Here is a 72,089-nt window from a genome sequence, read left to right on the forward strand (position 1 = left end):
TATAAAAACTGGGCAGTAACTATAAAAAATGCACCAAACACGTGATTACTTTATAAAATATTATTTTTGGATATTGAAAATTTTAATTTCATTAATTGTTGCGAGCGCAATGTTTCGTTGGATTTTTACGTAATATAAATTTATATTGAAATTGTATTTAATCTGACTAGAAATTCCGGGATAAAAATATTTCGGATCCCATCAAAATGTGGGAAATTTTATTGAATTCTGTTTTGAACGGTTGGTTGAAATGGGATGTACCTTTAACAAACTGTAAATGGGCTGTAGTAAATTCCATTAGAATTCAAAAATGGGCTACACATTCTTACAAATCTCAAATGGGCTATAAGTTCTCTGCCACACACTTCTGGCCTTACTAAGTTGACGCGTCCCCTAAAAAAACAGAGTTGACGCGTATGCAAGGCTTTGTCAACTTATAGTCAACACACGGTTCTAGCAGTAGTGGCCGTTGGATGTCCATCCAACGGATGCCGTGCTTCTTCTTCAATCTCGGATATTCTAGCTTCACCCGCCCAAAAAATGATTCCTCCCCTGACATCTGGGGCGCACCGTTTCGGAAGCTGACCTGTGGGCCTACTAAGCTGATCTACATGCATTCAAAAAAAAAGTTGACGTACCAAGGGCTTTGTCAACTTAGTCAATATAAACGATTCTAGCTGCAGTGACCGTACGATGTCCATCCAACGGCCGTCGTGCTTCTTCAACCTCTGGTCTTCTTGCTCCAGTCGCCCAAAGCAGCGCCGGTCGTGCCGCCTGCTCCTGCCTCCCGTGGCCGGCTGTGTTGCCGCGGAGGCCTCACCGCCCCCTACTACTCCCACCGCTGGCCAGGCCATCCCTCCACTCACCCACACCCCCTGTTATTCTGCGGCGACGGCAGCCTCACACTGCAGCCGAACCAGTGAACGCTCGTACTCCTCTCCGCATGGGCATCCACTGCCGCGTCTTGCCCGGCTCCGCCTCGTCCCCTTCCTAGGCCTCGCCGTCGTCCACCGCCGTAGTGCTCTCGGCGCAGCGTGGTCAATGTGGTCAACGACCGACTTCCATCGGAAGAGTACTGTACATGGAGAGGCTGACAGCTGGGTCCACGGCAGCCGCAAGGAAGTGCCTCCTTATTACGCGGAAAATAATTATTCCTCCACCTGATAGCGGGGACCCACCGGACGGGCCACCAGTATTTTGCGAAAAAAATTGTTTCCCCCTGACTGCTGGGACCCACCGGACGGGCCACCGTATTTCGTGAAAAAACGTTCCCCTCGCTGTCAGCTCGGACCCACCGGAAGTGCCTCCTTATTACGCACAAAAAAATGAATACTCCCCCGGCTAGCTGGGACCCACCTTGGTGGGAGGCTGACTTGTGGGCCTACTAAGTTGACGGGGACGAAGGGCTTTGTCAACTTAGTCAATATGAATGATTCTAGCTCCAGTGACCGTACGATGTCCATCAAATGGCCGTAGTGCTTCTTCAACCTCTGTTCTTCTTGCTCCAGCCGCCCAAAGCAGCGCCGGTCATGCCGCATGCTCATGCCTCCCGTGGCCGGCTGTGCTGCCGCAGAGGCCTCACCGCCCCTACTATTCCCACCGCTGGCCAGGCCCTGCGGCGACGGCAGCCTCACACCATAGCCGAACCAGTGAACCCTCGTACTCCTCTTCGCGCGGGCTTCCACTGCCGCATCTTCCTCGGCTCCGCGTCGTCCCCTTCCTAGGCCTCGCCGTCGTCCACCGCCGTGGTGCTCTCCGAGCGGCGTGGTCAACGTGGTCAAGGAACGACTTCCATCGGAAGAGTACTGTACGTGGAGAGGCTGACAGCTGGGTCCATGGCCACAGCCCAGTTTTTTTGTGATTTGCCAAGTAAGTCGCTTTGTCAGGCCTGTTGGGCTGCAAATCTTTCAAGACGAGGAGAGCTTTCATTCGGCTGGCCGAGAAAATGGCCCCTCAGTAATGAGAAATGGGCTGTACATTTTTAAAACACATCAAACCGGCAATTAGTTTCAAATATCTTTTTTTTCATTTCAAGATTTTAAATTACATTAATTTTTATGCGTGGAGAATTTGTTGGATTTTATATTGATATACATTTATTTTTAAAATCAGTTTGAATGTGAGTCGAAATTTCGGGATTAAAAACAGTTCGGACCGCACCGAAATATGCAAAATTTCGTATAATTTTTTAACCATGGCCACAATATGGGCTGTAATGCTAACAAAAAGAATATGGGCTCCAAAAAAACCTTAAGAATTAGCAAATGGGCTGTAAATTATTAGAAATAATGGCAGATGGGCTGTATGCTGTTTTCCACAGATTTGAGGCTTTCCTAAAAAAAGGTTGACGCACAAGCACTGACTGTTGGATGTCCATCCAACGGCCGTCGTGCTTCTTCAATCTCTGCTCTTCCTGCTCCAGCTGCTCAAACAAGCGCCAGCGGGACTGCCTGCTCCCTCCCTTCTTCAATATCTGCTCTTCCTGCTCCAGCCGCTCAAACAAGCGCCAGCGGGACTGCCTGCTCCCTCCTCCCCGCGGCCGGCTGTGCTGCCGCGCAGGCCTCACCGCCCCACCGTACTCCCATCGCTGGCCTAGCCATCCCTCTACTCACCCACACCTGCTGTTATTCTCCGGCGACGGCAGACGAACCAGTAAACCCTCGTACAGTCATACTCCCCTCCGCGTGGGAAACAACTGCTGAGTCTTCCCTGCCTCCGTACCATCCCCTTCCTAGGCCTCGCCGTCGTCCATCGCCGTGGTGCTCTCGGCGCGGCGTGGTCAATGTGGTCAACGACCGACTTCCATCGGAAGAGTACTGTGCGTGGAGACGCTGACAGCTGGGTCCACGGCCGCAGCAAGGAAGTGCCTCCTTATTACGCGCAAAATAATTATTCCTCCACCTGACAGCAGGGACCCACCGGACGGGCCACCGTATTTCGCGAAAAAACGTTCCCCCCTGACTGCTGGGACCCACCAGCTACACCTTCGCACGCAAGGAAGTGCGTCCGGGCAAAAAAAACAAAATGATTCGCCCCCTGACTGCTGGGACCCACCAGCTACATCTTCGCACGCAAGGAAGTGCCTGACAGTCGGGACCCACCTGGTCAAAGCGTACATAGCGTTGTCATTCTAGTCGCGAACGTGTACGTACATATATACTGGTGGGTGTAGAGGCGCGCACGTGTCGTAGTAGAGGCGCGCACGTAGCATGTACACGTACATACAGCGGCCAGGGTGCAAAAAAGAAAATACGGCCACGTATGTGTACATACGGGCGGGGTCTCGAACGCCTACTCAAGCATACGTACGGCGAGGGCTCGTTGACATGGCTGGGTCGAAACGGAGAAACAGCGTCGTCGTCGTGTTCATGGGGAGGCAACGAAATGCGTCGTGTTCATGGGGAGGCAACGGAATGCGTCGTGTTCATCGGGAGGCAACGGAACGCGTGGGAGCCAACCGGCTGGGTCGGAACGGAATGCGTTGTCGTGTTCATCGGGAGGGCTTGGACGGAACAGGCGATGGAAACGAGGCCTGGCGTACCGCACAACGGAGGAAACAGACCTCCTACGTTCGGAACAGGGTCCTGTTGATCGGGAGGGGTGTGGCGTACCGCAAAACGGAGGAAACGGACCTCCTACGGTCGAAACGGGGGTCCTGTTGATCGGGAGGGGTGTGGCGTACCGCAAAACAGACGAAACGGACCTCCTACGGTCGAAACGGGGGTTCTGTTGATCGGGAGGGGTGTGGCGTACCGCAAAACGGACGAAACGGACCTGCTACGGTCGAAAACGGGGGTCTTGTTCATCGGAGGGGTGTGGCGTACCGCAAAATGGGACTCCACAGGATAGTGTTCATCTCCACCGTCAACCTCCTCCGGCCTCCACGGGCTATCGTCGACCTCCTCCAGCCTCCACAGGCTATCGTCGACCTGCTCCAGCCTCCACGGGTTCCTGTTCATCCAGCCTCCACCGCGCGCTACTCCACCGGCTACTGTTCAACCACCCCTCCACGGGCACCCCTCCACCGTCTACTGTTCATCCAGCCCTCCACACCACGGGGTCCTGTTCAACCACCCCTCCACGGGCACCCCTCCACCATCTACTGTCATCCAGCCCTCCACCACACCACGGGGTCCTATTCATCCAGAGGCAACGCCACCGCTCACTGTTCATCCAACCCCCCCCCGCAACGCTCACTGTTCATCCTAGAGGCAGCATTGATCGGCTTCACTTAGCAGCAGTAGCGAAGGAATCGCTCGATTGGGTTCAGTTAGCAGCCATCGATCGATCGCTCGGGTTCAGTAACGCGTAGCCTGCAGTGCAATCGCTCGGGTTCAGTTAGAGCCCAACGCTTCGCTCGGGTTCAGTTAGAGCCAATGCCTCGCACACACGCGCGTACATGTATGAGAGAAACGCGCATCGCTCGGCCCCGACCTCCCACCGTAACCGGGAACTCCCCGAAATTTTCCTCGCCCTCGCTTCGACCACGTTTTTTTCCGTCATGGACGGCCCAAAAAATGTCATGCAGCTGCGTCTCCGGCCCGCCCAGGACGAAAAGCCCATTTTCTGTCATGATTTTTTGTCATAGAAGTAGGAGCCCACCACATCTATGATGATACCGGGTTTTGTCACAATTATCGTCATAGAAGTGTCATATGTATGACACAAAAAAATTTCGTTCGGCCCAAAATGTCACGGATGTGTCTTTTTGTTGTTGTAGTCTATGCATAGGTTCATGGGCGGAACCCGCAAGTTGATCACCAAAACATACATCAAGTGGATCACGTGATATCCCATTGTCACCACAGATAAGCACGACAAGACATACATCAAGTGTTCTCAAATCCTTAAAGACTCAATCCGATAAGATAACTTCAAAGGGAAAACTCAATCCATTACAAGAGAGTAGAGGGGGAGAAACATCATAAGATCCAACTATAATAGCAAAGCTCGCGATACATCAAGATCGTATCACCTCAAGAACACGAGAGAGAGAGAGAGAGATCAAACACATAGCTACTGGTACATACCCTCAGCCCTGAGGTTGAACTACTCCCTCCTCGTCGGGATGATGAAGATGGCCGCCGCTGAGGGATCCCCCCTTCGGCAGGGTGCCGGAGGGTCCCGATTAGTTTTTGATGGCTACAGAGGCTTGCGGCGGCGGAACTCCTGATCTATTCTGTTCCCCGAAGGTTTTAGGGTATATGGATATATATAGGCGAAAGAAGTCGGTCAGGGGAGCCACGAGGGGCCCATAAGGGTGGGGGCTGCGGCAAGGGGGGCAGGCGCGCCTCCCTGCCTCGTGGCCACCTCGAAGCTTCCCTGACGTCTACTCCAAGTCTCCAGGATTGCTTCCGTTCCAAAAATAACTCTCCCGAAGGTTTCATTCCGTTTGGACTCTGTTTGATATTCCTTTTCTTCGAAACACTGAAATAGGCAAGAAAACAACAATTTGGGCTGGGCCTCCGGTTAATAGGTTAATCCCAAAAATAATATAAAAGTGTATAATAAAGCCCATAAACATCCAAAACAGATAATATAATAGCATGGAACAATCAAAAATTATAGATACGTTGGAGACGTATCAGCATCCCCAAGCTTAATTCCTGCTCGTCCTCGAGTAGGTAAATGATAAAAACAGAATTTTTGATGTGGAATGCTACCTAACATATTTATCCATGTAATTCTCTTTATTGTGGCAAGAATATTGAGATCCATAAGATTGAATACAAAAGTTTAATATTGACATAAAAATAATAATACTTCAAGCATACTAACAAAGTAATCATGTCTTCTCAAAATAACAAGGCCAAAGAAAGATATCCCTACAAAATCATATAGTCTGGCTATGCTCTATCTTCATCACACAAAATATTTAAATCATGCACAACCCCGATGACAAGCCAAGCAATTGTTTCATACTTTTGATGTTCTCAAACTTTTTCAATCTTCATGCAATACATGAGCGTGAGCCATGGACATAGCACTATAGGTGGAATAGAATGATGGTTGTGGAGAAGACAAAAAGGAGAAGATAGTCTCACATCAACTAGGCATATCAACGGGCTATGGAGATGCCCATCAATAGATATCAATGTGAATGAGTAGGGATTGCCATGCAACAGATGCACTAGAGCTATAAGTGTATGAAAGCTCAAAAAGAAACTAAGTGGGTGTGCATCCAACTCGCTTGCTCACGAAGACCTAGGGCATTTTGAGGAAGCCCATCATTGGAATATACAAGCCAAGTTCTATAATGAAAGATTCCCACTAGTATATGAAAGTGACAACATAGGAGATTCTCTATCATGAAGATCATGGTGCTACTTTGAAGCACAAGTGTGGTAAAAGGATAGTAGCATTGCCCCTTCTCTCTTTTTCTCTCATTTTGTTTTTTTTTTGGGCCTTCTCTTTTTTTGGGCCTCTTTTTTCTCCTTTTCTCTCTTTTTTAATTTTTCGTCCAGAGTCTCATCCCGACTTGTGGGGGAATCATAGTCTCCATCATCCTTTCCCTCACTGGGACAATGCTCTAATAATGATGATCATCACACTTTTATTTACTTACAACTCAAGAATTACAACTCAATACTTAGAACAAGATATGACTCTTATATGAATGCCTCCCGCGGTGTACCGGGATGTGCAATGACTCATGAGTGACATGTATGAAAGAATTATGAACGGTGGCTTTGCCACAAATACGATGTCAACTACATGATCATGCAAAGCAATATGACAATGATGGAGCGTGTCATAATAAACGGAACGGTGGAAAGTTGCATGGCAATATATCTTGGAATGGCTATGGAAATGCCATGATAGGTAGGTATGGTGGCTGTTTTGAGGAAGCTATATGGTGGGTGTATGATACCGGCGAAAGGTGCGCGGTATTAGAGAGGCTAGCAATGGTGGAAGGATGAGAGTGCGTATAATCCATGGACTCAACATTAGTCATAAAGAACTCACATACTTATTGCAAAAATCTATTAGTTATCAAAACGAAGTACTACGCGCATGCTCCTAGGGAGATAGATTGGTAGGAAAAGACCATCGCTCGTCCCCGACCGCCACTCATAAGGAAGACAATCAATAAATAAATCATGCTCCGACTTCATCACATAACGGTTCACCATACGTGCATGCTACGGGAATCACAAACTTTAACACAAGTATTTCTCAAATTCCGAACCACAACTAGCATGACTCTAATATCACCATCTTCTTATCTCAAAACAATTATCAAGTATCAAACTTCTCTTAGTATCCAATGCACTTTATATGAAAGTTTTTATTATAACCATCTTGGATGCCCATCATATTAGGACTAATTTCATAACCAAAGCAAATCACCATGCTGTTTAGGACTCTCAAAATAATATAAGTGAAGCATGAGAGTTCATCTATTTCTTCAAAATAAAACTACCATCGTGCTCTAAAAGATATAAGTGAAGCACTAGAGCAAACGACAAACTACTCCAAAAGATATAAGTGAAGATCAATGAGTAGTCGAATAATTATGTAACTATATGAAGACTCTCTAACATTCAAGAATTTCAGATCTTGGTATTTTATTCAAACAGCAAGCAAAGCTAAAGAAAATAAAATGACATTTCAAGGATAGCAAACATCACGTGAAGAAGCAAAAACTTAGGATCAACCGAAACTAACCGATAGTTGTTGAGGAAGAAAGGTGGGATGCCAACCGGGGCATCCCAAAGCTTAGACGCTTGAGACTTATTGAAATATTATCTTGGGATGCCTTGGGCATCCCCAAGCTTGAGCTTTTGTGTCTCCTTAATTCCTCTCATATCACGGTCTCCCTAAATCTCAAGAGCTTCATCCACACAAAACTCAACAAGAGGACTCGTGAGATAAGTTAGTATAAACCAATGCAAAAATCTTATCATACTCTACTGTATCAAATCACTAAAATTATTATTCAACATTTCATACTAAATGCCTCTGCATATTTAATAGTCCTATCCTCAAATAGAATCATTAAACAAGCAAACATATGCAAACACAACAACAATCTGCCTAAACAGGACAGTCTGTAAAGAATTCAGCAAGATCCACACTTCCCTAGCTCCAAAAATTATGAAATAAAATTCCCACTGTAGTAAATTTATCAGAGCTTATTATGCAAAAGGTTTCAACATTTTATCACATTCTTACTTTTCTAGGAAATTTTTGCAACAGCGGTAAATTTCTGTTTTGAAACAGCAACATGTATACTTGCAAAATAAGCATGGTAAAGGCTATCCTCGACACTTTTATTGAAATAAAAGATGCAAAACATTGTTCTAAACAACAGCAAGCAAATCCTAACAAAATAAATTGATGCTCCAAGCAAAACACATATCATGTGGTGAATAAAAATATAGCTCCAAGTAAAGTTACCGATGAACGAAGACGAAAGAGGGGATGCCTTCCGGGGCATCCCCAAGCTTAGGCTCTTGGTTTTCCTTGAATATTACCTTGGGGTGCCTTGGGCATCCCCAAGATTAGGCTCTTGCCACTCCTTATTCCGTAGTCCATCGAATCTTTACCCAAAACTTGAAAACTTCACAACACAAAACTCAACAGAAAACTCGTAAGCTCCGTTAGTGTAAGAAAATAAATCACCACTTAGGTACTGTTGTGAACTCATTCTAAATTCATATTGGTGTAATATATACTGTAGTCCAACTTATCTATGGTTCATACCCTCTGATACTACTCATAGATTCATCAAAATAAGCAAACAACACATAGAAAACAGAATCTGTCAAAAACAGAACAGTCTGTAGTAATCTGTATCAAACGCAAACTTCTGGAACTCAGAAAAATCTGCCAAAATAGGAAGACCTAGATAATTTTATTATTGATCTACTGCAATTTTAATCAGTATTTCATCACTTTCTGGTGATTTTTAACAATTGTTTTCGTGAGCAGAAAGTTTCTGTCTTTTTCAGCAAGATCAAATAATTATCATCCAAGAAGATCCTATAGGTCTTACTTGGCACAAACACTAATTAAAACATGAAAACACATCTAACCAGAGGCTAGATGAATTATTTATTGCTAAATAGGAACAAAAAGCAAGGAACTAAAATAAAATTGGGTTGCCTCCCAACAAGCGCTATCGTTTAACGCCCCTAGCTAGGCATGATGATTTCAATGATGCTCGCATAAAAGATAAGAATTGAAACATAAAGAGAGCATTATGAAGAATATGACTAGAACATTTAAGTCTAACCCACTTCCTATGCATAGGGATTTTGTGAGCAAACAACTTATGGGAACAATAATCAACTAGCATAGGAAGGCAACACAAGCATAACTTCAAAACTTTAAGCACATAGAGAGGAAACTTGATATTATTGCAACTCACCAAAGATGGCAGAAACTATCTGAGATACACGGCATTTCGAGCCGGTGAGCTCAGTGGTCACCTCTTGAAGAGCTGCCTCTGCTTTCTCAACCCGCTGTGTTATAGCAGTCTTTTCTTCAGCCCAAGTCTTTTTCTCCGCCTCAAAACTGATCTTCAGCTTTTCCGACTCAGCCACGCTAAACTGGAACTTTGACTCGGCTTTCCGGGTTTCAGTTTCCTGAGTCACCAGCCGGGTCTTGGCGTCGTTCAATTAAGACTCCAGTTCAGCAGTAGCAGCCTGTATGAAGTACAGAGTTATCAACATTTATATTAAGGTTAAAAGAATATAAGTCCTAAGTCTTTTGCAAGCAACAACACTTGACACTTGGGGGCTAATGTCTGTTAAAGAAATTTTTCACGGAAACGGCTCTTATTACTAAAGTCCCAAGCACTTTGCAAGCAAGACTACTTGGCACTTGGGGGCTAATGCATATCGCTTGTATCTTCTTCATATTGAGCCGGATGTGATGTAAGCAGTCCCAACCGACTCATGGGGGCTAAGCAGTTAAGCTCTCTTTTCTTATAGATGATACATAGGACTGGCTCATTCATACTGATTAAACCGGCCCTTGGGGACTACGGATGCAAAGTTAAAACTGTTTAAACATCCAGTTTATATTTAAACTGGACCTGGAGGGATTCGAGGAGAGCAGTTTATGGATTCTTCTAAGTCTACAGTCTATTCAATCTTATCATAACCAGTAGACTTGGGGGCTGGCAGGATGTACATAACTTATTTAAAGCCGGAAGTCATACCTCATATTTCTGGTGCATTTGTTTCACCATATCAATCTCAAGGTCGCGACTGGAATGAACTTCGTTAAGATACCCAGAGAATACTTCATTGATGGTCAATTGAGAGTAATCAGCAATGTCAAATTTCATTTTCCGCCTCTCAATGACCTCATCTTTTGCGGAGTGCTTGGCTAAGATGGTTGGATGTCCCGGTTCTTTGAAGCCGGTGCCAGTAATGATAACATCTCCACCATGTTCTTCTGGCGGCTTAACTGGATTGGATGACTCAGGGAATACAGGAGTAGCATCCGTATGATCACGGGAAAGGTCAGGAATTTCAGGCGGAGGGTCAGTGGCAGTTTCTTCCGGCTGTTTGTCAGAAGCTTCAGGTGCAGGGACTTGTTGTTCCGGTCCAGCAATTTCAGGTGCCTCAGTTGGCTTGGCAACCTTCGCCTTCTTGTTAGGCTTTGCTTGACCACTACGCAAGTTATGACAAGTTAGTACAAATGTAAGAGTATAAAGAGTTACAGAGTAAAAGTCAATCGCCATTACCCAGGAGCAGTTTTGAAAGCCGGCAATTCGGTTTGCGATGAGTTGCCAGAGGAAGAACGGGCAAGTTCCTGGTCAATGTTCATCAACAGAGTTAAGTGGCCGACAAATAAGACTATTAACGGGTCAAAAGAGTAATTTAAAGAGAACCTCGTTTTGTCTCTTTTGAGGAACGGGGGTGTTGGGTAAGCCGGAGGACAACCCTTCAACGCCGCTCGTCCGGGTCTGACGTCGATTCTCATGTTGCTGTTGCTTCAAAAGAAAGTGAGGATCTAAATAAGCCAAGGGGTGTGAAAACCTTACTTTCCGGGTTACTTGTCGAAGTTTCTGTCTTGGCAAAGGGTCTGAGCCAGAGGAAATAATAGTTACCTCTTCTTCAGCTGCTTGGCTGGCTCCGGTGTCAGCCTGATAATAATCAGTGTCAATAAGATGATTGAAAAATGAGCCAAGAGAGTCAAGGGCTACCCCCGACTCAGAGGTATTATCCAGTTTGAGCAGGTCAGAGGCGCTCGGTTTCTTCTTCTTCTTGGTGGTCTTCTTGGCGGTTTTCTTAGCGGCTTTTTTGGCAGCCCTAGCCTTCTTAGTAGCCTCATGATCATACTCCGCTTTCGAAAATTCAGACTTGGCCTGCAAAGGTTATTAAGGGTTGAGTTTATAAGGTATTTGAATAATGAGGTGAAGATAAGTAAGTTCAGAGACTTACATCTGGTGGCGGGTTAAGCTTGCAGAAAGGGGACAGACCCACTTTAACACAATCTTCCGGGTCTTCATTTAGAAGAGACTTAACCATTTCATTTACTGCTTCATCAGTTAATGGTGCAGAGCTGTGACGCAGTGAATCTTTTTCACCGCCAGTGTAAGTGTACATTAAGCCAGTGCGGCGACTTAAGGGAATGATCTGCCAAGAAACCCAACACCTGACAAAATCAACACCAGTTAGCCCGTTTCCTAGCAGAGCCTTAACCTTCACAATGGTAGGAGCAATTTTCTTCCGTTCAGCAGCGGTAAGCTTTTCAGGAAGATTATGCTTTGGGTCCAGGCGCTCGACACGGTAACCCAGCAGTGGATTCTCGTCAGCCGAAGAAGTATCTTTGCAATAAAACCACGTCTAGTTCCAGTCCTTTGGGTGACTCGGCAGGCAAGCATAAGGAAAGATGGCATCTCTTCTGCGTTGAATTGATATCCCGCCGAGCTCCAAGCTAGGGCCGTTTGTGAACTCGGTCTGGCAGTTCAAGTAAAAATACTCTCTAAAGAGATCAACACTGGGCTCTTCTTGAAGGTATACTTCACAGAAGACTTGAAAGTTGCAGATATTTGACACGGAATTGGGTCCGATGTCTTGAGGATGGAGTTGAAAAAAGTGCAGAACGTCCCAGAAGAATTTAGAGCCGGGTGGCGAGAAGCCCCGGTTCATGTGGTCAGTAAAAACAATGACTTCGCCATCCTTCGGCTAATGTCTTTCTTCGCCCGGGTCAGGAGCACGGTAGTGCATCACACTCTTGGCAAGCAGATACCCGGTTTTGAAAAAGTCCTTAAATGTGCCCTCGGTGACGATGGAAGGGACCCAATTGCATGTGTACACTATTTTTGGCGGCATGGTAAAAAGAGAGCCTAATAGAAAGGAAAATTTTGCCGGCTTAAGTCAGTTGGTGAAAACACAAGTTAAACAGTTACAACATATACTCAGCATGGCGGCTTAAGTGAGGACTAATGATATAGGAGTAAGTATAAGCCGGTGAGGTAAGCCGCCGTGACCAGCATAGATGTTCAAGTGTTGGGACAAACAGGTTTCACAGATTGAGACTAAAAATTCAAATCTGCGACTGTCCAGAAAAAGGAAATAAATTCTAAACCTACAGAGGCGACAGCAGAAAAGCGGAGGCACCCTAGAAGAAAGCTGTTGCGATAAGGATATGTTCTAGTATAAAAAACAGGTGCTAAAATTACTACCGCGCAAGATTTATGTGGTCTTCTGGATCCAAGCCATGGATCTAAGCAAGGAAAAAAGAAGGGCGGCGACGAACATCGATGAACACTGAAACCCTAAATTATAGATCTATGGCAAGGGAAAGGAGGACTTACTAATGCTAATGAAACATCGGAGAGGCGCCACGGTGCTCTGGTCTGTTCAGGGTGATGCAGCGGCCGGAGTCGATGGTTGGAGACGAAGGTTGACGGCGGCGGAGCTCGTGCGGGCTGGTGCGTCGCGAGGAGGAAGAAGAAGGTCAGAAGGAAAAGGGGGAGAATGAGAGGAGAGTCCATGGCCTTATTTATAGGGCTGGAAGGACAAACGGCAGGCGCGAGAATCGAGGAGGCAGAAAAATGGATAAGCGACGGCGCGGGCACCTGGATTTTCGGAGGGATGCTACCTCTTGAGCACTATGTTGGTTTTCCCTTGAAGAGGAAAGGGTGATGCAGTAAAGTAGCGTAAGTATTTCCCTCAGTTTTTGAGAACCAATGTATCAATCCAGTAGGAGACCATGCTCGAGTCCCATGCACCTACACAAACAAATAAGAACCTCGCAACCAACGCGATAAAGGGGTTGTCAATCCCTTCACGGTCACTTACGAGAGTGAGATCTGATAAGATAATATTTTTGGTATTTTTATGATAAAGAGAAATAAATATGCAAAGTAAAATAAATGGCAATAGAAATAGCGAAGTGTTGGAAGATTAATATGATGGAAAATAGACCCGGGGGCCATAGGTTTCACTAGTGGCTTCTCTCAAGAGCATAAGTATTATGGTGGGTAAACGAATTACTGTCGAGCAATTGATAGAATTGAGCATAGTTATGAGAATATCTAGGTATGATCATGTATATAGGCATCACGTCCGTGACAAGTAGACCAAAACGATTCTGCATCTACTACTATTACTCCACACATCGACCGCTATCCAGCATGCATCTAGAGTATTAAGTTCATAAGAACAGAGTAATGCTTTAAGCAAGATGACATGATGTAGAGGGATAAACTCATGCAATATGATATAAACCCATCTTGTTATCCTCGATGGCAACAATACAATACGTGCCTTGCTGCCCCTGCTGTCACTGGGAAAGGACACCACAAGATTGAACCCAAAGCTAAGCACTTCTCCCATTGCAAGAAAGATCAATCTAGTAGGCCAAACCAAACTGATAATTCGAATAGACTTGCAAAGATAACCAATCATACATAAAAGAATTCAGAGGAGATTAAAATATTGTTCATAGATAAACTTGATCATAAACCCACAATTCATCGGATCTCGACAAACACACCGCAAAAGAAGAGTTACATCAAATAGATCTCCAAGAAGATCGAGGAGAACTTTGTATTGAGATCCAAAGAGAGAGAAGAAGCCATCTAGCTAATAACTATGGACCCGAAGGTCTGAGGTAAACTACTCACACATCATTGGAGAGGCTATGGTGTTGATGTAGATGAAGGAAATATGCCCTAGAGACAATAATAAAGTTATTATTTATTTCCTTATATCATAATAAATGTTTATTATTCATGCTAGAATTGTATTAACCGGAAACTTGATACATGTGTGAATACATAGACAAATAGAGTGTCACTAGTATGCCTCTACTTGACTAGCTCGTTGATCAAAGATGGTTAAGTTTCCTAGCCATTGACATAGGTTGTCATTTGATTAATGAGATCACCTCATTAGGAGAATGACGTGATTGACTTGACCCATTCCGTTAGCTTAGCACTCGATCGTTTAGTATGTTGCTATTGCTTTCTTCATGACTTATACATGTTCCTCTGACTATGAGATTATGTAACTCCCGTTTATCGGAGGATCACTTTGTGTGCTACCAAACGTCACAACGTAAATGGGTGATTATAAAGGTGCTCTACAGGTGTCTCCAAAGGTACTTGTTGGGTTGGCGTATTTCGAGATTAGGATTTGTCACTCCAATTGTCGGAGAGGTATCTCTGGGCCCACTCGGTAATGCACATCACTATAAGCCTTGCAAGCATTGTGACTAATGAGTTAGTTGCGGGATGATGTGTTATGGAACGAGTAAAGAGACTTGCCGGTAACGAGATTGAACTAGGTATCGAGATACCGACGATCGAATCTCGGGCAAGTAACATACCGATGACAAAGGTAACAACGTATGTTGTTATGCGGTCTGACCGATAAAGATCTTCGTAGAATATGTGGGAGCCAATATGGGCATCCAGGTCCCGCTATTGGTTATTGACCGGAGACGTGTCTCGGTCATGTCTACATAGTTCTCGAACCCGTAGGGTCCGCACGCTTAACGTTACGATGACAGTTTTATTGAGTTTTGATGTACCAAAGGAGTTCGGAGTCCCGGATGAGATCGGGGACATGACGAGGAGTCTCGAAATGGTCGAGACGTAAAGATCGATATATTGGACGACTATATTCGGACTTCGGAAAGGTTCCGAGTGATTCGGGTATTTTTCGGAGTACCGGAGAGTTACGGGAATACGTATTGGGCCTTATTGGGCCATACGGGAAAGAAGGAAAAGGGCCTCAAGGGTGGCCGCACCCCTCCCCTTGGTCTGGTCCGAATTGGACTAGGGAAGGGGGGCGCCCCCTTCCTTCCTTCTCTTTTTCCCTTCCTCTTTTCCTATTCCATATGGGAGGTGGAATCCTACTAGGACTAGGGAGTCCTAGTAGGACTCCACACTTGGTGCGCCCCCTCCTAGGGCCGGCCTCCTCCTCCCTTGCTCCTTTATATACGGGGGCAGGGGGCACCCCATGGACACAACAATTGATCCTTGAGATCTCTTAGCCGTGTGCTGTGCCCCCTCCACCAGATTACACCTCGATAATACCGTCGCGGAGCTTAGGCGAAGCCCTGCATCGGTGAAACATCATCATCGTCACCACACCGTCGTGCTGACGAAACTCTCCCTCAACACTCGGCTAGATCGGAGTTCGAGGGACGTCATCGAGCTGAACGTGTGTAGAACTCGGAGGTGTCGTACGTTCGGTACTTGATCGGTCGGATCGTGAAGACGTACGACTACATCAACCGCGTTGTGATAACGCTTCCGCTGTCGGTCTACGAGGGTAGGTGGACAACACTCTCCCCTCTCGTTGCTATGCATCACCATGATCTTGTGTGTGCGTAGGAATTTTTTTGAAATTACTACGTTCCCCAACAGTAGAAGCCCTCCGTGATCAATGCCCCCTCCGGCGGAGCGCCGAAAAAGGCCCCAAGATGGGATCTCACGGGTACAGAAGGTTGCGGCGGTGGAAATAGGGTTTTGGCTCCGCATATGATGTTTCCAGGGTATATGGGTATATATAGGAGGAAGAAGTACGTCGGTGGAGCAACAAGGGGCCCACGAGGGTGGAGGGCGCGCCCAGGGGGGTAGGCACCCCCTACCTCGTGGCTTCCTCATCTGTTGCTTGACGTCCACTCCAAGTCCTCTGGATCACGTTTGTTCCGAAAATCATGTTCCCGAAGGTTTCATTCCGTTTGGACTTCGTTTGATATTCTTTTTCTGCGAAACCCTGAAATAGGCAAAAAAACAGCAATTTGGGCTGGGCCTCCGTTTAATAGGTTAGTCCCAAAAATAATATAGAAGTGTATAATAAAGCCCATTAAACATCCAAAACAGAATATATAATAGCATGGAACAATAAAAAATTATAGATATGTTGGAGACGTATCAAGCATCCCCAAGCTTAATTCCTGCTCGTCCTCGAGTAGGTAAATGATAAAAACAGAATTTTTGAGGTGGAATGCTGCCTAGCATAATTCTCAATGTAACCCTCTTAATTGTGGTATGAATATTTAGATCCGAAAGATTCAAGATAAAAGTTTAATATTGACATAAATGTAATAATACTTCAAGCATACTAACTAAGCAATTATGTCTTCTCAAAATAACATGGCCAAAGAAAGTTCATCCCTGCAAAATCATATAGTTTGGTCATGCTCCATTTTCGTCACACAAGAATGCTCTCATCATGCACAACCCCGATGACAAGCCAAGCAATTGTTTCATACTTTAGTAATCTCAAACTTTTTTCAACTTTCACGCAATACATGAGCGTGAGCCATGGATATAGCACTATGGGTGGAATAGAATATAATGATGGGGGTTATGTGGAGAAGACAAAAAAGGAGAAAGTCTCACATCAACGCGGCTAATCAACGGGCTATGGAGATGCCCATCAATTGATGTTAATGTGAGGACTACGGATTGCCATGCAACGGATGCACTAGAGCTATAATTGTATGAAAGCTCAACAAAAGAAACTAAGTGGGTGTGCATCCAACTTGCTTGCTCACGAAGACCTAGGGCATTTGAGGAAGCCCATTGTTGGAATATACAAGCCAAGTTCTATAATGAAAAATTCCCACTAGTATATGAAAGTGATAAAACAAGAGACTATGATAAGGATCATGGTGCTACTTTGAAGCACAAGTATGGAAAAAGGATAGTAGCATTGCCCCTTTTTATTTATTTATTTTGGCCTTTTTTTCTTTTGGCCTTTCTCTTTTTTTTGGGACAATGCTCTGTGAATGATGATCATCACACTTCTATTTATTTACAACTCAATGATTACAACTCGATACTAGAACAAAGTATGACTCTATATGAATGCCTCCGGCGGTGTACCGGGAAATGAATCAAGAGTGACATGTATGAAATAATATGCATGGTGGCTTTGCCACAAATACGATGTCAACTACATGATCATGCAAGGCAATATGACAATGATGAACGTGTCATGATAAACGGAACGGTGGAAAGTTGCATGGCAATATATCTCGGAATGGCTATGGAAATGCCATAATAGGTAGGTATGGTGGCTGTTTTGAGGAAGATATAAGGAGGCTTATGTGTGATAGAGCGTATCTTATCACGGGGTTTGGATGCACCGGCGAAGTTTGCACCAACTCTCAAGGTGAGAAAGGGCAATGCACGGTACCGAAGAGGCTAGCAATGATGGAAGGGTAAGAGTGCGTATAATCCATGGACTAACCATTAGTCATAAAGAACTCACATACTTATTGCAAAAATCTACAAGTCATCAAAAACCAAGCACTACGCGCATGCTCCTAGGGGGATAGATTGGTAGGAAAAGACCATCGCTCGTCCCCGACCGCCACTCATAAGGAGGACAATCAAAGAACACCTCATGTTTCAAATTTGTTACACAACGTTTACCATACGTGCATGCTACGGGACATGCAAACTTCAACGCAAGTATTTCTCAAATTCACAACTACCTAACTAGCACAACTTTAATATCACTACCTCCATATCTCAAAAAAATCATCAAATCATCAAACTTCTCTTAGTATTCAACACACTCATAATAAAGTTTTTACTAATCTTGAATACCTAGCATATTAGGACTAATTTCTCAATTAAAGCAAATTACCATGCTGTTTTGTAGGACTCTCAAAGTAATATAAGTTAATCATGAGAGAACAATAATTTCTATAAAACAAAACCAGCGCCGTGGTCTAAAAGATATAAGTGAAGCACTAGAGCAAAAACTATATAGCTCAAAAGATATAAGTGAAGCACATAGAGTATTCTAATAATTTCCGAATCATGTGTGTCTCTCTCAAAAGGTGTGTACAGCAAGGATTATTTTGGTAAACTAAAAATCAAAGACTCAAATCATACAAGACTCTCGAAGCAAAACACTTATCATGTGGTGAATAAAAATATAGCTCCAAGTAAAGTTACCGATGGACGAAGACGAAAGAGGGGATGCCTTCCGGGGAATCCCCAAGCTTTGGATTTTTGGTGTCCTTGGAATTACCTTGGGGTGCCATGGGCATCCCCAAGCTTGGGCTCTTGCCACACCTTGTTCCATAATCCATCAGATCTTTACCCAAAACTTGAAAACTTCACAACACAAATCTTAACAGAAAATCTCGTGAGCTCCGTTAGAGAAAGAAAACAAAACACCACTTCAAGGTACTGTATTGAAATCATTCTTTATTTATATTGGTGTTAAACCTACTTTATTCCAACTTCTCTATGGTTTATAAACTATTTTACTAGCCATAGAGTCATCAAAATAAGCAAACAACACACGAAAAACTGAATCTGTCAAAAACAGAACAGTCTGTAGTAATCTGTAACTAACGCAAAATTCTGGAACTCAGAAAAATCTACCATAATAGGAAGACCTAGATAATTTGTTTATTGATCTGCTGCAATTGGAATCAGTATTTTATCACGTTCTGGTGATTTTTGACAATTGTTTTCGTGAACAGAAAGTTTTTGGAATTTTCAGCAAGTCCAAATAACTATCATCCAAGAAGATCCTATAGGTTTAACTTGGCACAAACACTAATTAAAACATAAAAACAAATCTAACCAGAGGCTAGATCAAAGATTTATTCCTAAACAGAAGAAAAAAGCAAAAAGCTAAAATAGAATTGGGTTGCCTCCCAACAAGCGCTATCGTTTAACGCCCCTAGCTAGGCATAAAAGCAAGGATAGATCTAGGTATTATCACCTTGGGTCTTTAATTTTTTAGCAGAGTTATGCTCTGTAGCGACCCGACCTCAGACGGTGAAGTCTCTGTGCTTAAGTGTCATCCCTGGATCGGTATGCTGACACACACAGTACTCGAGGATTTATAACAGTGGTAAATCACATGTATAAAGTAACGTAAATACTATTACCTCAATCCAAATAGCGGAAGTAACAACAAGGTTGTGGATTCCCATCAACATCAACGGTAAAGTTCAGTGTAGAAATCATAACCCTAACGTATCACTTACTCGTTGTAAGATTCCTGCAACATGAGACGTTGCAGCCATGTAGGTCAGTACATTGAATGTACTGGCAAATTCACACCATAGAATAATGATGAATAATAACTATCACTACATGCATATATGGCTGGTGGAAAAGCTCTATGGTTATAATGTTTTTGCGAAAAGCCAATTTTTCCCTACTGCAAAGGAATATATTTTATTTAACTACAAAGTTGGTTGAAAATTATTGAGAAGGTTCCTCCAACTCAATCCCAAAATAATAATCATTAACCCAATCAAATTAATTAAATAAAGTGTTGAGATCAACATGATAATCCAAGAACCAGATACTCAAGATGTCCATAACCGGGGACACGGCTAATCATGATTAGTTTGTACAATCTACAGAGGTTTGCGCACTTTTCCCCACAAGACTCGATCTCCTCCGTTGGATGTCTCGCACTACATGGTGTTTTTGAAACGGATGACCAAGACACAGTCTTTCAGAAGCATTAACTCTCTACTCTTGATAGACAGTACCACCTACAACCCACTACATCTGCTAGTCTACCTCTTCAAGAGCTTCACGCAACTTACTCAGCTATGCGAGAGCCCATAATGGCCTGTGGCTGCACACGGAAGTTTCTAGCATGAATAATCTTATGATCCCTTTGAGCCCGGGTGGCGGGCCGTAGGATGATCACACGGGTCCTCCGGGATATCCTAGGACAACACTGATTTCTCCAGGTGCCCACAAGCAATCCACCTGGATGTGTATTAAAGTTGCCACCTTAAGTTGAACCATTAATAAACAATCTCACATCTGTCATGGAATACACTCAAACCCAAACCACGTCTACGAGCATAGCATGGCAATATAAGCATAACGTAATAATAACTCCCAAGGTTTGAATGCAGGTCAATAGGTTCCTACCTCATCAACTACTTCCCAATACCCACATGTTGTCAATCCTACTCATGCAATGTTTGAGGGTGAATCTAATGCATAAAAACCGGGTATGAAAGGGATATGATCAAAGTGTGAACTTGCCTGTATTATTGATGAAGATGATTCGCACTCAAAACTCTTGATAGTTCTACTCGTCACACTCCGGTCAATCTAGCGTAAGCGCAATGGTAACCAGACATAAGCAATCACTCAAAAGATCGGAAAGAACGAAGAAGACAATTCGGAAAACATCAAAACCAAGCAAATAACTCTTGCAACATAAAACAATTTCTAACAGTACCAAAATCATGTGAATTTGGCCTTATCAGAAAGTTTAGATCAAGAGCTTTAATTTGCAAAAAGAATCAACTAAATCGGAGTTATAAAACTCAAGTTACGATCAAACGAAGTTCAAATACAAAGCTATTTGAATTCAAATTTTAAAACTTTCAAAAACATGTTTAAGTTGTTTTACTGGATAGAGGAGATCATAACGAAGAAGTGGGCGTTGGTTTTGTTGAATTTGAATAAACGGGCTAAAAGTTGTGTCCGTTCGAAAATCAGGGACTAAACGGTAAGAAAACTAATTACGAGTAGGTCCCTAGCGTAAATAAACTGAAAAAAAGAAAAAACGTAAATAGTGAACGTTCGCCAAACTGCTCTACAGAACGAAAACGTTCGCTACCGAACCCTAACTACAGAACGCCCACTAAATAACCTAACTAAAATATAAAACCGGCTTTAAAGAAAAACCGAGGAAAACCCCAAAAAATAATAAACCAGACCTGGGAGGGTTATACCGGTTCGTCGGTTCGGCTGGGAAAGGCCGACAGCGGCTCCGGTGAGGCGGCGGACTCTGGCGAGGCGAGCAGCGGCGAGCGGCGGCTACGTCGGCGGGGTGGTGCGGCAGGCGGCGCGGGCGGCGCAGCAGCGATGCGAAGCGGCAGCGCGGCGGCGGCTGCAGATCTCGTCGGCGGCGGTGGCGGTTGGCGAAGTGCGGCGAGGCGAGGAGAGGCGCGGCGGCGGGATGAGGAGGAGAGGGGGCGGCGTCGGGACCCGCCTTTTAAAGGCCAGGGGAGGAGGGGAGTCGTGGAGGAGGGGGCAGGAGGAGGTCGGAGTCGGCACGGCCTCCATGGCGGCGCGGCGGCGTGTGCGAGCGGGAGAGCTGCGGGAGGTCAGGGAAGGCGACGCGGGGCACTGTGCTGGCTCGGCCCGGTTGGCTGGGCTGGCCCAGTTCGGCTGCAGCTCTCTTTTTTTATATACAAAACATTTTTTTCTAAGAGACAATAAAAACAAAAGAAAAACCAAGTAAAATAAAAATATAATATAGGCATATTATATATCAAAATATTCAAAAAAACATTTTCTACGACATGAACATTATTCTAGCATCAAATAAAATACAAAAAAATTCAAATAAATCAAACAGTGCTACTGCTCTAATAAAATCCAATAAAAATCATTTTAAGAATACCAAAATGATTTCAAATTTATTTCTCTCCAATTTTCTGATGTAGGGAATCATTTTACCCTATTTTCTATATATTTTATTTTTGGAGAAAAATAATTTGAATAAAACCCAAGTAACTCCAATTTGAAAATAATTTCAAAGGGACTTCAAATTTGATTCTTCGAAACTCCCAACTCATATTTCATATGTTTTGAAGAAGTCATTTTATCTTCTCTCGTGAAAATCATTGAGTTGCATAAAGTCTCTGAATTGGAAAATATTACCAAATGAAATTCAAATATTTTCAAAACCCTTTTCATTTATGTAAATGGAAGAAGTCATGTCATCTTATCTCTAGGGTTTTGTATTTGAAAAGAATTTGAATTCACGGAGATCATAAAAGTAAAATGAAAGTTTGGGAAAGTCCTTTTATTCCCTCTCATTTAACTTTCAAAAAGTTTGGAATTTCACTCAATTTCACTCATCACAATCAAGCAAACAATCAAAATTATCTATTTAATATAACATTCCAAAATTTAGAATTTTGGGATGTTACAAACCTACCACCCTTAAAATGAATCTCGTCCTCGAGATTCGGAGAGGCTAGAAAGAAATAGGTCAGGTTTGGGGGTCTTCTCAAAATCCGTCGATCATCACAGGGGGTCTGGGGTGCTACCACCCTTAGAAGCATGGTTACGGTTCCCTCAAAACTCATATACTCCATCCTTATTGCTGACAGGGTCGGTCTTCCCAGATCTTCAGTATAATTCCTTCTCTGGGCTCTTCCGGTAGTGGCATAACCTTTACCGCAATTCTCTGTCTTTCATCTTGGTACGGTTCTTCTGTGACTGTGTCTTCTTAGCTGACAAGTCTGGCGCCAATACTAAACAACTATCGATATCTCATGGTGGTCAACAATTTATGGTTTCTCCTGCAGGAAATCGGTCTGGGTTGAACCTCACCGTATGACCTACGATAGGCAAAAGCTGCCTTGTACAGGGGGAAAATATTGTCATACCATTCTAAGGTTTAAACAAGGTTTTGATCGTCGTCTCTCTACTATAGGTAAGTCACTCAGATTTACCATCCCACATAACAAGGCGAATAATAAGAGTAAGTCGGTATGGTGATCAATCCACCCCGCACCCAAATCATTACCGTGTATATGGTTTAGCAAATCTCGCATTCTAACACTCGGTCATCCTCACAAGCATTGCAGAATTTTCTCTTGTCGACGAACCAAGTTCGGATGAATCCATTGATTCTGCAAGCCAAACCAACACCTATCATTCCTTCACAACTCTCAGGTTTATCGTAACTCCTATAAGATCGTTTGTTGATAAAGGCATATCCTCTTCCAGGGTTTTTCCTTCAGCAAGAGTGTGCTTGCTTCTTGGCAGGTCCTGGAGCCTGTGGGTCATGGCCCATCTCATCACTTGTAAACCTTGAACTCATCCTCGGGGCAACTGATCATTATTCCAACATCCAGCTTCCTAGCATTCTTAACTCCATCCAGTTATACTGTCTCCCTTCCTTCTATTGGTGCCAGACTAAAATGTGATTACTCAAACTCATCATCAAGTTATAATTGCTCCATATTTCCAACATCATACCTCCTTTATATCCCATAGTACTTCATCCATTCATATTCTTGAGGTATCCCACATATCGAGATAAAACTCATACTTATCTTGTCCAGGGTCCACTCCGTGGAATACCATAATCCTTTCCAGAGGTCAAGGGTCCTCACAGGGTACTACCACCCTTAAAATGCTCCAATTCTTCCATAGACCATATTTCTCATATCCTCGAAAATGGTCAAAATCTTTTCTCCATAGAGTAACAACTCATAAAATCCAATCAGTACCAACGATGCTAACTTCATTGATTCTCCAATTATTACAATCTCCTGCGTTTCCATTACATGCTCAACTCCACACTTCAATATAACAGAATTGTTCTCACTACTACTACTATACTTCTCACAGACACAACTAATTATCACAAGTCTCCTCCTTGGGACAATCCCTAGCAAAGTGCCCTGCTTCATTGCAACGAAAACATATTACTTCTGACAAGTATCGAGGTTTCCTTGTGATTATATAGCCTCCTTGGGTCCTTGGCTTCCTTTTTGGGCAACTGCTGAGGTAGTGCCCTGACTCCTTGCACCTGTAGCAGGTGATATGACTCAGGTCCTTCCTGGTATCCAATCTAGTTCTCTTCCTGGACGTTTCCGTTCCAATCAGGGCTTCTATTTCCTATGGGTCATACTCCACTTCCTCTGTCGAGAATTCTACTAGATCCCCATTCAGACAATCCTGGGAGATGTGTCCTTCTTCTCCACATGAATAGCATGAGTTGGTGCAGGGTTTAATTAGGTCTGCTTTGGGTGTGTCCTCCACCTCTTCATTCATCACAGGTTCTTCTAAAATTTCCATGATGGCTCCTTTCTTTACTTCTTTTTTCTGCTGGATGGTTCGTTGTACCATGGGGTAAATGTGACACTGAGCAGGGTAGTGGGTAGTCCTTTCACACATGAAACAAGTTACCTGCTTAGTGGGGCATTCTTCAGCTGGGTGACTTCCTTCACAATTAGGGCATTCATCCTTGTGTTCTTTATGGTTGTGTCCTATTTCTCCATAAAGCTTGCATGCACAAGGTTTCTTCATATCACTTCCATAAGGCTTCACAAACCGATACTTTCGCAAAGTCAACTTAAATTCTTTCCAAGTGGTTACTCCTTGCCATCCATTGATGGTTTGGTACATCCTCCACCAAGTAGTGGCACTTTTTTTTCAAATCACTGAAGAGCATGCTGGGTCATATCCTTTCCGACTATAGGGTTATTCTCCATGTGATCCTCCATGTTCTGATTCCATCGGTCTGTCTCCAATTGACCCATTGATCCAGAAAATATAAGCTCATCTCCATTCATCCTCTATTGGGTCCATGGGTTTTGGGGTGAGATGAGAGAGATAGAGAGGGATGCACGCAATGCAAACAATAGTTTTGAAAAGACAAGTTTTATTTATGGCTATCAGAAAAACATCAAACAAATGACAGCTCACAAACGTCGCATCTAACGTAGGTATATAACGGGGTTTGGTCTTCTAAAGGTCAATAAATCTTGAAAGTCGCCAAACTCTTCAAGTTTTGTTCATGTCTCCAATGGCTTCTTCCGATCGTGCTTGTCCATCTCAAGTTTTTTTTGCCAGATCTCTGTTGACGTGAAGTCTCTAGTGACATCCTTTAATATTCTGGAGTTGCATTCCAAACTTCTGGTTTCAACATCCTTGGCATGAACCATGGTCCTACTGTCCTTCAGTTCTTGACGAATCTCCGGTATCTCGAGGTTTTGCTCCTCCAGCTTGGCTACTTCAGCTTCTGGGTCCTAAGTTCTTCACGGAATGCTTTCTCGTCAAATACGGTTTCTTGCAAGTCCATCTTAAAATTCTTAATGTAATACTCCAGATCCTGGTGATACACCGGCTAAGGTTAAAACTTCATCCTTTGCCGATAGATGCTCCATCAGCCTTCTACCATCCAATCCTTCCGAAGAAATGCATGCTTATCTCAGCACGGCGACAAATTCATATGCGGGCGATAACATCATGGATAGCCGTGTTTATGCCCATGTTACTGCCATGAGCTTTCATTCCATAATTGATCTCTCCTGCCTTAGGGTTTTCTTAAAGAAAAAGCTTTGAGGTTTAACGCTCCATGTTCCGGTCTTTCTCCAACACGCCTTGAACTCGGGTGTTGACAACTTCAATAGTCTCACAAGTTCCATAAGGGTAAGCTTCATTGGTCCTACCAATCTGGAAATTCTTCAAAGCCTTCAAATTCTCCTAGTCTTCGGAGTCTTCAATTGTTGTAGTCTCCATTATTATAATGCTCTGTAAATTCCTCTTCATTCCGAATGGTCTTAGTTGTCCAATATCTTGTACTTCTTGGAGTGGTCTCATCAGTCGAATCTTCATGGTCAAAAGGGAAAAGGGGTATGGTCTCACTAAAAGGGAATATTTGAATAAGCTCAGAAGAGAAGAGAGGTAAAAGATCTTTTTGAAAACAAAGTTGTAGAGAAAAATCCTTCCTATGGGCTTGCCAGTTTCTAGGGGTCATGTCCTACAGTCAACATGTGCTCTCATACCATCTTGTAGCGACCCGACCTCAGACGGTCAAGTCTCTGTGCTTAAGTGTCATCCCTGGATCGGTATGCTGACACACACAGTACTCGAGGATTTATAACAGAGGTAAATCACATGTATAAAGTAACGTAAATACTATTACCTCAATCCAAATAGCGGAAGTAACAACAACGTTGTGGATTCCCATCAACATCAACGGTAAAGTTCAGTGTAGAAATCATAACCCTAACGTATCACTTACTCGTTGTAAGATTCCTGCAACATGAGACGTTGCAGACATGTAGGTCAGTACATTGAATGTACTAGCAAATTCACACCATAGAATAATGATGAATAATAACTATCACTACATGCATATATGGCTGGTGGAAAAGCTCTATGGTTATAATGTTTTTGCGAAAAGCCAATTTTTCCCTACTGCAAAGGAATATATTTTATTTAACTACAAAGTTGGTTGAAAATTATTGAGAAGGTTCCTCCAACTCAATCCCAAAATAATAATCATTAACCCAATCAAATTAATTAAATAAAGTGTTGAGATCAACATGATAATCCAAGAACCAGATACTCAAGATGTCCATAACCGGGGACACGGCTAATCATGATTAGTTTGTACACTCTGCAGAGGTTTGCGCACTTTTCCCCACAAGACTCGATCTCCTCCGTTGGATTTCTCGCACTACATGGTGTTTGAGAAACGGATGACCGAGACACAGTCTTTCAGAAGCATTAACTCTCTACTCTTGACAGACAGTACCACCTACAACCCACTACATCTGCTAGTCTACCTCTTCAAGAGCTTCACGCAACTTACTCAGCTATGCGAGAGCCCATAATGGCCTGTGGCTGCACACGGAAGTTTCTAGCATGAATAATCTTATGATCCCTTTGAGCCCGGGTGGCGGGCCGTAGGATGATCACACGGGTCCTCCGGGATATCCTAGGACAACACTGGTTTCTCCAGGTGCCCACAAGCAATCCACCCGGATGTGTATTAAAGTTGCCACCTTAAGTTGAACCATTAATAAACAATCTCACATCTGTCATGGAATACACTCAAACCCAAACCACGTCTACGAGCATAGCATGGCAATATAAGCATAACGTAATAATAACTCCCAAGGTTTGAATGCAGGTCAATAGGTTCCTACCTCATCAACTACTTCCCAATACCCACATGTTGTCAATCCTACTCATACAATGTTTGAGGGTGAATCTAATGCATAAAAACCGGGTATGAAAGGGATATGATCAAAGTGTGAACTTGCCTGTATTATTGATGAAGATGATTCGCACTCAAAACTCTTGATAGTTCTACTCGTCACACTCCGGTCAATCTAGCGTAAGCGCAATGGTAACCAGACATAAGCAATCACTCAAAAGATCGGAAAGAACGAAGAAGACAATTCGGAAAACATCAAAACCAAGCAAATAACTCTTGCAACATAAAACAATTTCTAACAGTACCAAAATCATGTGAATTTGGCCTTATCAGAAAGTTTAGGTCAAGAGCTTTAATTTGCAAAACGAATCAACTAAATCGGAGTTATAAAACTCAAGTTACGATCAAACAAAGTTAAAATACAAAACTGTTTGAATTCAAATTTTAAAACTTTCAAAAACATGTTTAAGTTGTTTTGCTGGATAAAGGAGATCATAAGGAAGAAGTGGGCGTTGGTTTCGTTGAATTTGGATAAACGGGCTAAAAGTTGTGTCCGTTTGAAAATCATGGACTAAACGGTAAGAAAACTAATTACGAATAGGTCCCTGGCGTAAATAAACAGAAAAAAAGAAAAAAAATCTAAATAGCGAACGTTCGCTAAACTGCTCTACAGAACGAAAACGTTCGTTCCCGAACCCTAACTAAAGAACGTCCACTAAATAACCTAACTAAGATATAAAACCGGCTTTAAAGAAAAACTGAAGAAAACCTAAAAAATATTAAACCGGACCGGGGAGGGTTATACCGGTTCATCGGTTCGGCTGGGAAAGACCGGCAGAGGCTCCGGCGAGGCGGGCAGCGGTGAGCGCCGGCTACGGCGGCGCAGCAGCGATGCGAAGCGGCAGCGCGGCGGCGGCTGCAGATCTCGTCGGCGGTAGCGGCGGTTGGCGAAGTGCGACGAGGCAAGGAGAGGCGTGGCGGCGGGATGAGGAGGAGAGGGGGTGGCGTGGGGACCCGCCTTTTAAAGGCCAAGGGAGGAGGGGAGTCGTGGAGGAGGGGGCAGGAGGAGGCCGCAGGCGGCATGGCCTCCATGGCGGCGCGGCGGCGTGTGCGAGCGGGAGAGCTGCGGGAGGTCAGGGACGGCGGCGCGGGGTGCTGGGCTGGCTCGGCCCGGTTGGCTGGGCCGGCCTAGTTCGGCTGCAGCTCTCTTTTCCTATATATATAAAACATTTTTTTCTAAGAGACAATAAAAACAAAAGAAAAACCAAGTAAAATAAAAATATAATATAGGCATATTATATATCAAAATTTTCAAAAAAAAAATTTCTACGACATGAACATTATTCTAGCATCAAATAAAATACAAAAAAGTTCAAATAAATCAAACAGTGCTACTGCTCTAATAAAATCCAATAAAAATCATTTTAAGAATACCAAAATGATTTCAAATTTATTTCTCTCCAATTTTCTGATGTAGGGAATCATTTTACCCTATTTTCCATATATTTTATTTTTGGAGAAAAATAATTTGAATAAAACCCAAGTACTCCAATTTGAAAATAATTTGAAAGGGACTTCAAATTTGATTCTTCGAAACTCCCAACTCATATTTCATATGTTTTGAAGAAGTCATTTTATCTTCTCTCGTGAAAATCATTGAGTTGCATAAAGTTTCTGAATTGGAAAATATTTCCAAATGAAATTCAAATATTTTCAAAAACCCTTTTCATTTATTTAAATGGAAGAAGTCATGTCATCTTCTCTCTAGGGTTTTGTATTTGAAAAGAATTTGAATTCACGGAGATCATAAAAGCAAAATGAAAGTTTGGGAAAGTCCTTTTATTCCCTCTCATTTAACTTTCAAAAATTTTGAATTTCACTCAATTTCACTCATCACAATAAAGCAAACAATCAAAATTATCTATTTAATATAACATTCCAAAATTTAGAATTTTGGGATGTTACATGCTCGAATCCGGGAGGTTCTTTACGCTTCCCTTCATATTCCGAGATTTTTAGATCTAAAGAATCCAACCGCTTATTGCAAAGAGTAATCAACATATTCATGTGGTCAAGATTTCCACTAACACTCTTAAGAGGTTCAAGAGATTTTTGTAAAATTTTCGTTACTTCGCAAATTTTCTCAAAAACTTGCGTTTCTTCCTCGGTATGATGAGGCCCCTTTTGTTGAGGTAGTGTTCCCACTATACCCTCTATAATTTCATGTGCAATACTGGGATCAATTTCGATAAAATTGCCTTTGGCAACGCAATCCAAGAGTTGTCTATGACGCATATTCAATCCAACATAAAAATTGCGAAGCAAAATTCTAAAGTTCACCTCAAGGGTACAATTACGATAAGATTCCATAATTCTAAACCAAGCATCTTTTAAGTTCTCTCGTTGTCTTTGTTTGAAGTGAAGAACTTCAAACTCGGGAGACAACGGAGTAGATAGAGGACTAGTCATAACGACAAGGCAAGCAAGAAAGCGGCGAACGGAAAAGAGAGGGAGAATAAAATGGCAAGGGTGAAGTGGGGGAGAGGAAAACGAGAGGCAAATGGCAAATAATGTAATGTGAGGGATAAGAGTTTGTGATGGGTACTTGGTATGTCTGGACTTGTGCGTAGACTCCCCGGCAAGAAATCCTTCTTGCTACCTCTTGAGCACTGCGTTGGTTTTCCCTTGAAGAGTAAAGGGTGATGCAGTAAAGTAGCATAAGTATTTTCCTCAGTTTTTGAGAACCAAGGTATCAATCCAGTAGGAGACCACGCTCGAGTCCCACGCACCTACACAAACAAATAAGAACCTCGCAACCAACGCGATAAAGGGGTTGTCAATCCCTTCATGGTCACTTACGAGAGTGAGATCTGATAGATATGATAAGATAGGATTTTTGGTATTTTTATGATAAAGAGAAATAAAGATGCAAAGTAAAATAAACGGCAATAGAAATAGCGAAGTGTTGGAAGATTAATATGATGGAAAATAGACCTGGGGGCCATAGGTTTCACTAGTGGCTTCTCTCAAGAGCATAAGTATTACGGTGGGTAAACGAATTACTGTCGAGCAATTGATAGAATTGAGCATAGTTATGAGAATATCTAGGTATGATCAGTATACAGGCATCACGTCCGTGACAAGTAGACCGAAACGATTCTGCATCTACTACTATTACTCCACACATCGACTGCTATCCAGCATGCATCTAGAGTATTAAGTTCATAAGAATAGAGTAATGCTTTAAGCAAGATGACATGATGTAGAGGGATAAACTCATGCAATATGATATAAACCCCATCTTTTTATCCTCGATGGCAACAATACAATACGTGCCTTGCTGCCCCTGCTGTCACTGGGAAAGGACACCGCAAGATTGAACCCAAAGCTAAGCACTTCTCCCATTGCAAGAAAGATCAATCTAGTAGGCCAAACCAAACTGATAATTCTAAGAGACTTGCAAAGATAACCAATCATACATAAAAGAATTCAGAGGAGATTCAAATATTGTTCATAGATAAACTTGATCATAAACCCACAATTCATCGAATCTCGACAAACACACCGCAAAAGACGAGTTACATCAAATAGATCTCCAAGAAGATCGAGGAGAACTTTGTATTGAGATCCAAAGAGAGAGAAGAAGCCATCTAGCTAATAACTATGGACCCGAAGGTCTGAGGTAAACTACTCACACATCATCGGAGAGGCTATGGTGTTGATGTAGAAGCCCTCCGTGATCAATGCCTCCTCCGGCGGAGCGTCGGAAAAGGCCCCAAGATGGGATCTCACGGGTACAGAAGGTTGCGGCGGTGGAAATAGGGTTTTGGCTCCGTATATGATGTTTCCAGGGTATATGGGTATATATAGGAGGAAGAAATACGTCGGTGGAGCAATGAGGGACCCACAAGGGTGGAGGGCACGCCCAGGGGGGATAGGCGTGCCCCCTACCTCGTGGCTTCCTCGTCTGTTGCTTGACGTCCACTCCAAGTCCTCTGGATCCCGTTTGTTCCGAAAATCATGTTCCCGAAGGTTTCATTCCGTTTGGACTCCGTTTGATATTCTTTTTCTGCGAAACCCTGAAATAGGCAAAAAAACAGCAATTTGGGCTGGGCCTCCGGTTAATAGGTTAGTCCCAAAAATAATATAAAAGTGTATAATAAAGCCCATTAAACGTCCAAAACAGAATATATAATAGCATGGAACAATAAAAAATTATAGATACGTTGGAGACGTATCAAGCATCCCCAAGCTTAATTCCTGCTCGTCCTCGAGTAGGTAAATGATTTAAACAGAATTTTTTATGTGGAATGCTGCCTAGCATAATTCTCAATGTAACCCTCTTAATTGTGGTATGAATATTTAGATCCGAAAGATTCAAGATAAAAGTTTAATATTGACACAAAAGTAATGATACTTCAAGCATACTAACTAAGCAATTATGTCTTCTCAAAATAACATGGACAAAGAAAGTTCATCCCTACAAAATCATATAGTTTGGTCATGCTCCATTTTCGCCACACAAGAATGCTCTCATCATGCACAACCCCGATGACAAGCCAAGCAATTGTTTCATACTTTAGTAATCTCAAACTTTTTCAACTTTCACGCAATACATGAGCATGAGCCATGGATATAGCACTATGGGTGGAATAGAATATCATGATGGGGGTTATGTGGAGAAGACAAAAAAGGAGAAAGTCTCACATCAACGCGGCTAATCAACGGGCTATGGAGATGCCCATCAATTGATGTTAATGTGAGGAGTAGGGATTGCCATGCAACGGATGCACTAGAGCTATAAATGTATGAAAGCTCAACAAAAGAAACTAAGTGGGTGTGCATCCAACTTGCTTGCTCACGAAGACCTAGGGCATTTGAGGAAGCCCATTGTTGGAATATACAAACCAAGTTCTATAACGGAAAATTCCCACTAGTATATGAAAGTGGCAAAACAAGAGACTATCATAAGGATCATGGTGCTACTTTGAAGCACAAGTATGGAAAAAGGATAGTAGCATTGCCCCTTTTTACAAATCCTTCTTGCTACCTCTTGAGCACTGCGTTGGTTTTCCCTTGAAGAGGAAAGGGTGATGCAGTAAAGTAGCGTAAGTATTTCCATCAGTTTTTGAGAACCAAGGTATCAATCCAGTAGGAGACCACGCTCGAGTCCCACGCACCTACAGAAACAAATAAGAACCTCGCAACCAACGCGATAAAGGGGTTGTCAATCCCTTCACGGTCACTTACGAGAGTGAGATCTGATAGATATGATAAGATAATTTTTTTGGTATTTTTATGATAAAAAAATAAAGATGCAAAGTAAAATAAACGGCAATTGAAATGGCGAAGTGTTGGAATATTAATATGATGGAAAATAGACCCGGGGGCCATAGGTTTCACTAGTGGCTTCTCTCAAGATAGCATAAGTATTACGGTGGGTAAACGAATTACTGTCGAGCAATTGATAGAACTGAGCATAATTATGAGAATATCTAGGTATGATCATGTATATAGGCATCACGTCCGTGACAAGTAGACCGAAACGATTCTGCATCTACTACTATTACTCCACACATCGACCGCTATCTAGCATGCATCTAGAGTATTAAGTTCATAAGAATAGAGTAATGCTTTAAGCAAGATGACATGATGTAGAGGGATAAACTCATGCAATATGATATAAACCCCATCTTTTTATCCTCGATGGCAACAATACAATACGTGCCTTGCTGCCCCTGCTGTCACTGGGAAAGGACACCGCAAGATTGAACCCAAAGCTAAGCACTTCTCCCATTGCAAGAAAGATCAATCTAGTAGGCCAAACCAAACTGATAATTCTAAGAGACTTGCAAAGATAACCAATCATACATAAAAGAATTCAGAGGAGATTCAAATATTGTTCATAGATAAAATTGATCATAAACCCACAATTCATCGGATCTCGACAAACACACCGCAAAAGAAGAGTTACATCAAATAGATCTCCAAGAAGATCGAGGAGAACTTTGTATTGAGATCCAAAGAGAGAGAAGAAGCCATCTAGCTAATAACTATGGACCCGAAGGTCTGAGGTAAACTACTCACACATCATCGGAGAGGCTATGGTGTTGATGTAGAAGCCCTCCGTGATCAATGTCTCTCCGGCGGAGCGTCGGAAAAGGCCCCAAGATGGGATCTCACGGGTACAGAAGGTTGCGGCGGTGGAAATAGGGTTTTGGCTCCGTATATGATGTTTCCAGGGTATATGGGTATATATAGGAGGAAGAAGTACGTCGGTGGAGCAATGAGGGACCCACAAGGGTGGAGGGCACGCCCAGGGGGGGTAGGCGTGCCCCCTACCTCGTGGCTTCCTCGTCTGTTGCTTGACGTCCACGCCAAGTCCTCTGGATCCCGTTTGTTCCGAAAATCACGTTCCCGAAGGTTTCATTCCGTTTGGACTCCGTTTGATATTCTTTTTCTGCGAAACCCTGAAATAGGCAAAAAACAGCAATTTGGGCCGGGCCTCCGGTTAATAGGTTAGTCCCAAAAATAATATAAAAGTGTATAATAAAGCCCATTAAGCATCCAAAACAGAATATATAATAGCATGGAACAATCAAAAATTATAGATACGTTGGAGACGTATCAAGGGACAGTAAAGAAAGAGATTTATTAAGATTTGAGTTCTGTGAAGCATTAATTGCTTGTGATGTCAGGGCGGGTTACCACAGTTTCCGAAGATGACGTCATGACCGGTTACAATATTTCACAGTAAGATCGAAGAAGGATTTTTTTCTAAGTGTTGAAGATTGACATGAGCAAGTTCAAATCAACCTGGGGCCTAATGTTGGGGATATGACTGTTAGATATGACCCGCCCAGGAGGGGCCGGGTCATCCCTATGGTGGTTCATCTCAATGAAGCCCAAGAGTATGTTAAAGATGGCGGTTCATAGACAGGCTTGGTAGAAGGCCCAATCCCGAAGGCGGTTTTAGGCCCACAAGTATAAACCGTCTTGTATATGTAAACCTGTATCGTAAGGCATGTAAGATAAGTCACCAAGCCGGAAACGTTATATGAGCCGGCCGGGACTCGGTAGGCCGCAGGGCGTCAACCCGTGTATATAAGAGGACGACCCAGCAGCGGCTTAGGGCAAGAAAAACATCAGATTGAGAGCCAGGTAAAGCGTATTCGCTCCCTGGTCATCGAAACCCCAGCAATTCCACCTCAAACTGGATTAGGCTTTTACCTTCACCGCAAGGGGCCGAACCAGTATAAACTCCTCGTGTCCTTTGTCATGTTTAACCCCTTTAAGCTAACCTCACCGCAATGGCTCCGCAACTAAGTCCTTCCATGAGGACAACTGCCGTGACACTTCCACGACAAATACCTTATGCGCAGTTCTATCTCCAGCATGGTGTCCTCCATAAGCTTCGGAGTGACACTTGCGTAGGATCTATTCCTGTTCACGCTCAGGTACACAACGTCTAATAAGACCATCTACTCCTTCTTTATAAAGGTGTGGGTCATCCCAGAAGTAATGTCTTAAATCATAGAAAAACTTATCCTTTTGCTGGTATGTGAAACTAGGTGGTATAAATTTAGCAACAATGTAATTAGCATAATCAGCATACCATGGAGCACTACGAGAAGCATTTATGATAGCTAATTGTTCATCAGGAAAGCTATCATCAATAGGTAGTGGGTCATCAAGAACATTCTGTAACCTAGACAGGTTGTCTGCAACGGGGTTCTTACCTCCCTTTCTATCAATAATATGCAAATCAAATTCTTGTAGCAAGAGAACCCATCTAATAAGTCTTGGTTTAGCATCTTTCTTTTCCATAAGGTATTTAATAGCAGCATGATCAGTGTGAACAGTTACTTTAGAATCAACAATATAAGGTCTGAACTTATCACAAGCAAATACGACTGCTAAAAATTCTTTTTCAGTAGTAGCATAATTTCTCTGGGCACTGTCTAGAGTTTTACTAGCATATTGGATAACATTTAATTTCTTATCAACTCTTGGTCCTTGAACAACGCCTACAACATAATCACTAGCATCACACATAATTTCATAGGGTAAATTCCAATCAGGTGGCTGAACAATAGGTGCAGAAATCAAAGCTTTCTTAAGTATTTCAAATGCTTCTACACAATCATTATCAAAGACAGAAGGAACATCTTTTTGTAAGAGATTAGTCACAGGCCTAGAAATTTTTGAGAAGTCTTTAATGAACCTTCTATGAAAACCGGCATGACCAAGGAAACTTCTTATACCTTTAATGTCCTTAGGACACGACATCTTTTAAATAGCATCAACTTTAGCTTTATCAACTTCAATACCTCTTTGAGAAATTTTATTTTCCAAGACAATACCTTCATTAACCATGCATAAAGTGGCACTTCTCCCAATTCAAGACAAGATTAGTTTCTTCACATCTCTGCAAAACTCGATCAAGGTTGCTTAAGGAATCATCAAAAGAAGTACCATAAACGGAGAAATCATCCATGAAAACCTCAACAATCTTTTCACAAAAGTCAGAGAATATAGTAGTCATACATCTTTGAAAGGTAGCAGGTGCATTGCATAAACCAAAAGGCATACTTCTATAGGCAAAGGTACCGAAAGGGCAAGTAAAAGTGGTCTTTTCTTGATCCTGTTTTGACACAGGTATTTGAGAGAAACCAGAATAACCGTCTAGAAAGCAAAAATGTGTATGTTTGGATAATCTTTCTAGCATTTGATCAATAAAAGGTAAAGGGTAATGATCCTTTTTAGTAGCTTTATTTAGTTTGCGAAAATCAATTACCATTCTATAACCTGTAACAATTATTTGTGGGATCAATTCATCTTTATCATTAGGGACAACGGTAATACCTCCCTTCTTAGGGACACAATGGACAGGACTTACCCACTGACTATCAGCAACAGGATAAATTATACCTGCCTCCAGAAGCTTTAGTATTTCTTTTCTTACCACTTCTTTCATCTTAGGATTCAACCGTCGTTGGTGATCAACAACCGGTTTAGCGTCTTTCTCCAATTTTATTTTGTGCTGGCATAGAGTGGGACTAATGCCCTTAAGATCATCAAGACTATATCCAATAACAGCATGGTGCTTCTTCAGAGTTTTCAATAATTTCTCTTCTTCTTGTTCTGAAAGGTTAGCACTAATAATAATAGGATATATCTTCTTTTCATCAAGATAAGCGTATTTAAGAGTATCAGGTAATGGTTTAAGCTCAAACACGGGATCACCCTTGGGTGGTGGAGGATCCCCTAGAATTTCAACAGGCAAATTGTGTTTCAAAATAGGTCCCTGCTTGAAGAATACTTCATCTATTTCCCTTCTTTCATTCATAAACATATCATTTTCATGGTCTAGCAAATATTGTTCTAAAGGATCATTAGGAGGCACGGCAATAGAAGCAAGACCAACAATTTCATATTTACTAGGCAGTTCTTTATCATGGGGTTGTCTACGAAATTTAGCAAAATTAAAATCATGAGACATATCCCCTAATCCAATAGTAACAACATCCTTTTTGCAATCTATCTTAGCATTAACAGTATTCAAGAAGGGTCTACCAAATATAATGGGACAAAAGTCATCTTGTGGGGAAGCAAGAACAAGAAAATCAGTAGGATATTTAACTTTCCCACACAAGACTTCAACATCTCTAACAATCCCAACTGGTGAAATAGTATCTCTATTGGCAGGCTTAATAGTAACATCAATATCTTCTATCATGGTGGTTGTTAAACATTGAGAATGGTAAACCCCATCTCAATCCCAATTAAAAAGGTAAATAATATCCCAATCAAATTTTATAGCTAAGATGATGAGATCCACATGATAATCCAAAAACCAGATACTCAAGATGTCCATAACCGGGGACACGGCTAACCATGATTAGTTTGTACACTCTGCAGAGGTTTGCGCACTTTTCCCCACAAGACTCGATCTCCTCCGTTTGATTTCTCGCACTACATGGTGTTTGAGAAACGGATGACCGAGACACAGTCTTTCAGAAGCATTAACTCTTTCGATGGGTAGACCGTACCACCTACATCCCCTACATCTGCTAGTCTACCACTGAAAGAGGTCACACAACATACTCAACTATGCCAGAGCCCATAATGGCTTGTGGCTGCACACGGAAGTTTCTAGCATGAATAATCTCATGATCCCTTTGCGCCTGGGTGGCAGTCCATAGGAAAAATCACACGGTACCCCGGGATTTCCAAAAATACAGGCAATCACTAGATTCCCCAGGTGCCTCAATCCACCCAGATGTGTATTAAAGTTGCCACCTTAAGTTAACCATTAATTAACAATACTCACAACTGTCATGAATACACTCAACCCAGTCCACGTCTACGAGCATAGCATACCAGTATAAGCGACGTAGAAGTAACTCCCAAAGGTTTGATAATAAACAGGTGAGTAGGTACTACCTCAACTACTTCCCAACCCACAATTTAAATTAGATCCTAACCATGCAATTGTTTGAGGATTGATCTAATGCAATAAAACTGGGTAGTAAAGAGGTATGATCAAAGTGTTACTTGCCTTGCTGATGATCCGCGAAACCTAGAGACTCGTAGTAGCACGCTTCGCACTCCGGGTACTCTATCGCAAACAAACAAGCATACAAAAATAAATCCAACAAGGGCACGGGTAAAACTCCAATAAGAGATCTAACCAGAAATTTCAACTTAAGAACTCCGGTTTGCAAAAAGAATCAAATCAAACGAAGCAACAAAACTCAAACGGCGAAAGAAACAAGCTTCGTCTACTAATCTGGACTAAAGTCAAATTTTACAGTAGCAAAATCTTGTTCAAGTTAGTTAAACAGAAAGAGAGCTTCGATACGAAACTCTAGGCGCTTGAATCGCCTGATTCCGATAAATGAGCGAAAAGATAAACTAAAACGAAAATCGGATCAGAAATCGCGATCAAAAATAATCACGAAAAATCCGAGAAAAAGAAAAACTGACGAACAGGCTAACGAACGAACGTTCGCTGTCTGCGGCTAAACGGTGAAAACCATTCGTTAAAACGAACATACGAACGGGCGTTCGCTAGATAACTAAACCGAAAAAATAAACCGAACCGGATCTAAAAAACGGATCTAGGGTTTTGAAAAAAAACCGTTCGGTTTTCTCGCAAAAAACAAGGCGGCGGCGGCTACCTCCGGCGGATCCGGCGAGACGGCGGCGGCGGCGGTGCGGCTCCGGTGCGGCGGCGCGGGGCGGCGGCAGCGGGCGGCGTTGGCGACGGCGGCGGCGGCGGGCTGGCGCGGGTGTCGGCTAGGGTTCGGCGGCGGTGGGCTGGTGGGCTGCGGGGCTCGGGTGGCGCGGCTTATAAAGCCCCCCCGGGCGGAGTCCCGCTCGGGTACGGCCCGGAGTCGGTTTCTCTCTTTTTTTAAAATAATTCCGTCGTGCAGAAAAAGAAACAAAAGAAGTACTAAACGGACTCCAAAAATCCCGTCCTCTAAAAATAGGCCGGACAAGGTGAACATTTATTTGGGCCTAAAATGCAATTTTGAAAAAAAGCATATTTTTTCCTAATTCAAATAAAATAGCGATAAAACTCTGAATAAAAATCTTATTTGATTTTAACATTAAATCTCCGATATTTCTTTATTTTGAGGAAGTCATTTTATCCTCTCTCTTTTATTTTTATAAAAGAAATATTCAAAGATAAAATAATTAAAATCAAATGATCCTCTTTTCAAAATTCGAGAAAAACTCGAATATGAAAATAATTAAACCCCCAACTCTCTCCGTGGGTCCTTGAGTTGCGTAGAATTTCTAGGATCAAACCAAAATGCAATAAAATATGATATGCAATGATGATCTAATGTATAACATTCCAAATTGAAAATTTGGGATGTTACAAACCTACCCCCCTTAAGATGAATCTCGCCCTCGAGATTCGGGTTGGCTAGAAAATAGGTGTGGGTGATCTTTCTGTAGGTCTTCCTCTCGTTCCCAGGTGGCTTCATCCTCGGTATGGTGGCTCCACTGAACTTTGCAAAATTTGATAACCTTGCTGCGTGTAACTCGGCTGGCAAACTCGAGAATCCTGACTGGCTTCTCCTCGTAGGTCAAATCGCTATCCAACTGTATCGCTTCCAGCGGCACTGTATCTCTCAGAGGAATATCAGCCATCTCTGCGTGGCACTTCTTCAACTGAGAAACGTGGAACACATCGTGAACTCCTGACAATCCTTCGGGCAATTCCAACTTGTAAGCAACTTCTCCCATACGTTCCAAAACTTTGTATGGTCCCACAAAACGTGGTGCTAACTTTCCCTTAACTCCAAAGCGCTTCACTCCTCGAAGTGGGGATACACGAAGATACACTCTGTCTCCAACTTCGTAAACTGTCTCCTTGCGTTTTGAATCCGCATAACTCTTCTGCCTGGACTGGGCTACCTTGAGTCTATCGTGAATCAGCTTAACCTTCTCTTCAGACTCTTTAATCAAATCTGGTCCAAACAACTGTCGGTCTCCAACTTCGTCCCACAACAACGGTGTTCTGCACCTCCTTCCGTACAGTGCTTCGAAAGGGGCCATCTTCAAACTGGCTCGATAACTGTTGTTATAAGAGAACTCTGCATACGGCAAATTATCGTCCCAACTAGATCCATAATCTAGTGCACAAGCTCTCAACATGTCCTCCAGAATCTGATTGACTCTCTCAGTCTGTCCATCTGTCTGCGGGTGAAAAGCTGTACTGAACTCTAGCCTGGTTCCCAAAGTTTCATGCAACTGATTCCAAAACTTTGAGGTAAGCTGGGTTCCTCTATCCGATACAATGGTCCTGGGAACTCCATGCAGACATACGATCCTGGTCATGTATATCTTTGCCAACTTAGCACTGGTGTAAGTGGTCTTCACTGGGATGAAATGAGCTACTTTCGTCAAACGATCGACTACAACCCATATCGAGTCATAGCCTGAACGAGTCATGGGTAATCCCGTAATAAAATCCATGCCTAGCTTATCCCACTTCCATTCGGGTATCGGCAATGGTTGTAGCAATCCTGCTGGCATCTGATGCTCGGCCTTCACTCTCTGACATACATCACAAACTGCTACATACTCTGCAATATCCTTCTTCATTCCTGTCCACCAGAAACTATCCTTCAAATCCAGATACATCTTGGTATTTCCTGGGTGAATCGAATACGGTGAATCATGGGCCTCTTGCAGAATCAACTTCCTGATCTCCTGATCATTTGGCACATATACGCGGTCCTCAAACCATAAGGTATCATGCTCATCCTCACGAAATCCTTTAGCCTTTCCTTTACTCATTCTTTCCTTTATTTCGGCAATCTCCTTGTCCGTCTTCTGAGCTTCTCTGATCTTATCCATCAAAGTAGATTGAATCTCCAATGCTGCTACATAGCCTCTCGGAACTATCTCCAAGCATAGCTCGCGAAGGTCATCTGCCAACTCCTTGGGTAACTCTCCAGTCATGAGTGTATTGACATGACTTTTGCGGCTCAACGCATCGGCTACTACGTTAGCCTTTCCGGGATGATAATGCAACCTCATATCATAATCCTTAATGAGTTCTAACCATCTCCTCTGCCTGAGATTCAACTCCTTCTGCGTGAAGATATACTTCAAACTCTTATGATCCGTGTATACCTCACAATGGTTTCCGATGAGAAAATGTCTCCAAGTCTTCAATGCATGCACCATGGCTGCTAACTCCAAATCATGTGTAGCATAATTGAACTCATGGGGTTTAAGCTGTCGTGAGGCATATGAAACAACTCTTCCCTCCTGCATAAGTACGGCTCCAAGTCCTCGACGAGAAGCGTCGCAATACACTTCATAATCCTTGCGTTGATCTGGCAGAATCAACACCAGTGATGTAACCAAGCATTTCTTGAACTCCTGAAAACTGGCCTCACATTCCTCAGTCCATTTGAAATTGGTGTCCTTCTTCAACAACTCCGTCATAGGTTTTGCAATCTTTGAGAAATTTTCAATGAACCTCTGGTAGTATCCTGCGAGTCCAAGAAAACTCCGAATCTCTCCAACTGACGTGGGTGACTCCCAATTTGTCACAGTGACTACTTTGGTGGGGTCTACTGCTATTCCTTCTCCGGATATAACATGTCCAAGGAATCCAACTTCCTTCAGACAAAACTCACACTTGCTGAATTTGGCGTATAGCTGATGTTCTCTGAGTTTCCCAAGTACTAAACGCAAATGCTCTTTATGTTCTTCTTGATTCTTCGAGTAGACAAGAGTATCATCAATGAACACCACGGCGAACTTATCCAAAAACTCCATAAACACCTTGTTCGTCATGTTCATAAAATAGGCAGGTGCGTTAGTCAGGCCAAATGACATAACGGTATACTCATATAGCCCGTACCTCGTGGAAAAAGCTGTCTTAGGTATATCCTACTCTCGAATCTTCAGCTGGTGGTACCCTGATCACAGATCGATCTTGGAAAACACCTTAGCTCCTTGCAGCTGGTCAAACAAATCATTGATCATCGGCAGTGGGTACTTGTTCTTGATCGTCACCTCATTCAATCCTCGATAATCAACAACCATACTTAACGATCCATCCTTCTTCTCCACTAGAAATACTGGGGATCCCCAAGGTGACGAACTTGGGCGAATATAACCTTTATCCAGTAACTCCTTAATCTGCTTCTTAATTTCCTCCAAATCCTTTGCGGGCATTCTGTACGGTCTCTTAGATATTGGCCCTGTGCCTGGCAAAAGCTCAATCAAAAACTCAATGTCTCTATCCGGTGGCATGCCTGGCAACTCTTCTGGAAATACATCTGGAAAATCCTTCACCACTGGTACTTCCTCCTGTACAACTCCTGATAAGGAATTTACTTGAGTCCTATTCGGCACATGCCGGGATACATACTTGATCCTTCTTCCTTCTGGGGTGGTGAGTAAGATCGAGTTACTGGCGCAGTCAATGTTCCCTCCATACTTCGATAACCAATCCATGCCTAATATTACATCCAATCCTTGTGACTCCAATACTATTAGTTCTGAGGGGAACAGGTAGTTACCAATCCTTAATGGTAACCGATCACACCATAGGCTGGCCATATACTTTGCTCCTGGCGAGGTTACTAACATGGGTGACCTAAGGGCTTGGGTTGGCAGCTTAAACTTATCCACGAGTCCCCTTGATATGTATGAATGCGATGCACCAGTATCAAAAAGTACGACTGCAGTAAATGACTTAACCAAAAACTTACCTATTACTGCATCTGGCTGGGCTTCAACCTCCTCCACGTTAACGTGGTTCACTTGTCCCCTGGTGAAAGGGTTGGGCTTCTTCCCAGAGCTTCCATTGTCGTTTCCATTCTTAGCTTCAGGACACTCATTGGCGTAATGTCCGGTCTTCTGGCACTTGTAGCAAGTAACGTGGCTTAGATCTTTCTTGGCAGGTGTTGCCGGGTTGGAACGGTTCTGTCCGCTGCTTCCTCCATTACCATTCCCATTCTTGGGGCCACTATGGTTGTGCGAACTTCCTCCATTATGAGTGTGGCCTCCATGGTTATGAACAAGTCCTCCCGAGTTCGGGGTGAAACGGGGTCTCTGCTGAGCTCCAGAATTATACTTCCCTTGTCCATACTTCCTCTTGCGGCTGTCAATCTGCTGCTGCTTCCCTTCAAGCATGAGAGCTCTATCCACCAACTCTTGGTAGTTATTGAAATTTGCCACCATCAACTGCATGCTCAGCTCATCACTCAGTCCTTCCAGGAACTTCTCCTTCTTAGCTGCATCTGTAGCGACGTCATCCGGGGCATAACGTGCTAGCTTACTAAAGTCATCCACATACTGGCCAACAGTGCGCCCTCCTTGGCGTAAGTTGTGAAACTCACGCTTCTTCATGGCCATAGCTCCTGCTGAAACATGGGCAGTACGGAAAGCCTGTTGGAACTGGTTCCATGTCACAGTGTCAATGGGGTAAGTGACTATGAAATTCTCCCACCATGATGCTGCGGGTCCATCTAGCTGATGTGCGGCAAAACGCACTCTCTCCGCATCTATGCATCTTGTAGTAGTCAACTCCCTTTCAATCTTGCGGAGCCAATCATCTGCAACAATCGGCTCGGTGCTACTGGAGAACACCGGCGGATTTAGCCTAAGAAAACGGGCTAAGTGATCAACTGGTGGTGGTGGTGGGTTGTTGTTGTTGTTGTTCCCCTGGTTCTGATTCTGGACTAGTATCTCCATCAATGCATTCTGCTGCTGGATCAACTGAGTGAGCTCCGGTGGGAAAGCAATTCCATAGTCGCGTCTCGGAGGCATCTGCTGGGTTTAGAAAAGATGAGAAAACAGAGTAGAATGAGGTCTAGGGGGAACACTACCCATATGCACATGAGACAAACACAAACATATCACGCAATCAAATCAAACAAGGGCATACAATCGGTCTAGAACTATCGTTACAAAAGTGCTCGGACTATACTATATACATGGTGGAATACTACTACTGATATGGTGGTCGACTAGAAAAATTGGTCGGTCGAAGACTCCATGATATCTGCTCCAGCTTCATCAACATAGTCATCATCGCTATCGTCAAGGTCCGAGTCAATGTCGTCGATGTTGATGTAGTTCTCCGGGCAAGTGGAATCGTCATCTTCTCCTCCTGGCGCGGGGTCTCCCATGAAAACTCCGATCTTCTTTATCAGGTCGTCATTCTTCTCCACTAGTACGACAATTTCCTCCTCATAATCTTCGCGTGTAGCCTTGAGTTCTTCCTCCAGCTCCGTGATCCTTGTCATTGCCTTCTTCAAATCTGTCATACCTGCGCACATCTGGTTCTCCTGGCGTCGAATGTGCTGGTTTAACTCCTGGATGAAAGCTGCAATCGATCTATCCTTCCTGATGCTAATCATCTCCCATTGCTCATCTCGGCGCCCACAAATCTGGTAGATAGTATCCTTGAGATCCTTGTGGTAAACTTCTCCAATGCGTCCCATGGTGATGTGGGCTGCCATACTCTTTCCTAGACTCCAGGTTGGTGCATCAAAGGAAACACTATGGGCTCAGTGACTGGCGTGAATGTCCTTCCTGGAACTTGAACTTGAATCATCCAGCGCTCCTCTTCTGGTAAAGTGGCATTGTAAGTCCCTGTGAAGCTTGGTATTCCAATGTTCAGGTACCTAGTAACTTCCTTCAAGTGGCGTCCAAAAGGGGTGTCTTCATCCGGTTGCGTGAACTTGATCCTTGCATCTGCCATCCTAAAGAGTGGAAAATGGAGAGGAGTCAGAAATGAGAAGAGAGTAGTGATCTAGGGCTTTAGCTTAGTGGTCGTGTCCTACAGTCAGCGTGTGCTCTGATACCATCTTGTAGCGACCAGACCTCAAACAGTCTGATCTCTGTGCATCAGTGTCATCCCTGGATCGGTAATGCTGACACGCATAGTACTTGAAGGATTTATAGCAGAGTAGCAATCACACACTTATTACATCGAATGTCACAAAAGAGAACATATTACAATAAATATGGCTTAAGGCCATCTAATACGATAACAGCGGAAGGCTTGGAAGATAAAGTGAGTCCATCAACTCCAACGGCATCACTGAGTGAAAGATCACGACCTAAGGCTCCTTACTCGTCGTCTGAAAAGTCTGCAACATGATACGTTGCAGCCCGAAAACGGGTCAGCACATGGAATATGCTGGCAATGTAACACAAAAGAGTAATGAACAGAATAATGCTATCACTACATGCATATATGGCTGGTGGAGGCTGTATGGTTAATATGTTTTGCGAAAAGCCAAATTTTCCCTACAACAAAGGAATAAACTTTATTTAACTATCATGGTGGTTGTTAAACATTGAGAATGGTAAACCCCATCTCAATCCCAATTAAAAAGGTAAATAATATCCCAATCAAATTTTATAGCTAAGATGATGAGATCCACATGATAATCCAAAAACCAGATACTCAAGATGTCCATAACCGGGGACACGGCTAACCATGATTAGTTTGTACACTCTGCAGAGGTTTGCGCACTTTTCCCCACAAGACTCGATCTCCTCCGTTGGATTTCTCGCACTACATGGTGTTTGAGAAACGGATGACCGAGACACAGTCTTTCAGAAGCATTAACTCTTTCGATGGGTAGACCGTACCACCTACATCCCCTACATCTGCTAGTCTACCACTGAAAGAGGTCACACAACATACTCAACTATGCCAGAGCCCATAATGGCTTGTGGCTGCACACGGAAGTTTCTAGCATGAATAATCTCATGATCCCTTTGAGCCTGGGTGGCAGTCCATAGGAAAAATCACACGGTACCCCGGGATTTCCAAAAATACAGGCAATCACTAGAGTCCCCAGGTGCCTCAATCCACCAAGATGTGTATTAAAGTTGCCACCTTAAGTTACCATTAATTAACAATACTCACAACTGTCATGAATACACTCAACCCAGTCCACGTCTACGAGCATAGCATACCAGTATAAGCGACGTAGAAGTAACTCCCAAAGGTTTGATAATAAACAGGTGACTAGGTACTACCTCAACTACTTCCCAACCCACAATTTAAATCAGATCCTAACCATGCAATTGTTTGAGGATTGATCTAATGCAATAAAACTGGGTAGTAAAGAGGTATGATCAAAGTGTTACTTGCCTTGCTGATGATCCGCGAAACCTAGAGACTCGTAGTAGCACGCTTCGCACTCCGGGTACTCTATCGCAAACCAACAAGCATACAAAAAGCAATCAAACAAGGGCACGGGTAAAACTCAAATAAGAGATCTAACCAGAAAGTTCAACTTAAGAACTCCGGTTTGCAAAAAGAATCAAATCAAACGAAGCAATAAAACTCAAACGACGAAAGAAACAAGCTTCGTTTACTAATCTGGACTAAAGTGAAATTTTACAGTAGAAAAATCTTGTTCAAGTTGGTTAAACAGAAAGAGGGCTTCGAGACGAAACTCTAGGCGCTTGAATCGCCTGATTCCAATAAACGAGCGAAAAGATAAACTAAAATGAAAATCGGATCAGAAATCGCGATCGAAAATAATCGCGGAAAATCCGAGAAAAAGAAAAACTGACGAACAGGCTAATGAATGAACGTTCGCTGTCTGCGGCTAAACGGTGAAACCCGTTCGTTAAAACGAACGTACGAACCGGCGTTCGCTAGATAACTAAACCAAAAAAATAAACCGAACCGAGGCGGCGGTGGGCTGGTGGGCTGCGGGGCTTGGATTATCATGGGTTTAGAAAAAAACATTCGGTTTTCTCGCGAAAACCGAGGCGGCGGCGGATACCTCCAGCGGATCCGGCGAGACGGCGGCGGCGGCGGTGCGGCTTCGGTGCGGCGGTGCGGGGCGGCGCGGCAGCGGGCGGCGTCGGCGACGGCGGCGGCGGGCTGGCGCGGGCGGCGGCTAGGGTTCGGCGGCGGTGGGCTGGTGGGCTGCGGGGATTGGGTGGCGCGGCTTATAAAGCCCCCCCGGGCGGAGTTCCGCTCCGGTACGACCCGAAGTCGGTTTCTCTTATTTTTTAAATAATTCCGTCGTGGAGAAAAAGAAAGAAAAGAAGTACTAAACGGACTCCAAAAATCCCGAAATAAATTTTCCCCGTCCTCTCAAAATAGGCCGGACAAGGTGAACATTTATTTGGGCCTAAAATGCAATTTTGAAAAGAAACGCATATTTTTTTTCCTAATTCAAATAAAATAGCAATAAAACTCCTAATAAAAATCTTATTTGATTTTAACATTAAATCTCCGATATTTCTTTATTTTGAGGAAGGCAATTTATCCTATCTCTTTTATTTTTATAAAAGAAATATTCAAAGAGAAAATAATTAAAATGAAACGATCCTATTTTCAAAATTCGAGAAAAACTCGAATATGAAAATAATGAAACCCCCAACTCTCTCCGTGGGTCCTTGAGTTGCGTAGAATTTCTAGGATCAAACCAAAATGCGATAAAATATGATATGCAATGATGATCTAATGTATAACGTTCCAAATTGAAAATTTGGTATGTTACAGCGCTTCACTCCCCGGCAACGGCGCCAGAAAAGAGTCTTGATGATCCACAAGTATAGGGGATCTATCGTAGTCCTTTCGATAAGTAAGAGTGTCGAACCCAACGAGGAGCAGAAGGAAATGACAAGCGGTTTTCAGTAAGGTATTCTCTGGAAGCACTGAAAGTATCGGTAACAGATAGTTTTGTGATAAGGTAACTTGTAACGGGTAACAAGTAATAAAAGTAAATAAGGTGCAGCAAGATGGCCCAATCCTTTTTGTAGCAAAGGACAAGCCTGGACAAACTCTTATATAGAGGAAAGCGCTCCCGAGGACACATGGGAATTATCGTCAAGCTAGTTTTCATCACGCTCATATGATTCGCGTTCGTTACTTTGATAATTTGATATGTGGGTGGACCGGTGCTTGGGTACTGCCCTTCCTTGGAGAAGCATCCCACTTATGATTAACCCCTATTGCAAGCATCCGCAACTACAAAAGAAGTATTAAGGTAAACCTAACCATAGCATAAAACATATGGATCCAAATCAGCCCCTTACGAAGCAACACATAAACTAGGGTTTAAGCTTCTGTCACTCTAGCAACCCATCATCTACTTATTACTTCCCAATCCCTTCCTCTAGGCCCAAACAATGGTGAAGTGTCATGTAGTCGACGTTCACATAACACCACTAGAGGAAAGACAACATACATCTCATCAAAATATCAAACGAATACCAAATTCACATGACTACTTATAGCAAGACTTCCCCCATGTCCTCAGGAACAAACATAACTACTCACAAATCATACTCATGTTCATAATCAGAGGGGTGTTAATATGCATAAAGGATGTGAACATATGATCTTCCACCAAATAAACCAACTAGCATCAACTACAAGGAGTAATCAACACTACTAGCAACCCACAGGTACCAACCTGAGGTTTTGGGACAAAGATTAGATACAAGAGATGAACTAGGGTTTGAGAGGAGATGGTGCTGGTGAAGATGTTGATGAAGATTGACCCCCTCCTGACGAGAGGATCGATGGTGATGACGATGGTGATGATTTTCCCCTCCCGGAGGGATGTTTCCCCGGCAGAACAGCTCCGCCAGAGCCCTAGATTGGTTTCGCCAGGTTCCACCTCGTGGCGGCGGTGCTTCTCCCGAAAGCTTGCTTCTGATTTTTTCCAGGGCGAAAGACTTCATATAGCCAAAGGTGGGCACCGGAGGCCTGCCATGGGGCCCACGAGGCAGGGGGCGCGCCCAGGGGGTAGGGCGCGCCCCCCACCCTCGTGGATGGTGGGTGCCCCCCCTCTGGTGCTTTCTTCACCCAATATTTTTTTTATATTCCGAAACTGACTTCCGTGGAGTTTCAGGACTTTTGGAGTTGTTCAGAATAGGTCTCTAATATTTGCTCCTTTTCCAGCCCAGAACTCCAGCTGCCGGCATTCTCCCTCTTCATGTAAACCTTGTAAAATAAGAGAGAAAAGGCATAAGTAATGTAACATAATGTGTAATAACAGCCCATAATGCAATAAATATCGATATAAAAGCATGATGCAAAATGAACGTATCACAACCCATTAGTAATGTGGAGAGGAATTGTGTTCTTGGCTGCCTCACACCTCGGAATTCCTCAAGATTAATGTTGATGCAAGTTTTGTGGAGGCCATTAACGCTGCGAGCGTAGGGGTGGTTGTCAGAAATCATAATGGAGAAGTTCTTATTTCCTCTTGGGATTATATTGGTACTTGTTTCAGTGCTGAGGAAGCGGAACTTCGAGCGACCGTCTCAGGCCTTTACATCGGTATCACTCTTCACAAGCCCATAATTTTGGAAACTCACTGCTCGTTCGTGGCCACTGTTTTTGCAAATGATAATCTGGACAAGTCAAACCTTGTTAATTTGAAGAAGGAAGCGTTGAGTGTCTCCAAGATGATGAGTATTTTAAAAATCACCAAGATAAACAGGATGGCAAATATGGTGGCGCATGAGATTGCAAAATTTAGTTTTATAAATAGGTCTAATGATATTCTTATTAATAGTGTTCCGCCCCGCGTGGCAAGAGCTGTAACGAATGATTGTACGAATATTTGTTTTAATTAATTAATATATGGTTGGGTTTTCAAAAAAAAATGGTGAATGAAGTTATAGTCCTCGGTCATAAAATTTATAAAAAAGGCGTTGAATTAGATAAAGCTAAAGTCGATGCAATTGAGAAAATGTCATGTCCTAAAGATATCAAAGGTATAAGAAGATTCCTTGGTCACGCGGGTTTCTATAGAAGGCCAATTAATGACTTCTCTAAAATTTCTAGGCCTCTTACTAATCTCTTACAAATAGATGTTTCATTTTTTTATGATGGTTGTGTAGAAGCCTTTGAAATACTTCAGAAAACTTTGATGACTGCTCCTATTGTTCAACCACCTGATTGGAATTTATCCTTCGAAATTATGTGTGATGCTAGTGATTATGCTATAGGTGTTGTTCTTGGTCAAAAAGTTGATAAGAAATTAAATATTATCCATTATGCTACTAATACCTTGGACACTGCTTAGGAAATTAAGCTACTACCCAAAAAGAATTTCTAGCAGTTGTATTTGCTTGTGATAAGTTCAGACCCTATATTATGATTCTAAAGTTACTATTCACACTGATCATGCTGCTATTGAATATCTCATGGGTAGGAAAGATGCTAAACTAGGTTGATTAGGTGGCTTCTTTTATTACAAGAGTTTTATTTGCATATTGTTGATAGAAAGGAAGTCGATAATCCCGTCGCAGATAATTTGTTTAGGATAGAAAATATTTTTGATGACCCAATACATGTTAATGATAATTTTCCTAATGAGAAATTAGCTGTTATAAATGCTTTCTCTACTCGTGATAACCCTTGGTATGCAGATTATGTTAATTTCATTGTTGCTAAATATATACCGCCCAATTAAAAAAACTTCTTCTTTGATTTAAGACATTACTTTTGGGATGACTCATATCTATATAAAGGAGTAGATGGTGTTATTAGATGTTGTGTACTTGAACATTAGCAGGAAAAAATATTGAGGAAGTGCCACTCCGATGCATACGGAGGGCACCATGCTGGAGACAGAACTACACACAAGGTATTGTAATCTGGTTTTTATTGGCCTATCCTTTTCAAAGATGCACATAAGTTTATCCTTTCTTGTAATGAATATCAAAGAGTTGGAAATATTAGTAGACATCAGGAAATGCCTATGAATTATTTACTTGTTATTGAACCATTTTATGTTAAAGGGGTTTTGATTATAGGGATTTCTATTTTCATGCCTCTCATTGCTTAGTCCTCCTTAGTTTTTCCACGCTCATTTGCAGTCCTCACTTTCCCCCTCTACGGTGCGGCCCACCCTTACAAAAGCCCAAACGGGGGTTTGCCGTCAGGTCAAAGTCTTTGACTATTACCTGGCGCAGTTACTGACGCGTGGGACACCCCTTGTTAGCGGCAGCGCGGGCGTAGGTGGTCTCAGTTACTGATGTGTGGGACACCCCTTATGGGCCCATCTGTCCGGGTGAGTGGTGCATGAACTTGGGACAACAAAAGTTTGAATTTCAAACCATTTGGTAAGAATGGTCCACATTGCAAGTTTGAGCCTATTTTAAAAAAATCAAAGAAAATGAAAAAAAAAGCCTCAAAAATAGGAATGCATTTGCATTGAGCCATCTTATGTGCACTAGTTGGTGGGAAAAATCATAAACTTACAATACAACAAGTTTGTAAAAAAAAACTTCACAAAATGTCCTATTTAGTATGAACTTGCATGGAGTTCAAGGCATATGCACATGGAAATTGACCACATACATGGCACAATCCATAATAACATACCTAAAGTTGGCATAACTATGGGCATTACCACTGTGAGCATTTTGTATAAGCAGAGATCCTTTTTTTTACACGTCTCGCCTTACCGCCATGTAAGTCGAGCTGGTTTATTTATTTTTTGCTGTGGGTTCTTTATTTCCTATTCGGCTTACACACAAGTCAAGTACCTGTGTTTTGACACTCGGCGTGCATCACCCCACATGGCGACGTGTGAATTGAGCATTTTTTTCCACGTGTGATCCCAACTGTTGGCGGTTCCCGCAATTTCCTCGCCAAGGGAAGGTCAAGGTTGTCCAGCTTTTAGATCACCTTCCTCTATGAAGGAACTATGCAAATTCGGTGTGTTGCAAATGGGTGTCAACCAAAGATGAGTACACATATATGAACACACTAGAAGTAACACCTAATCAATTGCACATACATGTGCTTACTTCACAATCAATCATATCTTTGTGCATACAAATTACTAGAACTGAAATTAGATCAGCAGGAGATCGTTGCAGCTAGCTTTGCTTTCTCCTATCATCCATACACAAATTAACATACTCCAATATAACCACACCTAACTATCTAACTAGTTGATCATCACCACCATCATAGCACAGGCGGGAACAAGTAGTCCCAATACTCGCCACCAATCTCCTCCAACTCGATCACTCGATCCACAGCTCCTCCAACGTCAGCGCTCATCACACGCCGATCTTGCACCGCTGGTGTCCCGTGACCTCTCCCTGAGTTGGTGAAAGACACCATCTGATCGGAGCCTCCATACGCCGCAGTGACATCGGCGTCGACGGTTCTTGCATGATCGGTGGCGGTGGCACTGCTTCTCCTCCTCCTCTTTCGGCGCGCGCGGCCCGTGGGATGGTCGGCGGCGTCCAGGAACTGACCGTTGTCGCGCTCCAGGTCGAGCCGGCGCTGCACCTTCTCGATCGGGAAGTTGAGGTGCGCGCGCGGGCCGCGCATGCGCAGCGCCGCCACGTCGTAGGCGAGCGCGGCCTCGTCCGCCGTGGCGAACGTGCCCAGCCACACCCGCGCGCCCCGCCGCCGCGTGTCCCGGATCTCCGCCGCGAATTTTCCCCACGGCCGCCGCCGCACGCCTCTGTAGCTCTTGGGCAACGCGGCCTTGCTTCCAGCGGCAGCGCTCTGCTGCCCTTCTCCTCCTCGAGGCGACGCCGCCGCGAGCGGCGGCTGCTCAGCAACTGGCGGTGTGGCCGCGTCCGCCACGCTGAGCAGCTCGTCCCACTCGTCGGCGCCCATGGAGATCCACCTCCCCAGGCTCGGCAGCCGCTGCAGGATCTCGGCTCCGGCCTGATCCACGAAAGATGTCGACGACGCGGGCATCGGCGTGCACCCCGACGGCGTCTCGGTCATGATGGTCGCCCACACGTCCTCCAGGATGTTACTTGTGTCGCGCGGCGCTCCGATCGCCATGGCTAGCACTCCGTTGCCGAATACTAACAATCTCTGAATTAATTCTCCCTGTGATAACGCTGCGCAGGGTTTATAACTTTATATACGTCTGATATGATCTGCCGAGCTCGTGGTGTCACGGCTGACACGGCCCGGCAGTTGGCGATTCCCGGCGCTGCAAGTCAGAGCGTGGCCGTACTGTGAAGCTAGGTCGAGAAATTAACGAGAAGGAAGCCATAGCTTGGCTGGCATGCAATGCAGAAATTCAACCGCCGCGCCGCCGCGCAAGATCTCTGCAGGAATTCAGGGATGTTCGGTTCGTACGTGTGCATGCATGTGCATGGTATCTTGCGACCGCCGGCTTTCCCCACGGGATATGCTTTCTTTTTCCCAGTAAGGTTGACTAATCGCATGAGTAGAGTAACCATGTATGCAACGGTGATGCATAGGTCAGCTCAGATGTGGCATTTGTGCTCTGTATCCACGCACATTTGACCTACTACGTACAATTGTATTTGTTCTAGTAGTATAGAGTTGGTACCTGTTGGCCGTATAGAGTTGCATACTTTCAGTTTTATGAAATTTGAGGCAATTTGGTGTGGTTTAGTCACAACTGAACTATATATGAAGAGAATTTGACTGACTGCTGATATTTTAGTGTTCTCTGACCAGTCATGTATGTTGTACTAGTTACGACTAAACAATTAGTACTCACATACAACATCCCCATCGATTCTCCAAAACAATAAGCTAAAACATCCCTGGACCTTGATTAGTTAAGTACCTGATTCCCTTCATGGCCAAGGAAATCCTGCTAATGATTGGGTCATCAAGACATCAACACCGTAGAGGTCTGATTTTCTTCCTTAAATTGAATCCAGTTGCTTGACTATTCTAGAAAAATCCAGTTGCCTGGCTAATCTAGAAAAATCCAGTTGCTTGATTGTGATTTGCTTCACAAGCCATGCATGCAATGCAAGTCATACATGCAACGTAGACCCACTTGCTCCCATCATTGCGTTCACATCGACATATCTCTCAACGTTGGTCTTACTCTTATCTTTGAACGCGCTCGTCGATTAGTTGCTAAAAATCTTAAAGTTAATCCTTCAATCCTTGTTTGACAAGTTAAATACCCTGACAAGATCACTCAACCTGAACATTTATTCTTCTTCTTGCGGTTGTTCTCCAGGGACACGTACGCATGGATGCAAGTTGCATTGCATTGCTTGCTTCTGTGTACGTTATCTCTGCTTTAGTTGGAAGTTAGCTGGATTAATCAAATATCGTTCCGCTTGATCATTTCGAGTCGGATTTACTTCACTGAAATTTGAAGCTGGAATCGGTGTACTTTCCCCGCAAAAAAGAAAGGAAAGAGAAAGAAACAGTGTACTAGAAGCTCTGGTTTCAAATGTAAATACCAATATTCCACTGGATCTTTAACTTATGTCTTTTGTGTGAAAATGATCAAATATATTATAAAAGTTCACCAAATACATAAAGCATCTCAAATATAATAAAAATTACATCAAGATTTCATTTTTCGCGAATACGCAAAGCTTGCGTATCATTGCATTGATAGAAAGAGTAGAATGATTACAGAGAGGGGTACAACACATGACACGAACGCACGCAGGCGTGAACATGGTGTCCAGAGCAGAGAGACAAGGGGTACTCGGCCCGAATAGAGGAAAGATAGGACAGGCGGCGAAGCAAACCACAAGTGGGTGGGGTGGCGGCGATTAGCAACGCCGGCAAACGAGGACTGGAGGGACGCAGATCCATGTTGCCGAGACCATAGCCGTCGGGACGTCGGTGAGCCAGGCGAGCTGGAAGGGACGCAGCTGCTGGGTCAAAGAGGCCGGAGCTGCCCGGCATAGGACGCCGTCAACCATGGACACCGGAGAGACGCAGGTCCAAAGTCATCGGGGCCGGAGCAGCGCCAGCAAGTACCCGCCTTGAGGAGCCCCGGGACTGTCACTAGCACTGTAGCCTCGTCGCCTCCGTGCGAGAGCCGTCACCGTGGCTCGGTGGGGGGGAAGGGCCGCTGGGGAGGAGGGGAGGGTGTTGGGGAACGTAGCAGAAATTCAAAATTTTCCTACGTGTCACCAAGATCAATCTAGGAGATGCTAGCAACGAGAGGGGAGGAGTGCATCTGCATACCCTTGTAGATCGCGAGCGGAAGCGTTCAAGAGAACGGGGTTGATGGAGTCGTACTCGTCGTGATCCAAATCACCGATGATCCTAGCGCCGAACGGACGCCACCTCCGCGTTCAACACACGTACGGAGCGGGGACGTCTCCTCCTTCTTGATCCAGCAAGGGGGGAGGAGAAGTTGATGGAGATCCAGCAGCACGACGGCGTGGTGGTGGAAGTAGCGGGATCCCGGCAGGGCTTCGCCAAGCGCAAGCGGGGAGGAAGAGGTGTCACGGGAGGGAGGGAGGCGCCAGGGCTTGGGGTGCTGCTCCCATGCGCCTCCCCACTATATATAGGGGTGGAGGGGGCTGGTTTCTTGCCCTCCAAGTCCATTGGGGCGTTGGCAAAGGTGGGGGGAAAGAAATCCCATCATTTTCCTTCCCCACCGATTGTTATCCCCCTTTTTTAGGGATCTTGATCTTATCCCTTCGGGATATGATCTTATTCCTTCTAAGGTGGGATCTTGGTGCGCCTTGACTAGGGGTGTGGGGCCTTGCCCCCACTACCCACGTTCATGTGGGTCCCCCCATGCAGGTGGGCCCCACTTCGGAACCTTCTAGAACCTTCCCGGTACAATACCGAAAAATCCCGAACATTTTCTGGTGGCCAAAATAGGACTTCCCATATATAAATCTTTACCTCCGGACCATTTCGGAACTCCTCGTGACGTCCGGGATCTCATCCGGGACTCCGAATGACTTTCGGATTTCCGCATACTAATACCTCTACAACCCTAGCATCACCGAACCTTAAGTGTGTAGACCCTACGGGTTCGGGAGACATGCAGACATGACCGAGACGACTCTCTGGTCAATAACCAACAGCGGGATCTGGATACCCACGTTGGCTCCCACATGTTCCACGATGATCTCATCGGATGAACCACGATGTCGAGGATTCAATCAATCCCGTATACAATTTCCTTTGTCAATCGGTACGTTACTTGCCCGAGATTCGATCGTCGGTATCCCAATACCTCGTGACGTCCGGACCATTCCGGAACTCCTATATATAATTCTTCACCTCCGGACCATTCCGGAACTCCTCGTGACGTCCGGGATCTCATCCGGGACTCCGAACAACTTTCGGGTTTCCGCATACTAATATCTCTACAACCCTAGTGTCACCGAACCTTAAGTGTGTAGACCCTATGGGTTCGGGAGACATGCAGACATGACCGAGACGCCTCTCCGGTCAATAACCAACAGCGGGATCTGGATACCCATGTTGGCTCCCACATGTTCCTCGATGATCTCATCGGATGAACCACGATGTCGAGGATTCAATCAATCCCGTATACAATTCCCTTTGTCAATCGGTACGTTACTTGCTCGAGATTCGATCGTCGGTATCCCAATACCTCGTTCAAGCTTGTTACCGGCAAGTCACTTTACTCGTGCTGTAATGCATGATCCCGTGACTAACTCCTTAGTCACATTGAGCTCATTATGATGATGCATTACCGAGTGGGCCCAGAGATACCTCTCCGTCATACGGAGTGACAAATCCCAGTCTCGATTCGTGCCAACCCAACAGACACTTTCGGAGATACCTGTAGTGCACCTTTATAGCCACCCAGTTACGTTGTGACGTTTGGTACACCCAAAGCATTCCTACGGTATCCGGGAGTTGCACAATCTCATGGTCTAAGGAAATGATACTTGACATTAGAAAAGCTCTAGCAAACGAACTACACAATCTTGTGCTATGCTTAGGATTGGGTCTTGTCCATCACATCATTCTCCTAATGATGTGATCCCGTTATAAATGACATCCAATGTCCATGGTCAGGAAACCATAACCATCTATTGATCAACGAGCTAGTCAACTAGAGGCTTACTAGGGACATGTTGTGGTCTATGTATTCACACATGTATTACTGTTTCCAGTTAATACAATTATAGCATGAACAACAGACAATTATCATGAACAAGGAAATACAATAATAACCATTTTATTATTGCCTCTAGGGCATATTTCCAACAGTCTCCCACTTGCACTAGAGTCAATAATCTAGTTCACATCACCATGTGATTAACACTCAAAGTTCACATCGCCATGTGACTAATACCCAAGAGTTTACTAGAGTCAATAATCTAGTTCACATCACCATGTGATTAACACTCAATGAGTTCTAGGGTTTGACCATGTTATGCTTACAAGAGAGGTTTTAGTCAACGGGTCTGCAACATTCAGATCCGTGTGTGCTTTACAAATCTCTATGTCATCTTGTAGATGCAGCTACCACGCGCTACTTGGAGCTATTCCAAATAACTGCTCTACTATACGAATTCGGTTCACTACTCAGAGTCATCCCGATTAGTGTCAAAGTTTGCATCGACGTAACCCTTTACGACGAACCCCCTTTCCACCTCCATAATCGAGAAAATTCCTTAGTCCACTAGATACTAAGGATAAGTTCGACCGCTGTCATGTGATCCCTTCCTGGATCACTATTGTACCCCTTGACTAACTCATGGCAAGGCACACTTCAGGTGCGGTACACAGCATAGCATATTGTAGAGCCTACGTCTAAAGCATAGGGGACGACCTTCGTCCTTTCTCTTTCTTCTGCCATGGTCAGGTCTTGAGTCTTACTCAATACTCACACCTTGTAACACAGTCAAGAACTCCTTCTTTGCTGATCTATTTTGAACTCCTTCAAAATCTTGTCACGGTATGTATTCATTTGAAAGTACTATTAAGCGTTTTTGATCTATCCTTATAGATCTTGATGCTCAATGTTCAAGTAGCTTAATCCAGGTTTTCCATTAAAAACACTTTTCAAATAACCCTGGATGCTTTCCAGAAATTCTACATCATTTCTGATCAACAAAATGTTAACAACATATACTCATCAAAAATTCTATAGTGCTCCCACTCACTTCTTTGGAAATACAAGTTGCTCATGAACTTTGTATAAACCCAAAATCTTTGATCATCTCATCAAAGCGTTCATTCCAACTCCGAGATGCTTACTCCAATCCTTAGAAGGATTGCTGGAGCTTTGCATACTTGTTAGCATCTTTCAGGATTGACAAAACCTTCTGGTTGTATCACATACAACCTTTCCTCAAGAAAATCGTCGAGGAAACAATTTTTTGACATCCTATCTGCAAGATTTCATAAATAATGCAGTAACTGCTAATATAATTCTAACAGACTCTTAGCATCGCTACGAGTGAGAAAGTCTCATCGCAGTCAACTCCTTGAACTTGCCGGAAAACATCTTAACGACAAGTCGAGCTTTCTTAATGGTGACACTTACCATCATTGTCTGTCTTCCCTTTAAAATCCATCTGTACCCAACAGCCTTACGACCATCAAGTAGTTCTTTCAAAGTCTATACTTTGTTTTCATACATGGACCCTCTCGGATTTTATGGCCTCGAGCCATTCATCGGAATCCGGGCCCACCATCGCTTCTCCATAGCTCGTAGGTTCATTGTTGTCTAGCAACATGACTTCCAAGACAGGATTACGTACCACTCTGAAGTAGTACGCATCCTTGTTGTCCTATGAGGTTTGGTAGTGACTTGATCTGAAGTTTCATGATCACTATCATAAGCTTCCACTTCAATTGGTGTAGGTGCCACAGGAACAACTTCCTGTGCCCTGCTACACATTAGTTGAAGTGACGGTTCAATGACCTCATCAAGTCTCCACCATCCTCCCACTCAATTCTTTCAAGAGAAACTTTTCCTCGAGAAAGGACCCGTTTCTAGAAACAATCACTTTTGCTTCCAGATCTGAAATAGGAGGTATACCCAACTGTTTTGGGTATTCTATGAAGATGCATTTATCCGCTTTGGGTTCGAGCTTATCAGCCTGAAACTTTTTCACATAAGCGTCGCAGCCCCAAACTTTTAAGAAACGACAGCTTCGGTTTCTCTAAACCATAGTTCATACGGTGTCGTCTCAACGGAATTGCGTGGTGCCCTATTTAAAGTGAATGCGGTTGTCTCTAATGCCTAACCCATAAACGATAGTTGTAATTCGATAAGAGACATCATGGTATGCACCATATCCAATAGGGTGCAGTTATGATGTTCGGACACACCATCACAATATGGTGTTCCAGGCGGTATTAGTCGTGAAACAATTTCCACAATTTCTTAATTGTGTGCCAAACTCGTAACTCAGATATTCATCTCTATGATCATATCACAGACATTTTATCCTCTTGTCACGACGATCTTCAACTTCACTCTGAAATTACTTGAACCTTTCAATAATTCAGACTTGTGTTTCATCAAGTAAATATTCTCAGCATCTACTCAAATCATCTGTGAAGTAAGAACATAACGATATCCACTGCGTGCCTCAGCACTCATTGGACTGCACACATCAAATGTATTACTTCCAACAAGTTGCTCTCTTGTTCCATCTTACTGAAAACGAGGCCTTTCAGTCATCTTGCCCATGTGGTATGATTTGCATGTCTCAAGTGATTCAAAATCAAGTGAGTCCAAATGATCCATCTGTATGGACTTTCTTCATGCATATATACTAATAGACATGGTTCGCATGTCTCAATCTTTTCAAAAACAAGTGAGTCCAAAGATCCATCAACATGGAGCTTCTTCATGCGTTTTATACCAATATGACTCAAGTGGCAGTGCCACAAGTATGTGGTACTATCATTACTATCTTATATCTTTTGGCATGAACATGTGTATCACTACGATCGAGATTCAATAAACCATTCATTTTAGGTGCAAGACCATTGAAGGTATTATTCAAATAGACAGAGTAACCATTATTCTCCTTTAATGAATAACCGTATTGCGATAAACATAATCCAATCATGTCTATGCTCAACGCAAACACCAAATAATAATTATTCAGGTTTAACCCCAATCTCGATGGTAGAGGGAGCATGCGATGCTTGATCACATCAACCTTGGAAACACTTCCAACACATATCGTCATCTCACCTTTAGCTAGTCTCCGTTTATTCCACAGCTTTTATTTCGAGTTACTAACACTTAGCAACCGAACCGGTATCTAATACCCTGGTGCTACTAGGAGTACTAGTAAAGTACACATTAATATAATGTATATCCAATATACTTCTGTCGACCTTGCCAGCCTTCTCATCTACGAAGTATCTAGGGTAGTTCTGCTTCAGTGACCGTTCCCCTCATTTCAGAAGCACTTAGTCTCGGGTTTGGGTTCAACCTTGGGTTTCTTCACTAGAGCAGCAACTGATTTGCCGTTTCATGAAGTATCCCTTCTTTCCCTTGCCCTTCTAGAAACTAGTGGTTTTACTAACCATCAACAATTGATGCTCCATCTTGATTTCTACTTTCGCGGTGTTAAACATCGCGAGTTGCTCAAGGATCATCATGTCTATCCCTGATATGTTATAGTTCATCACGAAGCTCTAATAGCTTGGTGGCAGTGACTATGGAGAACCATCACTATCTCATCTGGAAGATTAACTCCCACTCGATTCAAGTGATTGTAGTACTCAGACAATCTGAGCACATGCTCAACGATTGAGCTTTTCTCCCTTAGTTTGCAGGCTTAAGAAACTTGTCAGAGGTCTCATACCTCTTGACGTGGGCATTAGTCTGAAATCCCAATTTCAGTCTTTGGAACATCTCATATGTTCTGCGACATTTCAAAACCGTCTTTGGTGCCACAATTTTAAACTGTTAGCATCACACACTAAACTATCACGTAGTCATCAAAACGTGTATGTCAGATGTTTCGTAACATCTACAGACGACGCTCGAGGTTCAGCACACCGAGCGGTGCATTAAGGACATAAGCCTTCTGTGCAGCAATGAGGACAATCCTCAGTTTACGGACCCAGTCCGCATAATTGCTACTATCAACTTTCAACTAAATTTTCTCTAGGAACATATCTTAGTAGAACTAAAGCGTAAGCTACGACATTATTTGCAAAGACCTTTTGACTATGTTCACGATAATTAAGTTCATCTAATTATTTAATGAACTCCCACTTAGATAGACATCCCTCTAGTCAAGCAAATAAGATGTAAGCATGACAAACATCACATGCAAATCATAAAGTGACATGATATGGCCAATATCATCTTGCACCTTTGATCTCCATCTTCGAGGCGCGGCATGATCACCTTCGTCACCGGCATGACACCATGATCTCCATCATCATGATCTCCATCATCGTGTCTTCATGAAGTTGTCTCGCCAACTATTACTTCTACTACTATGGCTAACGGTTAGCAATAAAGTAAAGTAATTACATGGCGTTTTCATTGACACGCAGGTCATACAATAAATTAAGACAACTCCTATGGCTCCTGCCGGTTGTCATACTCATCGACATGCAAGTCGTGATTCCTATTACAAGAACATGATCAATCTCATACATCACATATATAATTCATCACATCCTTTTGGCCATATCACATCACATAGCATACCCTGCAAAAACAAGTTAGACGTCTTCTAATTGTTGTTGCATGTTTTACGTGGCTGCTATGGGTTTCTAGCAAGAACGTTTCTTACCTACGCAAAAACCACAACGGTGATATGCCAATTGCTATTTACCCTTCATAAGGACCCTTTTCATCGAATCTGATCCAACTAAAGTGGGAGAGACAGACACCCGCTAGCCACCTTATGCATCAAGTGCATGTCAGTCGGTGGAACCTGTCTCACGTAAGAGTACGTGTAAGGTCGGTCCGGGCCGCTTCATCCCACAATGCCGCCGAATCAAGATAAGACTAGTAACGGCAAGCAAATTGAACAAATCATCGCCCACAACTACTTTGTGTTCTACTCGTGCATAGAATCTACGCATAGACCTGGCTCATGATGCCACTGTTGGGGAATGTAGCAGAAATTCAAAATTTTCCTACGTGTCACCAAGATCAATCTAGGAGATGCTAGCAACGAGAGGGGAGGAGTGCATCTACATACCCTTGTAGATCGCGAGCGGAAGCGTTCAAGAGAACGGGGTTGATGGAGTCGTATGTTGGAAATATGCCCTAGAGGCAATAATAAAATGGTTATTATTATATTTCCTTGTTCATGATAATTGTCTACTGTTCATGCTATAATTGTGTTATCCGGAAATCGTAATACATGTGTGAATACATAGACCACTACGTGTCCCTAGTAAGCCTCTAGTTGACTAGCTCGTTGATCAACAGATAGTCATGGTTTCCTGACTATGGACATTGGATGTCATTGATAACGGGATCACATCATTAGGAGAATGATGTGATGGACAAGACCCAATCCTAAGCATAGCACAAAGATCGTGTAGTTCGTTTGCTAGAGCTTTTCCAATGTCAAGTATCTTTTCCTTAGACCATGAGATCGTGTAACTCCCGGATGCCGTAAGAGTGCTTTGGGTGTACCAAACGTCACAACGTAACTGGGTGACTATAAAGGTACACTACAGGTATCTCTGAAAGTGTCTGTTGGGTTGACACGGATCTAGACTGGGATTTGTCACTCCGTATGACGGAGAGGTATCTCTGGGCCCACTCGGTAATGCATCATCATAATGAGCTCAATGTGACTAAGGAGTTAGTCACGGGATCATGCATTACAGCACGAGTAAAGTGACTTGCCGGTAACAAGCTTGAACGAGGTATTGGGATACCGACGATCGAATCTCGAGCAAGTAACGTACCGATTGACAAAGGGAATTGTATACGGGATTGATTGAATCCTCGACATCGTGGTTCATCCAATGAGATCATCGAGGAACATGTGGGAGCCAACATGGGTATCCAGATCCCGCTGTTGGTTATTGACCGGAGAGGCGTCTCGGTCATGTCTGCATGTCTCCCGAACCCATAGGGTCTACACACTTAAGGTTCGGTGACACTAGGGTTGTAGAGATATTAGTATGCGGAAACCCGAAAGTTGTTCGGAGTCCCGGATGAGATCCCGGACGTCACGAGGAGTTCCGGAATGGTCCGGAGGTGAAGAATTATATATAGGAAGTCCAGTTTCGGCCACCGGGAAAGTTTCGGGGGTTATCGGTATTGTACCGGGACCACCGGAAGGGTCCCGGGGGTCCACCGGGTGGGGCCACCTATCCCGGAGGGCCCCATGGGCTTAAGTCGGGAGGGGAACCAGCCACTGGTGGGCTGGTGCGCCCCCCTTGGGCCTCCCCTACGCCTAGGGTTGGAAACCCTGGGGGTGGGGGCCGCCCCACTTGGCTTGGGGGGCAAGCCACCCCCTTGGCCGCCGCCCCCCCCCCTCAGATTGGATCTCCAGGGGCCAGCGCCCCCCCAGTTCCCCTATAAATAGTGGGAGGAGGGAGGGCAGCAGTATCCTAGCCCCTGGCGCCTCCCTCTCCCTCCCGTGACACCTCTCCCTCCCGCTTGCGCTTGGCGAAGCCCTGCCGGGTTCCCCGCTACTTCCACCACCACGCCGTCGTGCTGCTGGATCTCCATCAACCTCTCCTTCCCCCTTGCTGGATCAAGAAGGAGGAGACGTCGCTGCTCCGTACGTGTGTTGAAGGCGGAGGTGCCGTCCGTTCGGCGCTCGGTCATCGGTGATTTGGATCACGACGAGTACGACTCCATCAACCCCGTTCACTTGAATGCTTCCGCTCGCGATCTACAAGGGTATGTAGATGCACTCCTTTCCTCTCATTGCTATTAAACTCCATAGATGGATCTTGGTGATGCGTAGAAAATTTTAAAATTCTGCAACGATCTCCAACAGTGGCATCATGAGCCAGGCCTATGCGTAGTTACTATGCACGAGTAGAACACAAAGCAGTTGTGGGCGTAGATGCTGTCAATTTTTCTTGCCACTACTAGTCTTATCTTGTTTCGGCAGTATTGTGGGATGAAGCGGCCCGGACCGACCTTACACGTACGGTTACGTGAGACAGGTTCCACCGACTGACATGCACTAGTTGCATAAGGTGGCTAGCGGGTGTCTGTCTCTCCCACTTTAGTCGGAACGGATTCGATGAAAAGGGTCCTTATGAAGGGTAAATGGAAATTGGCATATCACGTTGTGGTTTTACGTAGGTAAGAAACGTTCTTGCTAGAAACCTATAGAAGCCACGTAAAAACTTGCAGCAACAATTAGAGGACGTCTAACTTGTTTTTGCAGCATGTGCTTTGTGATGTGATATGGCCAGAAGATGTGATGAATGATATATGTGATGTATGAAATTGATCATGTTCTTGTAATAGGAATCACGACTTGCATGTCGATGAGTATGACAACCGGCAGGAGCCATAGGAGTTGTCTTTATTTTTGCATGACCTGCGTGTCATTGAATAACGCCATGTAAATTACTTTACTTTATAGCTAAACACGTTAGCCATGTAAGTAGAAATAATTGTTGGCGTGACAACTTCATGAAGACACGATGATGGAGATCATGATGATGGAGATCATGGCGTCATGCCGGTGACGAAGATGATCATGGCGCCCCGAAGATGGAGATCAAAGGAGCAAAATGATATTGGCTATATCATGTCACTATTTGATTGCATGTGATGTTTATCATGTTTTACATCTTATTTGCTTAGAACGACGGTAGTAAGTAAGATGATCCCTTATAATAATTTCAAGAAAGTGTTCCCCCTAACTGTGCACCGTTGCGAAGGTTCGTTGTTTCGAAGCACCACGTGATGATCGGGTGTGATAGATTCTAACGTTCGCATACAACGGGTGTTGACGAGCCTAGCATGTACAGACATGGTCTCGGAACACACGCAATACACTTAGGTTGACTTGACGAGCCTAGCATGTACAGACATGGCCTCGGAACACGGAAGACCGAAAGGTCGAGCATGAGTCGTATAGAAGATACGATCAACATGAAGATGTTCACTGATCTTGACTAGTCCGTCTCACGTGATGATCGGACACGGCCTAGTTGACTCGGATCATGTTTCACTTAGATGACTAGAGGGATGTCTATCTGAGTGGGAGTTCATTGAATAATTTGGTTAGATGAACTTAATTATCATGAACTTAGTCTAAAATCTTTATAATATGTCTTGTAGATCAAATGGCCCACGTTGCCCTCAACTTCAACGCGTTCCTAGAGAAAACCAAGCTAAAAGATGATGGCAGCAACTATACGGACTGGGTCCGGAACCTGAGGATCATCCTCATAGCTGCCAAGAAAGATTATGTCCTAGAAGCACCGCTAGGTGAAGCACCAATCCCAGAGAACCAAGACGTTATGAACGCTTGGCAATCACGTGCTGATGATTACTCCCTCGTTCAGTGCGGCATGCTTTACAGCTTAGAACCGGGGCTCCAAAAGCGTTTTGAGAAACATGGAGCATATGAGATGTTCGAAGAGCTGAAAATGGTTTTCCAAGCTCATGCCCGGGTCGAGAGATATGAAGTCTCCGACAAGTTCTTCAGTTGTAAGATGGAGGAAAACAGTTCTGTCAGTGAGCACATACTTAAAATGTCTGGGTTGCACAACCGCTTGACTCAGCTGGGAGTTAATCTCCCGGATGACGCGGTCATTGACAGAATCCTTCAGTCGCTTCCACCAAGCTACAAGAGCTTTGTGATGAACTTCAATATGCAGGGGATGGAAAAGACCATCCCTGAGGTATATTCAAGGCTGAAATCAGCGGAGGTGGAGATCAAAAAGGAACATCAAGTGTTGATGGTGAATAAAACCACTAAGTTCAAGAAAGGCAAGGGTAAGAAGAACTTCAAGAAAGACGGCAAGGGAGTTGCCGCGCCCGGTAAGCCAGTTGCCGGGAAGAAGCCAAGGAATGGACCCAAGCCTGAGACTGAGTGCTTTTATTGCAAGGGAAGTGGTCACTGGAAGCGGAACTGCCCCAAATACTTAGCGGACAAGAAGATCGGCAACACCAAAGGTATATGTGATATACATGTAATTGATGTGTACCTTACCAGTACTCGTAGTAGCTCCTGGGTATTTGATACCGGTGCGGTTGCTCATATTTGTAACTCAAAACAGGAGCTGCGGAATAAGCGGAGACTGGCGAAGGACAAGGTGACGATGCGCGTCGGGAATGGTTCCAAGGTCGATGTGATCGCTGTCGGCATGCTACCTCTGCATTTACCTACGGGATTAGTTTTAAACCTCAATAATTGTTATTTAGTGCCAGCTTTGAGCATGAACATTGTATCTGGATCTCGTTTAATGCGAGATGGCTACTCATTTAAATCCGAGAATAATGGTTGTTCTATTTATATGAGAGATATGTTTGTGGTCATGCCCCGCTGGTCAATCGTTTATTCTTAATGAATCTCGAACGTGATGTTACACATATTCATAGTGTGAATACCAAAAGATGTAAAGTTGATAACGATAGTCCCACATACTTGTGGCACTGCCACCTTGGTCACATTGGTGTCAAGCGCATGAAGAAGCTCCATGTTGATGGACTTTTAGAGTCTCTCGATTATGAATCATTTGACACATGCGAACCATGCCTCATGGGTAAAATGACCAAGACTCCGTTCTCCGGAACAATGGAGCGAGCAACCAACTTATTGGAAATCATACATACTGATGTGTGCGGTCCAATGAGTGTTGAGGCTCGCGGTGGCTATCGTTATGTTCTCACTCTCACTGATGACTTGAGTAGATATGGGTATGTCTACCTAATGAAACACAAGTCTGAGACCTTTGAAAAGTTCAAGGAATTTCAGAGTGAGGTTGAGAATCAACGTGACAGGAAAATAAAGTTCTTACGATCAGATCGTGGAGGAGAATATTTAAGTCACGAATTTGGTACGCACTTAAGGAAATGTGGAATCGTTTCACAACTCACGCCGCCTGGAACACCTCAGCGAAATGGTGTGTCCGAATGTCGTAATCGCACTCTATTGGATATGGTGCGATCTATGATGTCTCTTACCGATCTACCGCTCTCATTTTGGGGCTATGCTTTAGAGACTGCCGCATTCACTTTAAATAGGGCTCCATCGAAATCCGTTGAGACGACACCGTATGAATTATAGTTTGGGAAGAAACCTAAGCTATCGTTTCTAAAAGTTTGGGGATGCGATGCTTATGTCAAGAAACTTCAACCTGAAAAGCTCGAACCCAAGTCGGAAAAATGCGTCTTCATAGGATATCCCAAGGAAACCATTGGGTATACCTTCTACCTCAGATCCGAAGGCAAGATCTTTGTTGCCAAGAACGGGTCCTTTCTGAAGAAAGAGTTTCTCTCGAAGGAAGTAAGTGGGAGGAAAGTGGAACTTGATGAGGTGATAGTCACCCCTTCCGAACCGGAAAGTAGCGCAGCGCGGGAAGATGTTCCTGTGGTGCCTGCACCGACTGGGGAGGAAGTTAATGATGATGATCATGAAGCTTCAGATCAAGTTACTGCTGAACTTCGTAGGTCCACAAGGACACGTTCCGCACCAGAGTGGTACGGCAACCCTGTCCTGGAAATCATGTTGTTAGACAACGGTGAACCTTCGAACTATGAAGAAGCGATGGCAGGCCCGGATTCCAACAAATGGCTTGAAGCCATGCAATCCGAGATAGGATCCATGTATGAAAACGAAGTATGGACTTTGACTGACTTGCCCGATGATCGGCGAGCCATAGAAAATAAATGGATCTTTAAGAAGAAGACAGACGCGGATGGTAATGTGACCATCTATAAGGCTCGACTTGTCGCTAAGGGTTATCGACAAGTTCAAGGGGTTGACTACGATGAGACTTTCTCACCCGTAGCGAAGCTGAAGTCCGTCCGAATCATGTTAGCAATTGCCGCATTCTATGATTATGAGATATGGCAAATGGACGTCAAAACGGAATTCCTTAACGGCTTTCTTAAGGAAGAATTGTATATGATGCAGCCGGAAGGTTTTGTCGATCCTAAGAATGCTAACAAGGTATGCAAGCTCCAGCGCTCCATCTATGGGCTGGTGCAAGCATCTCGGAGTTGGAACATTCGATTTGATGAGATGATCAAAGCGTTTGGGTTTACACAGACTTATGGAGAAGCCTGTGTTTACAAGAAAGTGAGTGGGAGCTCTGTAGCATTTCTCATATTATATGTGGATGACATACTATTGATGGGAAATGATATAGAATTCTTGGAAAGTATGAAGGCCTATTTGAATAAGTGTTTTTCAATGAAGGACCTTGGAGAAGCTGCTTATATATTAGGCATCAAGATCTATAGAGATAGATCAAGACGCCTCATTGGTCTTTCACAGAGTACGTACCATGACAAGATATTGAAGAAGTTCAATATGGATCAGTCCAAGAAGGGGTTCTTGCCTGTGTTGCAAGGTGTGCAATTGAGCACGGCTCAATGCCCGACCACGGCAGAAGATAGAGAAAAGATGAGTGTCATCCCCTATGCCTCAGCCATAGGGTCTATTATGTATGCCATGCTGTGTACCAGACCGGATGTAAACCTTGCCGTAAGTTTGGTAGGAAGGTACCAAAGTAATCCCGGCATGGAACACTGGACAGCGGTCAAGAATATCCTGAAGTACTTGAAAAGGACATGTTTCTCGTATATTGAGGTGACGAAGAGCTCGTCGTAAAGGGTTACGTCGACGCTAGCTTCAACACAGATCTGGATGACTCTAAGTCACAAACCGGATACGTGTATATTTTGAATGGAGGGGCAGTAAGCTGGTGCAGTTGCAAGCAAAGCATCGTGGCGGGATCTACATGTGAAGCGGAGTACATGGCGGCCTCAGAGGCAGCGCAAGAAGCAATCTGGATGAAGGAGTTCATTACCGACCTAGGGGTGATTCCCAATGCGTCGGGCCCGATGACTCTCTTCTGTGACAACACTGGAGCTATTGCCCTTGCCAAGGAGCCCAGGTTTCACAGGAAGACCAGGCATATCAAGCGTCGCTTCAACTCCATTCGTGAAAGTGTTCAAAATGGAGACATAGATATTTGTAAAGTACATACGGACCTGAATGTAGCAGATCCGTTGACTAAACCTCTCCCTAGAGCAAAACATGATCAACACCAGAACTCTATGGGTGTTCGATTCATCACAATGCTGCAAGTGGGAGACTGTTGGAAATATGCCCTAGAGGCAATAATAAAATGGTTATTGTTATATTTCCTTGTTCATGATAATTGTCTATTGTTCATGCTATAATTGTGTTATCCGGAAATCGTAATACATGTGTGAATACATAGACCACTACGTGTCCCTAGTAAGCCTCTAGTTGACTAGCTCGTTGATCAACAGATAGTCATGGTTTCCTGACTATGGACATTGGATGTCATTGATAACAGGATCACATCATTAGGAGAATGATGTGATGGACAAGACCCAATCCTAAGCATAGCACAAAGATCGTGTAGTTCGTTTGCTAGAGCTTTTCCAATGTCAAGTATCTTTTCCTTAGACCATGAGATCGTGTAACTCCCGGATGCCGTAAGAGTGCTTTGGGTGTACCAAACGTCACAACGTAACTGGGTGACTATAAAGGTACACTACAGGTATCTCTGAAAGTGTCTGTTGGGTTGACACGGATCGAGACTGGGATTTGTCACTCCGTATGACGGAGAGGTATCTCTGGGCCCACTCGGTAATGCATCATCATAATGAGCTCAATGTGACTAAGGAGTTAGTCACGGGATCATGCATTACGGCACGAGTAAAGTGACTTGCCGGTAACGAGATTGAACGAGGTATTGGGATACCGACGATCGAATCTCGGGCAAGTAACGTACCGATTGACAAAGGGAATTGTATACGAGATTGATTGAATCCTCGACATCGTGGTTCATCCGATGAGATCATCGAGGAACATGTGGGATCCAATATGGGTATCCAGATCCCGCTGTTGGTTATTGACCGGAGAGGCGTCTCGGTCATGTCTACATGTCTCCCGAACCCGTAGGGTCTACACACTTAAGGTTCGGTGACGCTAGGGTTGTAGAGATATTAGTATGCGGAAACCCGAAAGTTGTTCGGAGTCCCAGATGAGATTCCGGACGTCACGAGGAGTTCCGGAATGGTCCGGAGGTGAAGAATTATATATAGGAAGTCCAGTTTCGGCCATCGGGAAAGTTTCGGGGGTTATCGGTATTGTACCGGGACCACCGGAAGGGTCCCGGGGGTCCACCGGGTGGGGCCACCTATCCTGGAGGGCCCCATGGGGTGAAGTGGGGAGGGGAACCAGCCACTGGTGGGTTGGTGCGCCCCCTTGGGCCTCCCCTGCGCCTAGGGTTGGAAACCCTGGGGTGGGGGGCGCCCCACTTGGCTTGGGGGGCAAGCCACCCCCTTGGCCGCCCCCCCCCCCCCCCCAGATGGGATCTCCAGGGGGCTGGCGCCCCCCAGGGCCCCTATAAATAGTGGGGGAGGGAGGGCAGCAGTACCCTAGCCCCTGGCGCCTCCCTCTCCCTCCCGTGACACCTCTCCCTCCCGCTTGCGCTTGGCGAAGCCCTACCGGGATCCCCGCTACTTCCACCACCACGCCGTCGTGCTGTTGGATCTCCATCAACCTCTCCTTCCCCCTTGCTGGATCAAGAAGGAGGAGACGTCGCTGCTCCGTACGTGTGTTGAATGCGGAGGTGCTGTCCGTTCGGCGCTCGGTCATCGGTGATTTGGATAACGACGAGTACGACTCTATCAACCCCGTTCACTTGAACGCTTCCGCTCGCGATCTACAAGGGTATGTAGATGCACTCCTTTCCTCTCGTTGCTAGTAAACTCCATAGATGGATCTTGGTGATGCGTAGAAAATTTTAAAATTCTGCAACGATCTCCAACATCGTACTCGTCGTGATCCAATTCACCGATGATCCTAGCGCCGAACGGACGGCACCTCCGCGTTCAACACACGTACGGAGCGGGGACGTCTCCTCCTTCTTGATCCAGCAAGGGGGGAGGAGAAGTTGATGGAGATCCAGCAGCACGACGGCGTGGTGGTGGAAGTAGCGGGATCCCGGCAGGGCTTCGCCAAGCGCAAGCGGGGAGGAAGAGGTGTCACGGGAGGGAGGGAGGCGCCAGGGCTTGGGGTGCTGCTCCCATGCGCCTCCCCACTATATATAGGGGTGGAGGGGGCTGGTTTCTTGCCCTCCAAGTCCATTGGGGCGTTGGCAAAGGTGGGGGGAAAGAAATCCCATCATTTCCCTTCCCCACCGATTGTTATCCCCCTTTTTTAGGGATCTTGATCTTATCCCATCAGGATATGATCTTATTCCTTCTAAGGTGGGATCTTGGTGCGCCTTGACCAGGGGTGTGGGGCCTTGCCCCCACTACCCACGTTCATGTGGGTCCCCCCATGCAGGTGGGCCCCACTTCGGAACCTTCTAGAACCTTCCCGGTACAATACCGAAAAATCCCGAACATTTTCCGGTGGCCAAAATAGGACTTCCCATATATAAATCTTTACCTCCGGACCATTCCGGAACTCCTCGTGACATCCGGGATCTCATCCGGGACTCCGAACGACTTTCGGGTTTCCGCATACTAATATCTCTACAACCCTAGTGTCACCGAACCTTAAGTGTGTAGACCCTATGGGTTCGGGAGACATGCAGACATGACCGAGACGCCTCTCCGGTCAATAACCAACAGCGGGATCTGGATACCCATGTTGGCTCCCACATGTTCCTCGATGATCTCATCGGATGAACCACGATGTCGAGGATTCAATCAATCCCGTATACAATTCCCTTTGTCAATCGGTACGTTACTTGCTCGAGATTCGATCGTCGGTATCCCAATACCTCGTTCAAGCTTGTTACCGGCAAGTCACTTTACTCGTGCTGTAATGCATGATCCCGTGACTAACTCCTTAGTCACATTGAGCTCATTATGATGATGCATTACCGAGTGGGCCCAGAGATACCTCTCCGTCATACGGAGTGACAAATCCCAGTCTCGATTCGTGCCAACCCAACAGACACTTTCGGAGATACCTGTAGTGCACCTTTATAGCCACCCAGTTACGTTGTGACGTTTGGTACACCCAAAGCATTCCTACGGTATCCGGGAGTTGCACAATCTCATGGTCTAAGGAAATGATACTTGACATTAGAAAAGCTCTAGCAAACGAACTACACAATCTTGTGCTATGCTTGGAGATATTTCCCACTATTGAAGACCGCTAATGTTGTCATTGGAGACACTGACATGAAGGATGTTGGGTATGGTATATTTCCCACTATTCTTTCAGTATGTCATTCTCCTGATTGGTTGATTGACACGGGTGCTAATGTGCATGTATGCGGTGATATTTCCATGTTTTCGTCTTATCAAACCGCAGGGACTTCAACCGTGCTGATGGGCAATGGTTCAAGTGCTTCTGTTCGTGGTGTTGGCACGGTCAATCTGAAGTTTACTTCGGGGAAGATCGTGCGGCTGAAGAACGTGCATTATGTCCCCTCCGTCAATAAAAATCCTGTTAGCTGATCTCTTTTGTGTAGAGATGGCTACAAGCTTGTCTTTGAGTCGAATAAATTTGTAATATCCAAGTATGGAACCTTTGTTGGTAAAGGTTATGAGTCAGGAGGCCTGTTTCGTTTATCCTTATCAGACATTTGCAATAAAGTTGTTAATCATATTTGCA

At 44.1% G+C, this 72,089-nt stretch overlaps 1 protein-coding gene across 1 annotated transcript; it reads right to left on the reverse strand.

Annotated features, from left to right (window-relative positions):
• Positions 1-51,388: 51,388 nt before the first annotated feature.
• Positions 51,389-52,500, reverse strand: LOC109754730 (ethylene-responsive transcription factor ERF091). Its single transcript, XM_020313638.3, has one exon. It carries the CDS (start codon positions 52,423-52,425, stop codon positions 51,586-51,588), a length of 840 nt encoding a protein of 279 aa, XP_020169227.1. The 5' UTR covers positions 52,426-52,500; the 3' UTR covers positions 51,389-51,585.
• Positions 52,501-72,089: the final 19,589 nt, after the last annotated feature.

This window comes from Aegilops tauschii, chromosome 1 (assembly GCF_002575655.3).
Source record: "Aegilops tauschii subsp. strangulata cultivar AL8/78 chromosome 1, Aet v6.0, whole genome shotgun sequence".
Classification (NCBI taxonomy): domain Eukaryota; kingdom Viridiplantae; phylum Streptophyta; class Magnoliopsida; order Poales; family Poaceae; genus Aegilops; species Aegilops tauschii.

Coding starts and splice junctions, on each gene's coding strand:
- LOC109754730 (XM_020313638.3), bottom strand. CDS start 52,425: ATGGCGATCGGAGCGCCGCGCGACACAAGTAACATCCTGGAGGACGTG.